The 72089-nt window shown below is 28.8% G+C and overlaps 2 protein-coding genes across 2 annotated transcripts; both read left to right on the forward strand.

Annotated features, from left to right (window-relative positions):
- The first annotated feature begins 13144 nt into the window (after positions 1 to 13144).
- Positions 13145 to 16867, forward strand: LOC124930049 (polygalacturonase At1g48100-like). The gene is made up of 7 exons (XM_047470419.1): positions 13145 to 13354; positions 14031 to 14162; positions 14256 to 14417; positions 14530 to 14565; positions 15121 to 15328; positions 16212 to 16402; positions 16478 to 16867. Exons 1-7 carry the CDS (start codon positions 13145 to 13147, stop codon positions 16865 to 16867), a joined length of 1329 nt encoding a protein of 442 aa, XP_047326375.1.
- A 28143-nt stretch (positions 16868 to 45010) lies between these two features.
- LOC124921324 (MYB-like transcription factor EOBII) lies at positions 45011 to 48402 on the forward strand. The gene is made up of 3 exons (XM_047461966.1): positions 45011 to 45187; positions 45264 to 45393; positions 47982 to 48402. Exons 1-3 carry the CDS (start codon positions 45049 to 45051, stop codon positions 48340 to 48342), a joined length of 630 nt encoding a protein of 209 aa, XP_047317922.1. The 5' UTR covers positions 45011 to 45048; the 3' UTR covers positions 48343 to 48402.
- Positions 48403 to 72089: the final 23687 nt, after the last annotated feature.

Genomic DNA, 72089 nt, shown 5'->3' on the forward strand with positions numbered 1-72089 from the left:
AAAAGAGAGAAGAAATAGAAAATTTGTTAATTTTCAAGAAATCAATAGCGTCACTTTCCCTGTAAAATTCCCTCATTCAAATTCATTCCTAAATCATTTTCTTTATTAAATACTTTTGAAGAACAAATTACTGACCGTATATATTTTTTTTGTATATAAAATTCCTCCTATTTAATTAGATTGTGTAATTATTAACATAATATAGTAAAGTAACGATGGTATATTTTTAATTAAATATAATATAATTAACTATTATTTATTTTAATTTGAATTTTTTTATGATTGAATTTTTTTAAAATAAATAAAAAATAGAAGAGAATAAATTATTGAGCAAAACATAAATAAATAATTTTAAAAAAATTATATTTTTTACTTTCTTTATATATATATTAAATTAAAAAAATTGTATATATTCATCTAAAATTATAAAAAAAAGTTATATAGATATATATAAATAACAAACTTAATAATATATAATAATAAATATATATATATATATATATATATATATATATATATATTCTTAAAAATACCTAAATTGAATGACATAACTTTTTTATTCAATTAATACCACACAAAAATATATGTCGTAGGCTCGTTTTACGATGGAGGAGGTTGATGAGGCCATTAAGAAGTATGGAAATGATAAAGCGTCGAGATGCGACATGTTTATTTTGATTTTTTTTTAAGAAGGCGTTGCCTTTTCTTAAGACTTAAATTATAGAAATAATTGATCATTTTTATCGATTTTATCATTTGATAAGTGTTGAAACTCTACTTTGATATGTCTCATTTGTAAAATTCTTGGAACTATTGATGCGAAGAATTTTAGGCCTATTAGTCTCGTTTCGTCATTCTATAAGATTGTCGCAAAAATTTTAACCAACAAGTTGCGGAGGATGTTAGAGACAATCATATAGTAATCAGATGGTGTTCATCAAATGTCGCAAAATCTATGATGTCGTATTAATAGTCAATTAGTGCATTGATTCAGCTAATTCAAAAGGTGAAAATGTGTTTTTGTCAAGTTAGACATCGAAAAAATTTATGATCATGTCAATTGTGAGTTTTTATTTGATATAATGGACAAAATGAGAATGAGTGTGAAATGGATTGGTTGGATTAGATTTTGTCTCTTGACGGTTAAGTTTTCTATCATTTTTAATGGGAGTTCTCAGAGATTTTTTGAGAGCTCTAGAGGGATCAGATAGGGTGATCAACTCTCTCATTTTTTGTTCGTCATTATTATGAAAGCTCTCTAAAAAATGATGCCATTCGTAGAAAATTTGGGACTCGTCCGTAGAGTGAGTTGTGGGTCAAGAAAATATCCTTTTTCATATCACATTTGATTTTCGTTAATGACATGCATTACATGGTTCATACTACCTATAGAAATTTTAAACACCTTTCATATATTTTATGGTTATTCGATGCATGTTTCAATCTTTGAGTTAATCTTAAGAAGTGAGACATCATTTTTATCAATTTTGTTTCGAATAGAAGATGAATGAGCTTGTCAAATGTGTTGGGTTAAGAATTGGTGATCTTTTGTCGACATATCTTGGTATGTCATTAGGTGCTAAATTACAATCCAATGTCTCTTGGGACCCGATTATGACTAAAATGGAATGTAAATTGTCTAGATTGAAAAGTAAAATAATATCAAAAGTGGGTCGGATAATCCTTAATAAGAGTGTGTTGTCATTCATGTTCACATATATGATGTCGTTATTCATTCACCCCAAGAGTGTGTCAATGAAAATGGAGAGAATAATGTATAAATTTCTATGTGGATCTTTTAACTCCTCATTTTGTCACCTAGTTAGATTGGATTAAATTAAATATTTTAAAGATCAAGTAGGTCTAGATATTCGAGATCTTATTTCTTTTATTAAGGTTCTTCAATCAAAATGGTATAGTAGATTTGCAATGGAGCCGAATAGTCTTTGGGCATCGATAATCAAATGTGAGTATGGTAATGATTGGTCTGTTTGGTTCACCAAAATATTTAATTATCTAGTAGAGTGTAGCATTTGGAGGGGAATGTATTTTATGTGGAAAAGTTTTAGTGAGTAGTCTAGATTCATTGTGGATGATGGTTCTTTAATTAGATTTTGGGATGACATTTGGTGTAGTGTCAAAAGTCTAGTTACGATGTATTATGAGTTTGCTTCCATTGCTATATGTAAAAATACCACAGTTAATGACATTTTTGATTCTCGGTCTAGTGATTTTTTTAGCCGAATTAGATATAGAAGGAGATTAATCATTATAGAGACTTCGTCTCATAATAGAGTTTTACTTTTGGTATGACGCAAACAAGTGTCTTCGTCTGAACAAGGCATTATGCATTGATAAGATACAGATAGTTTCCATGGGAGGAATTGCTACAAGTTGTTTGCTAAGATGATTCTGTATAATTTTTGTTAAGAAAAACTTTGGGAGTCAAAGATTTTATCTAAGATCTCGTTTTTGGTTGGAGCATTATTCATGGTGGAATATTAACGGATTATATGTGCATGAAAAAATGTTGTATTATGGCTAGTCGTATGTGTCACAAAGAGGTTGAATCGACAACTCACTTACTTTTTCATTGTTGATGGTGACTAGTATGTTGAGTCTTTTGTGGAGTATTACTATGATTCATTGAGCGATGTCTGAGTCTTTGGGTAGTTACTGGAAAGTTTAGATTGATGCGACTGTTATAACATGCCTACATATTTGGGTTAACATCCTAATTAATTTTTTATGGATAATCTAGTTGGAGAGAAATCGTTGAACTTTTAATGATCGTAGGAATCTGGTGCGTATTATTTAAAGTACTATTATTATGATGCTTTATAAGATTAGTTCAGGAAAACTAGTGGAGCCTATCGGAGAACTAATCGTTCTTTTTTAGGATTTATGAGCTCGATAATTTAATAAGTACCGTGTTAGGATCAGTTACAACAATAGAAGGAGGGTTGAATATTGTTGTGTTAATCTTGACTTTCAATTCGATTTTAGTTATGTTAGAGATCTGTTAGAATGAAGTCACTGGTTTGATAATCTATTCTAAACAATCAAAAATGGAGAAATTGTTATACTAAAGTTTTAATTAACTTAGGATAATTAACATAATCGATTTTATAAGTTAAAAATGATTTTAACTTAGGATAATTAACATAATCGATTTTATAAATTATAAATGATTTTACTTGATTTTGATAATTTAGTTTAAATAAGGAAACGAGAGAAAATTGTTAAATTATAATTTATGAAATGACTTTGATAATGAATGGATAAAGCTAAGTTTTAATTATATATAAGTTAATTATATATATATATATATAATTGTAAAGTCATATCAATTATATTAATATATATAAAGATAACAACAAGGTGTTTTAGTACAATGGTAAGTACTCCCGCCTGTTACATGACCCGGGTTTAAATCTCACCAGGTACAAATAATAATTGGAGTTTTATTATTTCAGGGAAGCGACCGAGCGGTCAGATAAATGTAGTTTGATCGGCTAGATTCCTGAAGAAGCATCCGTTCAACGGAAGGAGGACAAATGTCCATTGAAGAAGATATGATCGTTTCTGTGCCTTGGATATAAAAGAAGATCAAAGGAAAAATAGAAAGAGACTTGATGCTCTGGGTTCTCTTGCTAATTAAAAACTCTCTCTCTACAAATATATATTCAAGCTTTTGCATTAGCATTTTTCTGTAAGAGATAGTTCATACAAAGCATTGTATTAATCCTTTCATCTGTGTGATTTTTGTCACTTGAATAGATATTATCTATTCAATAAGTTTTGTGTGCGCGCTAGGAGTTAAGAAACATGCAGAGTTTAAGACTTGGTTTCTGACTGGATTTGTGTAGAGGTGTTATTCAAATCAAATCTTTTAGTGAAATCCTTCTCGAGGTCGAGAAGAAGTGGTGATGTAGGAGAGTTTTCTCCGAACATCCATAAACAAACTTTGTGTCTTGTGTTCTTTACTCTCTGAATCTTTATAATCGTTTATCTGCCACTTCAAGTCTAAACAAATAGTTTCGCAATTGACTGTGTCAAGAGTTTGTGAAGACTTGTGAATAATATAAACAAATATTAACTTATAATAGAGTTAATATCAAACGAAGGTTTTTGCGGTTAACAATACTTTGTCACCCCCTGCTATTGATGACTCATTTCCTAACAAAATTTGTTTATATTCTACACAAATTGTCGCAAGCTCTTGAACGATTTGAAGTGTGAAAATGCTTGCTAGATTTGAAGCGGCAGATGCAAGACGGAAAGATACGGTAAAGAAATAACACAAGAGTTTTATGGATGTTTGGAGATAAAACTCCTACGTCACCCCTTCTTCTGTTTCTAGAAAGATTCCACTAGAAGACTTTGGTTTGTACAACGTCTATATAAACCTAGTTGTTTGTTCTGAACTCTTAGCTATCACTCTGTTAAACAGACAACTTTCTATTTAACTTACAATAATGAATATGCTCTCATCTTATACAATGTATGTTTTTTTACAATTAGAGAGAAAGTAAGAACTTAGAATTCGTTGACTATGTAAAAATGTAACTTCATAAGTTCTAGAACCGGGGGAGTTACCATTGTACTCTGAAGCTCTTTTATATTGAAGCGTAGTAACGGTCGACTCTGATTTTTGGATTATGAAATGACTGAGAAGGATTCACCGTACCGAGAATCCAGATATTTAAGGATCTGCCGTACAGAAAATACATGGGTCTGTCGTTCATAAATCCAAGGATTCGACGTTGTACATTGATGTCCTTTGATATTGGGATGTAGGCAACGATCGAATCTGATATGTAGATACGTGTCGACTTTCTGTTGTTTGAAAGTTATGTGGAAGTTATATTAAGCTAACTGGGAAGTCCTCTGATAACGAACGTTGTTGTTCGCTATGCTGATGAGCTATGTAGATAAGTAGAGTTCTTCTTCAGATGACTACTGAAGCAAGGCTGCTACCAGGGCTTCTTCAGATTGCTTCTGAAGCGAGACGTCTGCTCGCGCTTCTTCAGCTCTGTTTCTGAAGCAAGAGGTCTACACGTCTGATCGCGCTTCTTCAGCTCTACTGCTGAAGCAAGACGTCTGCATGCCTTCTCGCGCTTCTTCAGTTATATCTACGCATTAAAATTTGCACAACTTAATTTTATTCACTTATAAATTCATCATCAAAACTATGTCGTATTGATTAAACTTATGGCATGCTTGGTACGTGGTTTTGTACTCAGGAACATGAAAATGAATAAAATGAGATGTTTGGTTGGTGGTTTTGATTCCAGGATATTGATTTGATTCCTGGATGTTCAGGAATCATCTAATCCTCTCAAAATTGGGAGGAATGAATCACATTCCGGAGCGATACACTTTCTCTCCCATTATCTTCACTCTCATATTTTTTTCTCTCTCCTAATTATAATTATAATATATATATATATTATAAATATATTAGACGTTATTTTTATAATTAACATAATAATACATTTTTATTTATTTATTATATAAATAATTTTAATTATTTAAATAATGTTAATGAATTATTTAAAATAAAAAATTTAGTAATAATTACGACTAATAATAATATAATTAATTTTAAATATTATATATTATATATTAATAATAAAATTAAAGTAAATTAATTAAAATATAAAACTAAAAATAAAATAGCAATTTTATATAAAATAAAATATTTAAAAAGTTAAATATGAAATATTTTAACAAAAATTATTATTAAAAAAATTGTACCATGTTATAATATATTATTAAATAAAACGTTATATTTAATTTAAATATATTTATTTACTATTAATATATAATATTTGAAATTATTTATATTTAATAAATAATTATTTATAATTAGTAAAAAATTAAAACATTTAATATTTTTTGTTATAAGTATTTTTATTTTATTTTTGAAAAAATATAATTAATATAATAAAATATTAGATGTTTATATTTTATTAAATTATGTCATTTAAATATTTTATATATTTTAAAAATTATAAAAATAATAATATTTTATATTTTTAATTTAATAATAATAATAATATTAAAATATTAATCATAGTTTTAATAAAAAAAAATTATATTTATAATTTTTTCTTATAAATTCAAAAATTATCAATGAGAATAAATAAAACTCTTAACCAAACACTATCCTTCTATCGATCATACTAATTCTCATTCCACATATCTATCAATCCCAATTTCATTATTTTATTTGAATCAAGTTCCCCTTAGTTTTATTGTTCTAAGTTCATTTTAATCAATTAAAATATTTTTTTATTTCAACTTAATTAATTATTTTTGTTTTAATTAATTCTTTTATTTAACTTATTCTAACATACCGATTTTTTTGTTTTTATTTTTTTAATTTTTATTTTTATGTCATTATTTGTTATTGTGTGCTTAAACGATTTCTTTGTATTTTAATATATTTTCACATTTAAAAAAAATAATAATTTAAAAAACAGAAAGAGAGAAATTATTAAGTTTATTTTAAATAATAAAAAATTAAAGAAATAGTTGGTGACATTACTATCTAAAATTAGAGATCTTTCTTAAGTGAAATTTACAATTTCACATTATTCCTTCGTTACTTCATTTGTTACAAATATTTCACTCTTCTCGTTACTCTATTTCTATTTTATTAGTAAAGTTTTTTAATTAATTATTATGTTTTTTATATGAGTTATTATTAAGGTTTGAAATTGAAGAGTATAAATAATAATGAATGATTTTTTTTTTTTTAATAAACTAAAACAAATCTATTATTCTAAACTTCTTTATTACTATTATTGCTATTTATTTAAAAGTAAATTTTAGATTTATTTGAATTAATTAATAACGATTTTTGAAAGGATCCATCGGTCTTATACCGACTATCCAAACAATAAACGAAATTCGATAATTTAACATTTTTTCAAATTGAAGTGTTCAGTTGTTATTATAAAATGTATAAAATATATTTTATAAATTTATTTGAAATAATATAATTGGTTTGAATTATTTGCCAACTATTTGCTGTTTGATTGGGATTAGGGCTGCAAATGAGCCGAGTCGAGCTCGAATTTGCTTGAGCTCGAACTCGACTCGATTTAGTATTTATTAGCTCGACTCGAACTCGAGCTCGAACGAGTTTATAAATTTGAGTTCGAGCTTGACTCGACTATTTACCTATAAGCTCGGTTCGGCTCGAAAAGCTCGAACTTAAGCTCGAATTCAAGATCGAGTTCGAGCTCAAACTCAAGCTCGAGCTCGAATTCAAGCTCGAACTCAAACTAAAATTTATTTTCAAAATGAAATATCAAACTTTCATACATATTCAACATTTAAAACATAATATTTAAAATTGAAAATATGAAAAAATTATAACTATTTAAAATTCCAAAATCATAATAATCCAAAAAGCATTCAATCACAGTTACTAGTCAAAATTCTAAAATTAAAGTACAATACTATATAAATTGTTTGAACATTCAATATATTAATATTTTTTAAGTCACGTTCTTCAAGCACAAGTACACCTACCTGCATTTAAGATTAAAAATAATTAATATAAAAAATACATATTAAAACAAATAACTAAAATTTAACTTACTTTAAGGTTTAAGGGAGATACAGACAAAAATAAATTAGGTTTTTATTAAATATTATTATATATAATTAAATTATTTGGGTACAAATATAACAAGAATTTATTGACTTATTTATAGAAAGAATGTATTAATATATTTATATATTACAATATATTATTAATATTATAAATTCATTTTTTCTCTCAACATATTATATATAATATATACTAACATTTTTTATCTCTTCATAATATATACAAAATATATACTAACATTTTTTTTATCTTTTATCTTTTATTATATATAATATATTAATATTTCAATATTATATATAATATAATATAATATTGTTTACCATAATAGTGTTTTTCTATATAGATCTATGATCAATATATATTAAAAATAATTTTCTATATAGATCTATGAACGCTATTAATATATATAATAGTGTTTTACTATATAGATCTATGAACAATTAATATATATAATAGTGTTTTTCCATATATCTATGAACGATCTATATAAGCACAAATTTCTAATACAAAAAAATCAAAGTTATTTAAAAATATGAGCAATAACTATAGTAGAAATGAAAATATATTTAAATTACCTATAGGTTTCTTGTGAATGAATGATAGAAATAGTGTAGATGAGATAACATAAAAAATGTATTAACCTATTATGAATGAGTGAAAGTAATGATGAAGACGAAAGAAGAAGAAATAGTGAAGAAGGAAGAAGAAGAAGAAATGGTGAAGATAGAGGAAGAACAAGAAGAAAGAAGAAATGGTGAAGATGAGAAAGAAGAAGAAGAAACAATGAAGACGGAAGAAAGTAGAAGAAAAAGAGATGAAGAGTCACTTATGATTGATACATTAGAAATTATGGTTTTGTTTTATGACAATATAATATAATAATGTGGATTATGGGCCTTCTATATAGGCTTTGAAAATAGAGAAAAAAAAAATTGTTTTAAATTTTAAGTTTTTTTATATTAAATAAATAAATATATTATATATTATCAAGCTCGAAAAAGCTCGACAAGCCGTCGAGCAAGCATTATATGAGCTCGAGTTCGGCTCGAATATTAAACAAGCCGGCTCGAGCTCGGCTCGAACTCGATCAAAGTCAAGCTCAAGCCGAACTTTGATCGAGCGGCTCGCGAGCAGCTCACGAGCGGCTCGCGAGCAGCTCACGAGCGGCTTGACTCATTTGCAGCCCTAATTGGGATCACGATCGAGGATTGTAGGTATAAACCGGTTTGTTCCGTGTTCGTGTTTCTTATTTCAGTCGTACTATTCCAGACTTTTCAGGCAGATTTGGTACTGCTTTTGTTTTTAGGAATAAAAAATTAAATAAATTAAAGTGTTTAGTAAATGAATTTGATTCTAGTACGTTCATTTGATTACATATATTGTGAATCTAATTCCTTGTTCTTTTTCTGTTCATTTTTTTCTCTCATTATTATAATTATAATATTATATAATTTTTTTCCTTTATAATTATATTACAGTTCTTATATAATTAAAATAATAATAATTTTTTAAATTTATTTATTAAATAAATTTATTTTAATTATTTAAATAATATTAAAAAATTATTTAAAATAAAATATAATTAATAAAATAAAATTTTAATAAAAATTACACTAACTAATAATAATATAATCATTTTTATATAATTAATTTTAAATATTATATATTAATAATAAAATTATAATAAATTAATTAAAATAAAATAATAATTATATATAAAAAATTATTAAAAAAAATTAAATATGAAATATTTTAATAAAAAATGCTATTAAAAAATTATATAATGTTATAATATATGTTATTAATTAAAATTTTATTAATTGATATTTTTGATTCACTATTAATATATAATATTTTAAATATTTATATAAAAATTATTATATTAGTATAATAAGATATTAGATGTTTATATTTTATTAAATGATAATACATTTTATTATTTTATATATTTTAAATAATTTTGATATAAAAATAATAATATTTTATATTTTTAAATAAAATATAATAAAAAATAAAATTAAGATATTAATACTAATTTCAATTACAAAATAATATTGATAATTTCGCTTTAATAAATATAAATATTATTGATGAGAATGATAATAAATATGATTAATATTTTTAACCAAACAATGTACTCTTATAAATCATTTTTATTTTCATTTTCATTCTCATTCTCATTCTCATTCTCATTCTCATTCTCATTCTCATTCTCATTCTCATTCTCATTCTCATTCTCATTCTCATTCTCATTCTCATTCTCATTCTCATTCTCATTCTCATTCTCATTCTCATTCTCATTCTCATTCTCATTCTCATTCTCATTCCCATTCCACACATCTATCAATTTCATTCCCTTATTTAAACCAACACCCCCTTCATCTTTTTAATATTTTTAATTTTTTTAACTCGTTCTTTTCTTTTTTATTTGTTTTAACTTTTAAACTTTGTTAAAAAGAAAGTTATATGCAATAACACAACAATTTGATTATTCCCAATGCATAGTCTAATTCCTCTATTCCCATCATAATTTACAACTTAATATTTCAGGATGTGCCGGGTTAACCAGAACAAGATCTGATAGGGTATATGAATCAAATGTTGTATTTTATTTTATGAAAGCTCAAACTATATTAACTTTTATAGTCCAATTTACTTTACAAGGATGCAAATTTTAATCTTTATAAATAATTTAATAAGATTTGTTTTAAAAAAATATTATTATCATATATTTATTTATAAATATTAGTGAACATACATAATAAGTTATTGTAAGTTTATATATCTTTTGCTTAGCAATTAGATTATTATTATATTTTTTTTGTTATTTTATATTTCAAACAAGTTCTTCGTTTAAATCTTTTTAAATTTAAGTCTTTATTTATTTAAAATTATTATATTTTATAAATAAATTTAATCTATGATATTAAATAATTAAATATATTAAACATGTTAAAAACATATTAAATGTGTCAAAATAAGTGAAACTGATTAAAAAATCTGTTAAGCTATGTACAATATATTAAATTAATAAAAAAATATTTATGTTAAATGAGTAAAAATATGTTAAATGGTTAAAGATATATTTATTTCATCAAAAACATATTAAATAAATTAGTATGTTAAAAATATCCACATTACAAGTTAAACAAAGTAAAATATATAAATTAAAACCTCAACGTGATCAACTTATAATTGAGTTGAGTACCAAAAAGTTCAAAATCAAATGATCACTTAGTCGTTAAGCATAATAATATCAAATTTTAACTCTAGGTGTTTGTAATGAAATTGAATATGAAATTTTTAGTTCTATAGATCAAATTTTCTTTTCTTCAAAACAAGAAGGGACCAAACTCTGACTATTATAATGAAATAGTAAAATGTAATTTAGAACAAAGAAAGACCAATTATAATTCTAATGAAATAGTAAAATGTTTTGGATATTTTGGAGAAGGTAAAATATAATATATATAGCTGATTAAAATGCTTGGTGTATCTCCTTTCATTTTGTTTTTTAATTTTTCGGTTATTTGTCGTTTTATTGGTGTCATTTCTAAATGATTTGGATTCTTATATTCTACTCCTAACTGAATTTATTTCAAAATATTTAATTTATTAATAACATTTAATATAATATTAATGCCAACAAAACAACAATATAAATGGAATAGTATATCACATCTAATCGGCAGATTTATCTTCACTTGTCTGCAAAAAGTATCTAAATCATCCAAGAATATGCTTACAATAAGAAGGTGTTTTGTGGTCTTTTATTTAAATAATATTTTATTGGACTATGATGCTTAAGAGCAACAAAAACGTTAATTTCCGTCCATATAAATATACATTTTTGTAGGCCAGTAGCAGTTGTAATCAAATCCCTGTCCACCATGACTATGATTATTATAAGCCCAAATTTGTATTTTATTTAGATGTGAAAAACAAAATTCTAATAAAAACTCCACTTGCATATACTACTTCAATATTAATTAATATTGACACTATTTAGACTTGGCCAACAACCACAACACAATTATACCATCTTTTGTTATCTCGATACGACGACACATACACGACCCGACTCAATGGTGACACAGTACGCGACGACACGTCTGACTGTCGTCACGATCGAAGACACGTTTAGTTTAAAAATATATATTTATAAGTATATTATATATAAAAGACAATGAAACTATTTATAAAAATTAGATAACAAAGTGAAATTTGAAGTTTATTAAACTTCTTAATCTTAGGTAGAATTTAATGTATTAAGAATTATATTTACAAAAATAATAAGAAAACAAACAAAAAAAACTTCCAAAAAAACTAGAAATTTGTTTTGTTTATGACTGCAGGTGACGACAAAACGGATCAATGAGACGTTCTCATTGCAAAAAAAAATTGTAAACGTGAATAATAAACACACGAGAACTTCGTCACACTGAAGGGCATATTGCCTATATGTCCACCTCAGCACTTGTATGTTATTGGATCAATTTAAGGACAATAGGCTAAAAAAGTTGTGTCATTTAGCTTATTCTAGTGACACTTTTTTAATCTAAATTCAAAATCTTTCATAAATTTATGAACTTGTTTTTAGTTAAGTCTAAATGTTATATCATTTAAATCCACATTTTAGTAAAATAGTGGGGAAAAAAATGATTTTAGAAAACTTCAAATGAGACCGAGACTTGTATATTGACGTTGATTTTATGATATTTTTTTTATACTATTCTTAATTATCAATTATCAATTTTAACCACTTTAATAGCTCAAATAACTAGAGTTGTGTGTAAAAAGATTAAAAATCACAGTTTCGATTCTTACTAAAAAACAATTTAAGTTGAAGTCATGGACGTGAAAAATCGTGTTAGTTTCTCAAATTAAAAAATAAAAAAAATCAATTTTATTTGTAACCAAATATAAGTTTTTTGGTGTGTTTTTGATGGTGTTAATTTTGTTTTTCTATTAAAGATATTCCTAAGTAGAAACTTATTTCATCTAACAATCATTTGTGCTGGAATGTGTTACATGGTGCCTTTGAAAAACAAGTTGTTCCAAGTCTAATAAGTTTTGTGACTAATTTCATAACGCACTTCATTGATAAACTTGTTTTTAGTCTTTATTCAATGATTCTGTTTAGATATTCTATTAATTAGTCTTAGGGATGTTTATTACATGTGAGCTTTATTTGTCTTGTTTATAACCTTATATAGTTTATTTATGTACATTTCCTCCAAGCAAGTTATAAAGTCAGTAAAGATAAGCAATTGACTAACTAAATTGTTATAATTGGTCATATATATATATATAAATATATATATATATATATATATATATATATATATATATATATATATATATATATATATATATATTAAATTTTAATTAGATAGTTACAATGTTTTGCTCATGCATGCACAGTCTTATTATTTGTCTTATTTCCTTCTCATTTACACTTAGTCCATCCTCTATATAAAAAAAACTCTACATCCATATCATCAACACAAATTCAGAATGTCCATCTCAGGTTCAACTATACTAATGTTTATTGTTATTGGGTTCTTCTCTTCAAACTATAGGACTTGCAGTGGGAGAGCATTAGGGAGGAAATGGACATTAAGTGAGGATGATGATGCACCAACATCGCTGAACAAGAACACCAATGGTTCTTTCAACGTCTTAGATTATGGTGCTAAAGGCGATGGAAATTCCGATGAAACCAAGGTGACAATCTATAATCTTAGGTGTTTTTGAATCCTTGTTATCTAGATAACCAAATTTAATTTGCAAATACTTTAATTCATTTGAAAATATATAATTATTTGTTTTCAATGGAAGGTATTTTGATAGTTAGTAATGTTCTAAACAATGTGGTTATGACATAATGCATGTCTTATGTATAGAGGGTTGGTCATTTAAGATGAATTCAAATAACAGTTTAGCAAAAAAAACAAACCAAACCTTAAATCTCCCCTAGCCCCTCTATATTTTATTAAGTAAAGAAAAAACAAAATATTATGAAGACAACTTTTTTCTCTTTTTTTTTTTTGATTAAAATTTATTCTCATCGGAATCCAGTAATGCTAAATATTTTGAACACATATATGACTGAAATCATGAACTGAACAACTAGCCAATTATCATAATTTTTTTTCTTTATAAAAAAAAAAAATCCAAGCATCATGTATGTTTGAATTGTTGAATCCGGCCCCCCTTCCATACAAATTACTGAATTAATGAATTATGAATTGAGTTGACTACTTTATTTGAAAATTGATTTTGACTATATATTATCACATACTTAGATTTCCTTCAAAAACACTTCATCAAATCTATGTTTGGAACCAAACACTCAAATATAATCCTGATTAAAAGAAAGAATGTGATGAATGACATGCAGGCATTTCTAGCAGCATGGGAAGATGTATGTCAAATGGATGAGTCAATCATGTTGGTTCCTTCCGGTTATGTTTTCCTAGTTCAACCAATCTCATTTGTTGTTCCAAATTGTGGATCAAACATCATATTTCAGGTATTCTTTTTTCGCAAAATCGATGATGATCATTCAAAGTTATAACAATATTGATCGATAGTAGTATTAATTAATTTGTTGGATGTGATGCAGTTGGATGGCACCATTATAGCTCCAACGAGCTCTTCAGCTTGGGGTTCAGGTTTCTTGCAATGGATTGAATTCAAAAACCTCAAGGGAATAACAATTCGAGGTAAAGGTACTATAGACGGACAAGGGTCTGTTTGGTGGACAAATTCAAGAAACGAAAATGGGGTAACAGTCCAAATTATAACTTGGAATTAATAGAATTAATTAATTAGAAATTGTAGTCTCTAGCTATTATATTGATATACTCATGTTTATTTTTGTTGTTTGTGTTTCATAGGCTAGCAGTGAAAACTTGCCCAACACAAAGCCAACGGTAAGTACTGTTTGCTTCATTTAAAATATATAATTTTGTCCAAATTATAAATAAAAAAAAAATGCATAAATTTTCATATTGTTTAGCAAAAAAAATTTACGGGTAAATGACTTGTATTGTTATTATAACTTTTTGTTTATTGTAATAAACTATTTTTTTTATATCAATCCTTTTTAACTCTTATATTTATTTTTAGTTGGACTCTTTATGTTTCTACACTTTTTGAAATAACATTTTCTTTTTACAGTAAACAGTAATTAATGGATGATTAAATTTTAAAATTGAGAATTTACATTATATTATATATATAATTATAAACTCATAAAATGAAGATTTTATTTAAATTAAATAGTAAGAAAAATTGTGCATTTATATATAATTATATTTATGTGCATTGATTGACCACGTAATTTAAAATTATAAAACTTACACATCCCTCCAATTTGACCCGGCCGGCCGCAAAAATTTATTCTCTAATTAAAGTTAGAAACAAATATCAAAAGTAGAAAATAGTTTAAGGACTAATTTATGAATTTTCTGTATATATGTTTGCAGGCCCTTAGGTTCTATGGAAGCACAGATATCACTGTTACCGGAATAAAAATTCAAAACAGCCCTCAAACTCACCTAAAATTCGATTCGTGCACCAAAGTTAAAGTTTCCGACATCACTGTTTCATCCCCAAGTAATAGTCCCAACACAGACGGAATTCATCTCCAGAATACCCAAAATGTCCTCATACAAACCTCTACTCTTGCTTGTGGTAAAAATAATATTTAATTTCACAATCTTAAAATTAATTAGCACAAAAATTATATTTGAATCTGAAATACTAGCTAGCTAGAGACTTGATTTTATTGTCAATTATTTTTTAAAAACATATTAGGAAGATAGTAGCACCAGCCTCGTGTTTTTGGATCGGCTTAACTTTTTCAATAAATTTAAATCCAACATATTATGTCGGTTATATTCAATTAAGACTCTACATTCTACTATATAGTCCGTGGATTGTATATATCAAATATTGGCTCGGTTTGACAATTATTTGGATATTCGACCTTATATCCAATAGCTCATATTCAAGTCATGTTTTAAATTAATTTTAAAACAGTTAAATAAACAAAATCAAGTACAAAATAAATAATATAATAACAATTTTAAACCAAATTTCTTACTAAACAAAAACGTAAATAAGTTGATATTCTGTAAAAAAAAAAAAACATTAATCATAACAATAATTTTCGATTCAGTTATTTGAATAAATCTTATATTTGACCGTAATAATATGTTATATATACTCAATAAAAAAAACCCTACATCTAACTCTACAACCGACGAATTAAATGTTTTTCGATTCGAATTGGGTCGGTATAACGATTGAGTACGTAGTTTAGATAAGTAGTTCATATCTAATTGAATGCGCACTCCAAAAGGGCCGTGAGTTGTTAGTGAAAATTGAATATGAGACATCTAGTCAAAACTCTTGTAACTAGAAATAACTTAAATTTCAAATATAAATTTTTTTGATTTAATCAAATTATTGAATTAAACTATTATCTCATCAAAATCATTCAATTATTATTTAAGTACATTTTAGTTTTATTAATTGAGTTATGATAGCAATTTGTTAAATTTTTTTTCAACAGGAGATGATTGTATCTCTATCCAAACCGGATGCTCCAACGTATACATCCACGACATAACCTGCGGACCAGGTCATGGAATCAGCATTGGAAGTCTAGGTAAAGGTGACACAAAAGCTTGTGTCTCAAATATCACGGTTAAAGATTCCAAAATGCAACAAACCTTAACCGGAGTCAGGATCAAAACATGGCAGGTAAATATTTAAAAAAACAAAAGATCAAACTAAACAACAATTTTATGTATTTACATATTTTTGGTTATATGGTAGGGCGGGTCAGGTTTAGTTAGTGGAATCATGTTCGCGAACATTCAAGTTTCGGGTGTAAAAACTCCTATCGTGATTGATCAGTATTACTGCGAAGGAGACGAAAGCAAATGCAAGAATTCGACATCGGCTGTGACTGTGGAGGGCATAACGTATCAGAATATAAGAGGGACTTACACGGAAGCTACACCTATACGATTTGCGTGTAGCGATAATTTACCATGCCAAGGCATAACTTTGAATACAATAGAGCTTGAAGCCCTAGACACAAGCAAGTTGAGTGAACCATTTTGTTGGCAAGCATATGGACAGTTACAAACAAGCATCACTCCTCCAATTGATTGCTTCAAAACTGGAAAAATATTGCCACAAAACCCTACAATTCAATGTTGATTACGGCTCGAACTATCTTAGTGAATTTTAATGTGTTTTTATTAAAATTAAAAATAAAATAAAGAGATGTTTTAGCTACTACATAAAATACAAAGCAACATATTCATGTTACTAAGCTATAAATTAACATAAAGAATTAATTAAAAGGTCCATTATGACTCGATCATCGTGACCTAATTTTGGTAGGTTATTTAAAACCATTCCAATATCTAACATCCATCAAGTAGTTTCAGTTTATTATCAAAATGGGAAGGGGAAAAGCGTGTCAACAACATTAACTCATCACTTCAACTACACATGCCACTTTAATCTCAAATCAATTCATGTCCATATATACTTTTTCTAGAGTTAATTTAAACTTAATTATCATATTTTTAAATAAATAAAAAACAATAATGTAAGACTAGAAGAGTGGTATGTGGACAAGTGGGATGTGTTTCTGGGTTTAGGTTTACTTAATGATGTAACATAGTTGATACAAACTCCTTTAAATTGTCAACTGTCCAGATAAGAAATGAGGCTTTTTTTTTTCCTAGGAAATACTTGTGGTTGTAATTAATTAATGTTATTAGGTGGCCTCATGTGACATGCTTAGTGACAAATTTATTGTAATGAAATTTGTCCTGTATTTGCTTTTGTCCCTTCAATAAACATCCCCACTTTATATTGCTTTTACTCTCTCGCTTCAGTCCAAATTTTCTTTCACTGTCAAGTTGGGGTGATTGGGAAAGACAAATTTTTGGGTCACTTCTGAATATCAGTTTAAATTTTAATGGAAATTGTTTATAATTTTTTTTTTAAAAAAAAAATTAACTTTTCAAAAAAAAAAAAAAAAAATCTCTTCTGGGAGTAGATCTAAAGGTTTAATAAATATATGGCAATTGAAGATCTAATGTGACAAATAAGATGTGTCAAATTAGTTACTAAGCCTTGAGTGGTTCATGAAATAGTACTAGTGTATATATTTATTTTTATGTTAAGTTTGTTAGAGTTTAAAATTATATTATATAAAATTTTTATTTGTTTAAAATTAATTAATATTATATAATGAGATTCGTTTAATTATAACGACAAAACAATAAAACAATGAGTGACGATTTTTTAAAATAATTTTATTAGAAACTATATATAAATAGTAGTTCAACCGTTGATAATTAAAAAAAGACTTTTATTATTTCCAAGTCTCCTTCTCTTATCTTTAAGATCAACCTTGAAATTCTTTTGTACTCTTTGTACGACTATTTCGGCTAAGGGGAGTTAAGGAAACTAGCATTTAGCCCGTGCATTTGCACGAGTAATTATAAAAAATCAAAAAAGAATTACATAAAAAAATGTGACTTTATAATTTAATTCAATATTTTTTTATTTAATTATTAAAATATATGACACAAAATAACAAATTTATTAAGTAGACATTTATTTAACTTTTTTTCATTAGTTCACTGATCTTACCTAATTTTTCGGTCAACCAAAATTATCATTTCTTACATAATAGACATCTCATATTACTAATCTCGTAATCTCATTTTTACACCCAACTATCTCAATAGTACAAATCCTTTATTACCGGTCTTTTATCCCTCGATAAATCAACCATCAATCTCTCTCTCGACCCGGCAATTCGGACACTTTAAAAATTAGGCATCATTATATATATATATATATATTAGTTAGTTAAAAAATTAAACTTATATTGTTAAAATGTTCCACATTCATCAAATTTTGTATTGAATTTAAAATATAAAGTGTTATTAGCTTAGTTGGTTAAAGAGTTGTATTTGTTTTGTTAGGTTGCAAGTTCGAACCATACGTATAACATTTTTAATTTTATTTTTAACCGTTTTAAGTTTATGGACAGGTCAACCCACAATCCGACCCAAATATTCATTTACTCTCACATATATATCCAAATTAACCACAGCTCTCGACCCGACAATCGGATATTTTAAAAATTAAGTATCATTATATATATAGATATCGATCTTCATATTTATTATTATGAATAATATTATTTGAATATTTTGAAAGTTACTTACCATTGATTTGCCATCTACTTAGATTCAAAGTTTCTTATTATTGTTGATTTTATTTCTTTTACATCATTGAGTACACCATCATTTGAAACAATACTTGTCTTCTGAAATTTTCAACTTTGTTTAGATTTGGTATTTGCGACATAAACCTAACTCTTTATTTATTTTAGAAAATTGTCTATACTTAACATAACTTATTCATGATTCAAAATCTTAATTAACAATATAAAATATGAACTCACGAACTCACGAACTCACGAACTCTTTACAAAATAAAAGAAATACTCCTATTTCACAAACAACAACAAAATTAGTGGATAAAAGCCCTATTAACATTAATAACTATTTAAAAAAAGTAATAAAAATTGAGAGAAACTCTCACTACTATGCATACCATGTTATATATATAACTAAATGCATTTACACAGGGATAAACAATTTCTTATCAGACATGAAAATGATTCTACCCAATTGAACAGGAAATATATTTTGTTTGATTTAGGTTAAAATTAGGTCAATCCATTTAATTTGATTAATAGATATGTTAAAATTGGTTTCATATGAAATTATCCAAAGTAGACTTGTCAACCTGTTTATCATTTTTTTTAAGTTTTCGTGTTTGCCTTTTTCTACCCATCACTCATTTTTTATGCTCAACAATTTGTGATTTAACTTGATATTAATTGCAGGTTAAATTATGATGGGTTCGAGTTGAGTCAGGTCAATTAAGTCGAGTTCGGATCAATTACAAATAAATATATCATGTTCATGTTAGAGATTTTGATACGAATTACTAAACATATAAGGTTCAAATTAATATCGTTCAACCCGCTAACCTGCAAATTCGAACTCGTCAACTGTTACCTAATCTGAATTTTCAACTCCTACATATACGTACACACTTGCCTTCATTTTAATTTCAAAAATAAAATAATATTTTGAAACATAATTTAATTAGGCAAAAATTTATACATATATTAAGTAAAAAATATATTTCTAAATATACCCATTAAAACTAGTTTCAAACAATTTATAGCTGCTTTATTATTTGTTTTCAAAACTGACAAAATTTTCATAATTAATATATGATTCAACAAACTCGTGCTAAGTTTGTGAAAAAAATCATTCTTATATATTTGATACAACAAATTAACAAGTTGTGATAAAAATAGTCAAGTTCTTTCTCATGCAAAGTATCGTCAAAACAACACAGAAAAAATCGACATCAATAACTATAAACATCAATGCATCAAAGCTCACATGACAAAATCGAAACTCTCGAAAGAGTTTAACTCAACATAGATCTGAATGCATTCGTCCTAATTCGGTTTCAAATCTTTATTTTTGTTCCCATGCATATTAATTTATTATCATCCTTAAAGTTTAATTTCAAATCAACTGTAGCTATACGTACACAAATATGAGTATTGCTTGTTAGGCAATTAGCTTCATCACTACAAGACATGACTCCACCATTTTGTCATACCATGCCAGCGAATGTAAATATACCATTAAAATATGTAACCTTATTCACACTATAAATCATGTTGTACACAATCAAAACTTATATACAACTAAAGCAAAACCTTTACCTTATAATTAAGTCTTCTTTGTACTAGTGGTTCATGTGTTATGTTTCTTATTAAAACAAAGTGCCTTTACTTTTCACTTACTATCAAACCACATAATGTAAGGCTTACACATATCAATGAATAACAAAGTCTAGAAGCAAGGAAGATGTCATCAACTTTATTTGTATTGATAAAATTTAGATTTGAATTGTGGATGAGATTAAAGAAGGTGTAATAAAAAAAATAAAGTTTTATGACCGGAATGAGTTTGGTCGAGTCTAAGCTTGTGGGGTGCCACAAATGAAACCTGAATTTCGGAGGATAATGATGTGGGCATGTATGAACCTTTATAAATATTCGAAACATGTTAGAGTTGCTTGTTATTCTCGCTTATGTTAGACATATTGAAAATTTTCTCTTCTGCTTATAGTTTTTTAGTTGTCCTTATTATTTTTTTAATTTTGTGTTATTTGTTTACTTTCTGTTTTTTTTATTATCAATTATTATACATAATTTCAAAGACATGCATGCTTTTATAGTTTATATTTTTTCTTCATGATATAGAGATTTTTGGGAAAATATTAGATTTATTCATAAGATTGGGTCATTTTTTAAAAAATTTATTCACCATCTAAAAGTATGTTGAAATGATTAAAATAAGATAAAAGATCCTTAAATTTTTCAATGTCAATTTTCTCTTTTTTTTATTTACTGGCGACATCCAAGTCACTACGTTACAACACATTTTAATTAATTTAACCATTATTTAAAATTAATTCTTAAACGATTTAAATTTATAAAATAATTAATTAAAATATAATAGTTTTAATATGTTATTTTTGAACTTTTAAATAATTATATATATTAAAAACTATTAGAGTGTTTAATTAAAAGTTAACAGTGGATTTAAGAAAATTTATAAAATTTAAAAATTCCTGTTCTAATTTTATATTGAGCGAAAATTAAAAATTTTATGAATTTTTTACTGACTCTTTAAAATTAATTTTGTTAGGTAAAAATATAGTTACAAAAATTGTATTAAAGAATTGTAAAAGAATATATATATAAAAAAAAGAGCTTAATGAGGGTGTTACTTAATTATAATTATAAAATTATATTATTACAATAAGATTAAAAAAATTAATATTACTTTAAATTTCGTTCAATATAGAATTAGAACTTTGGTAAGATATTTTTATCTGTATAATTTTTCTTTAGTCCCATATTAATTTTTAAACATTCTATTTTTTTTTAAATATAAATTTATTTAAAAGTTTAAATTAACATATTAAAAATATTGTATTTCATAAATTTAAATAAATTAACGAATTATTTAAAATTTTAAATTATAAAAAAATAAATATAGTTATTATGAAAAGATTATATAAAGTAATACATCGACAAAAGGTGAGAAAATGGACAGAGGATTGTCATATATTGCAAAAGTTAACGGATTGGACAAGCCATCAGGCCCGGCCACAGCAAATGCATAGGCCTAACTTCTGAAGGCCCCAAAATTTTTATTTTTTATTTTTTAAATTATAATATTATTAATTAATTATGTATAGTGAACTAAAAATTTTGCAGCACCAATACTATGAAGGATGTGAAGAGTGAGTATGACTTGTTAAACAAAAATAAAAATAAAATTCAAAAAATTTATTTCTCTCTTCTTCGTTAATAACTAGCCTAATATCCCTGCACTATAAATATAATTCATATTTATAAAGTTGAAATAGACAATACTTACATCTTTATCGTCGTTATCATCATTATCATTTTTATCGCTTTCAACATCTTTTTCATCGACAATATCTATGGTCTGAATATGAGGGACATCAATGGTTGAGATAATTTAGTGGTCGTCTTACTCCTCTCATTCAACGTTGTTTATGTTATTCATAAAAAAGAGAAACATTATAACAAACTAGCATTTAGCCCGTGCATTTGCACGAGTAATAATATAAAAAACCGTGAAAAAATTACGGATAACATTTTTAATTTTATTTTTTAACCGTTTTAAGTTTATGGGTGGGTCTACCCACAATCCGACCCAAGTATCCATTTACTCAACATCATTATATTTTAGTTAGTTAAAAAGTTGAACTTATATTAATATTAAAACGTCCCGCGTTTATCAAATTTGGTGTTGAATTTAAAATATAAAGTCTTTGTAGCTTAGTTGGTTAAAGAGTTGTACTTGTTTTGTTAGGTTGCAAGTTCGAAACATATCTCTAGCATTTTTAATTTTATTTTTAACCGTTTTAAATTTTAAAACGGGTCAACCCACAATCCGACCCAAGTATCCAAATTAACCACAGCTCTCGACCCGGCAATCCGGACACTTTAAAAATTAAGCATCATTATATATATATAGATTTGATAAGAAGACATTTATTTAACTTTTTTCTTATAAATTCACTGATTTTACCCTCATTTCTTGGTCAACCAAAAATGTCATTTTTTATATAATAGACATATCATAATACTAATCTTATAACCTCATTATTTTTTACACCCAACTATCTCAGCAGTACAAGCATCTTTTAATTTCACTTTTGACAAACCAACAATCTCATCATACCATTAACATCTTATCTCTTGACAAACCAACAACAAATATCTTATCTGACAAACCAATGTTATCGGCCTCTTATCCCTCGGTAAATTAACGATAAATCTTAATCACACTTTCATACCTATTATCTCTCTGGGAAACCAACCACTGAACTCAATCACACTTTCACATACCTCTTATTCATCGATAAAACCACACCTCAATCACACAATCTCACAAGTCTCTTATTCTTGGCAAACCAATATTATTGGTCTCTTATCCCTTTTAGCAAACTAACTACAAAATCTCAATCGACCTCTTATCCATCATAAAACCACATCCCAATCCCAATGTTACCAGTTTCTTATCTATCAGCAATCAAACCACCAATCTCAATAGACCTTTAATCTCGTGACCTCGTGATCCTTTGTTACCGACTTCTTATCTCTCGGCAAACCAACCACAAATCTCAGTCACACTTTTATTGTTTCACAAGTCTCTTATTATTTTAACAAACAAATATTATTGACATCTCTTATCACTCAGTAAACCAATCACCAATCTCAATCGACTTCGCAATCTAACCACCAATCTTAATCGACCTTTAATCTCATGACCTCACGATCCTTTGTTACCGACCTTTTATCCCTCGATAAACCAACAATCAATCTCAATTACACTTTCACATGCTTTTTATCCCTCGATAAAAAACACATCTCAATCAAACAATCTCATAAGTCTCTTATTATTGGCAAACCAATGTTATTGGTTTCTTATCCCTTTTAGCAAACCAACCACAAAATCTCAATCGACCTCTTATCCATCATCAAATCACATCCCAATCTCAATGTTACCGGTCTCTTATCTATCAGCAATCAAATCACCAATCTCAATAGACCTCTAATCTCGTGACCTCTCATGATCCTTTGTTACCGACCTCTTATCCCTCGGCAAACTAACCATAAATCTCAATCACACTTTTATTGTTTTACAATCTCTTATCCTTTTAGCAAACAAATAATCATTGTTATTTTGATCTCTTATCTATTTTTGCAAACCAACCACAACATCTCAATTGACCTCTTATCCATCAGCAAACCACATCTCAATCCCAATGTTACCGATCACTTATCTATCGGCAATCCAACCACCAATCTCAATAGACCTCTAATCTCGTGACCTCATGATATTTTGTTACTGACCTCTTATCCCTCGGAAAACTAACCATAAATCTCTCATTTATTATCGTCTCTTATTCACACATATCATTTACTTACTTAAATCTGCATTTGCAAAGATTCGAACTCTTGTCTTGAGTGTTGGCCTCTTTCCCATAAATATAATTTACTTATGAACTCTTGTCTCGAGTGTGAAAAATGATCACATTAACCATCAGACCACTCATGATTGTTGTGTTTTATTTATAATTTTTTGGTATGCATGTTGTTTTATATATTTTATAAATAATAAATTTTTAAAATTTTGATTTTTTTTTCCATAAAATTCACAAATATAACAAATATTATATATCATTTTGTGTTAAATATAAAATATAGATAAATAATAAAAAAAAATATTTTTAAATGGTCCATGTATATATATAATATAATAATATAAAATAATTAATACAATAGAATTATTATTATATATAAATATTTATTTTTTTTTATAGAAGAACACTCATGTTAATATAATTAATTAGTTTTTTTTCTTAAAATTGATTAATTTTGAATTTTTAATGTTTTATTTATTAGTTAAAAAAAATTTATATAATTTTTAAAAATGGTGTAGAATTATTGATATATATATGTATATATATAAATTTTATAAATGAACACTTATTATTATAATATAATTAAATTAAAATTTTATTCTTAAAATATTATTATGTTTTGAGAAAGAAGATTGAAAATGAAAAAATTGATTTCATTTCATTCAATTTAATCATTCTCTTTATAACTAGTTATTTATTTAGAGTAAAATTGTACATTAACACAATATATTGAAATTATTTTAAAATAAATTACATTTTTTTAACATTTTACCATATTTCAATAATAAAAGAAGAATAAACAACTTTAATATTTAAATTACTATACACTAAGTTTTACAAGAATAATATCATTTCTTTTAACTTTGTGGGCGACCAATTTTTTTTTTTTTATTATTATTGCATCTAGGGCCACAAGGGTACACGGGTACACAAGTACATATGAAAACATAAGTACATATGAGATTCAAACAATAAGTAGTGGTCATTCTTAATTTTAAAAACTTGAGAATGACCATGGTGTGACAATATAGTTGAGTGGAGTAAGATAGTAGGTATCAATTTTTATCTTTTGATTGATGTTAACACAAAGATTCTCAACTAATGACAAACTTTAAAGTTTTATGGTTGTTTATTGTTTAATTTCCATGTAGCTAAGGAAATAATTGAATATGATTTTCTATACACTTATGCAATCTCTAAAAAAAACTAAACAAGCTTTTATAAGAGATTGAGTGACAAATAGAATTGAATAATCAGAAAGACAAATAGAACAACCATTACTCAAAATCAACAAATGCATTTTTGGGACAATAATTAATGCGATATGACGAAATTGAAATGTTAAAAACTTCGTACAAACAAAAAAATAAGATTATGAAGTATAAGAAAATCTTCAATAATTTGTTAATTTTAAAGTATGGTGTGAGAAAAGAGTACGAAGAAACTCACCCATTGATCTTGTCACAATCCTTACGAGAAATGACTGATGAGAGAATTTAGGCGAGAATGTGTCGCTGACCGATAAAATAAAATAATTTATTTCTTCCCTAATTTTCTTCACACCTTTTACTTTTTTTTTTTAACCAATCTCTCGTTCCCTCCCCAAATATTAAATATTTTCTTATTTAATATAAGGAAATATTGTAACAAGATTTTATACTTTTGTTTCAATTGAAATTTATAATGTATTTATCTTTTAAAACTGAAATACTAAAATTTTTATTTTAAAAAATAAATATTGTAAATTAGTGAGGTTTAACGTTACAATTCTTGCGGGCCAATTGGGCCCTTAATCCTATCTGGAATTACAAAGCACGTTGGGCTCATTTCCAAAACATATTTCATTCTCTTCTATCCATTTCTTCTAAAAAAAAAACCATTTTTTTTTTTAAATTTAAATGAAATAGACCCCTTAGAGTTAAAATATTTCAAATAATAATAATTGAATCGTGCATAATGAATGAATGAAAAATCATATTGTTTGAGCATAACAACATAGCATGATTAGGAGAGGCAAGATTTAAATTTAATTAAGGACTATTTTCATATTTATTTTGTGGTCAACATTCCTATAATCCCAAAATATGACCTCTTTAAATAAATTCATTTCCATTGCGTTTATTCCAAAATTAAAATGAAAAATTATTCTAACATAAATCCTTGGTCGAAAACTAGGAAGTAGAGAAGGTATTGAGATTGAGATGAACACAATGGGCAAGTACTTTTGAGTTTCCTTAATGTCACCAAACATGAATCTAGTAATTAATATATGGATCTCAATTTCTTATCCTAAATAGAATAAAAAATTAACATTTACTAGTTTGGAGCTAAATCACAAACTCTTAACACACTCAAGCTATGTCTAGACTACCACTATAGCAAATATGAAATCATTATAATATCCAATCTTGAAGCTTTTGATAACCAAATAGGGAATGGTCCCTCCACCATCCATCCGCATTTTGAGGGATCACAAGAGAGGGAAATCAATAGTTTATGGCTTAAAATTGCATTTTCCTATGAAATTAGAAAACTTATATTTGAAGTAATTAAAACATTTAGTGATTGTGAAGGTCGTTTTCGCAAACACATGAAAGAAAAGATTGGAGGTAATAGTATTTGTGACTTTAATAGAAAAGATTGGAAGGAAAAATGTTTTTTTTCTTTTTCTTTTTAACATCGAGGGGATGTCTTTTAAACAAGATTTTTGACATTAGAGCTTAAGATATCTTAACAAGTTTAAGATATTTGTAACTTTAAAACAAAACAAAAAAAATAGCATTAGAACTAAATTACCCAAATGGGTTTAAGATATTTGTGACTTTAAAGCAAAAACAAGAGAAATTGATGAGTAAGTGAGAGTGAGAGAGCTAAGCTTTAAGATTTATGATTGGATGATGGATAACCACAAATTGAATTGAAGTACTTCCACAATCAATTAGTAGTTCCACTTTACTAAAAGCACCTTTCTGCCAGCGTGTGTACAACTGAAAAATGATACAAATTAGGAAACTTTGATTTAATACATTTAGAAAATTAGTCAAGACAACTTGGTGGATGATTCATATGAGTGGTTGAAACACACTAATTACTTAACTAATTGGGGCACCGTCATTCTCAAGGTTAGGAAATAGTCACTTAATTATGAACTAGAAGACCACATGGAAAACCCCATCATGGTCCCATTAGATTTTCTTTTGTCGGATTATTGCCCTTATGTGTGGTTATTATTTGCTTAAACCTAATTTTCAACACCATCTTCTCTTTAATGAAATGTCTGTTTCTTTCTAGCCTCTATTATATACACGAGATCGAGCACCATCTAGAACTAGACTATAAGAAGCACTTAAACAACTTCCATGGGTTTCTTATACTTATCTTGTATACTACTTTCACACTAAATATAAACTAATTAAATTACTCGGTTTTTAACTATTTCTTGTTTTTTTTGGGAGAATCGTGAATGATTTGTGTTTCCTTATTTATTTGTTTCCTCTTTTATTCATGTCACATTTGATTTGATTTTATTTTAAAAATAGGTAGTATAGATTAATTTGTAAGTTTAAAATCAGATCTCCTCTTCTAGCCTAGTTACAACAAAATGTGGATATCTTTAGCCTCCATGCGGTTGAGTTCAAGCCCGTTAGACGGTAATTTCTGCGTCTAATTAAATAGTTAAGTGTTCGTGGGTTATGTGTTTAACTCGTTTGAATTAGTCGGAGTTCATAGGAGAAGTGGATCCCAACATTTTAAAAATAAAAATTCCAAATGTTACCATTAAGAAATAAATGGATTAATTTTTAAAATGAATATAGATAATTAGAATCTTTAATTTATTAATTTTCTTATTCTTCTATACGTTTGATTTATAGAACACAAATTAGGGACAATTTTTCTTTTGAGTCGTAAGTATTTAAGAACAAATAATTTAGATAACTTTTATTATTAAAGTGATGGGAGGCAATAGCGACGATGACACTTAGAGATAAAACTTATAGTGACGTTCCATAAACTGTTTCAATTAACCTTTAGTGACACTAATTTAAACAACATTTTTCATTATATTATTATTTCTCGCTTGTTTCTGTCGTTCTTCTTGTATATTAATATTACATTTATATTTGGTTCAACAGGGAAGGATAATTCAACTGTCACTATTAATCCTTTCCTAAAGGAAATTGTTTTTGTTCTCATTATTAAATTGTTTTTGGATAAACTAAGAAAGGTTAAAATTTTTATTAATTCCTAATGAATAAGGCCAAGATGCATTTTTAATTATGCACAAATAATATTATTTACCTGTTATCAATTTTCTGTTAAAAAAATAATAATACAATTTATTTAAATAAACTTTTACCAAATCTTATCATATCTTACCTTTAAAACCTTAAAATCCAAAATCACATGCTTGTCTAATACAATCCTTATCGCAAAATGTACTAAATACACTCATTACAAATTTGAACTTGTATATATCATTTGTTTACATTTATACCACACACAAACACATCCCCTAAAAAGGAGAACCTCCTACAAAAAATTCAATTTATCACTTACTATCAAACAACTACCTCCATTATCCTTTAGCTCAACCAACCAATCATTACTTAATCCCGATCTAGTATCGACCCGCAAAATTGGGTTGCCCTAAATTTTTTCTACTAATAATGGAATGATATTAGTGACAGTACAAAATTATGTTGTACACATTAGATTTTATATGTATCATTCCTATTGCCTATGTTTTTCCTAATACCGACAACTATAAAATTGAGCTTCCCTAAATCTAATGCAAGACTACAAACTCATTTATGTTATCATACATTTCTTTGATTGTATCATTTCTTCCTATGAACCTGGAAATTCCTCCGCCAAATTACATAATGTAGACTTTGCTATTCGATTATGAATAAGACTGATATTCTTCGCACCACTTTTCATCCCAAAACCTAATACTCTTTCATCTTGAATCTGAAACATCACTTGTCGTGTGTAATCATCCCATCATCCATCTATAATGCTCCATATACTTCAACACGTAGCTTTATTTTCTCTTTTTTGTGAAACATTCACTCCAATCTATCTCATACTTAGCCTTTAGAAATTTAACCCACAAACTATTTGATTCATCTGAAAGCCTATAACACCACCTATTCAACAACACTTTATTAAAGAAAAACAAATATGCCCAGTAGGTCTTTATTTTCCTATCGAAAAAATGTACATATAGGAATTGAATAAGCAAGCATGAGCTTGTAACCTCAATTTCTAGAATTTTTTCATGAAATGAAATTGATTAGACTAAGTTTAGAATTTTGCAATAACACGACGCAATCTACAGAGTGAGAAGGGAAGAACAAAGACTGAATGTTTTAACAAATTTGAAAGCCTTTCATTGTTGAAATACAAAAATGGTCTTCACAGTCCAATTCCGAACTCATCAAACTAGTTTTAAACCATATCTTAGGCCTGCCATCTATAAATCAAATGCAATTTTTATTTCATATCAAGATGCAAATTTGGAATCCAAAGTTTGATTTCTAAACCTTACATTAAAATGATTCAATAAATTTTAATTCATCAATATAGAAAGATTTTAGGCTACAAACTATTGAATCAAGAACTATAAATGATTCCAATAGAGTGATTGAATCTCATTGAAAATGGACAACCATACTGTTCATTTTTAAATCAATTTGAGTTATTCATTTATGATAAATCAACCATTTTCTTATATCTATCTATATTGCACTAGAGAAGATGTCATATAAAAAATTAAAATCACACTTAAAGACATAAAAGACATCCTACAACTTTTGTGGCTCCAAAAAATTATAGATCTCAGCCCTTTGAGATGTATGATCAATTTTCTCTAATGATCAAGTTCTGAAAATTTCTAAATTCTAAAATCTGTCTCACTTCAAATTTAGCCTTGATTTCTTTAGATTTTATGCAATTGGATTTACACAATTATAACAAAAATATCTAGCTATAATTTTACGAAATTTGATACCAATCCACATATTAAAACTCAAGATATGATAATCTTACCTAAGAGATCAATATCATAATTAATTTGAAAAGATATCTACAAAAAGAATCGTATTAATTTTTTCTGGGAACAAATCTCGGTCACAAAAAAAACTCAAGATATGATTGAAGCTCTATTTGTTCCATGCAAAATGTCTAATAATTAGTTATAAGTATATAACAATATGTTGGATAATTTTGTCGTTTGACTCTATCTTCGATACAAAATGTCTTATTAGTTATACGTAACCTCTTGAATAATTTTATCGTTTTACTCATCTAACCTAACTAATGAGTATCACCAAACCTCTTATCAGATTTGTATTATGACAATTGAGTCAACAAGGCTTAATTTTAATATTTTATTTGAAACCTTTATTTTTCAATGTAGATTTAAAGGTAAAATTAGGTGGTTAATTTATAACATATATTGATAACACTTTTCCAAACTATACAATGCTTTTTGTTTTATTAAAACATATTTTCATTTACAATATACAGATCTAAGAAGTCTATTCAATCTTTCTTTAATTTCATAGTTCAAATCTGACTAATCCCACTAAAGAATATATACTTATTAGGAAAGAAAGAGAACTTTATAAATTTTATCTAAAAATTTATTGATGGTCCCAAATGATCTCACTACACCCCAACATTATTTATGTTGCTTAAGATGGTCTATTCAGTAACTGATCATGGTCATATAATGATGCAGATTACTGTCTAAAGCCACAAACAAAAAACAAAAACAAACAAAACAAAAACAGAGAAGGAAAGTAGATGGTGATTACTCAAGTGGGTCCATACAAGGGAGGAAAACTCTTAATGAAAGAAGTCTCTATTTCTAATAGTGAGGGAAGTCACTTCACATTTCACACTCTTGCAGCTAAAACAAAATTTAAATAAAAAATCTAAGTTGTTTAATTTTGAAATGTGTCATCTGATGCTAACATGACAAGTTTTTGGATTTCGATATACCCACCTAACCTAATTTGTCCAGAAAAATCTTATGTTAGAATTATGTTCATCGATTTAACATTTCTGAGTCAAATATAATTTTGATCCCTTTAACCTTTTTTTATCATAGTTTCTGTTTAACAATTCTTTTACCCACTTTAAATAATATCGATCCATTTAACAAAATTATGACTTGTTTAACCTAATATATATTTAGTCATTCATGAACCATAATTGTTATCAGATTAAATAATAACAATAATTTCACATTTCTAAAAAAGTAATTGATAGTAATTATTCACTTTCTTAAAGCTTTTAGTTTTAACGACAGTTCCCAAATATGTCGCTAAATGCATTAACAAAATGTATAAAATTCTCATTGTTAAAAACTCTTCAACTACTGTAAAATAAATATTTACTGTTCTTTCAAATCCAAGTTTTACAATATTAACATTATCCTTGACTTTAAAAGTTTTTTTTTCAAATAACATAAATTATACCCATCTTGAAATTTTATTATTTAAAACCATATATTCTACACAAAGTATTCAAAACAATACATTTTTCAAGAACTATTTAAATTAAGTGCATGCTTTATTGGTGGGTTTATTTTGGGTATGATAATAAATTGAATTGTTTGGTTTATGTGTATTATTGAAAAACAGGATATGAATCTGAGACTAATCAAGATAAAAAATATACAATATACATAAATTAAAAAAGCACACATAAATAACACAAAATTTACGGGGAAACTCAAGACGGAAAAAACCACGGACAGAGAAAGAAACAATTCACTATTAAAATAGAATATTACAACTTAAAGAGGGAAGAATACTGAAAAATATTTTATGTGGGTTAATAAAACTCTAATTAAGATCATATATTTATAGATCACATAACTAGGTCTAGTGAGCCCAATACAAAACAATTAATTAGGATTTTATTCTATTGCACCGCGAACCTAGGCCTAGGTCCCGGTCAAAACCCGTTTGGGTTACTGTAATCTAACAATCTCCACCTTGACACAAATCCAGTATGTCAAAACCATAATAGTCTCCACATATTTCAAAAGCCCCAATGAGCTTATTCAACAACCAAGACTAAGTAAGTTCGAGTAATGCTCAAACTTAGCAATGAGAGCGTCTTCATCAACATATCAACAAGATTATCAACAATACTAAATTTTCTCACATCAATATCACCACGAGCAATAACATCTCGTATAGAATGATATCGCATATCAATGTGCTTCATTAGAAAAATATCATTTGACTATCACAAAAGATTGTCGTCATCTGTAAATCCTTCTTGAATTTCCCGAATAGTTTTTTTAGCAAAATATTAACTTTATAAGCTTCTGTAATGGTCATGTATTATACCTCAATAGTAGACACCACAATTGCACTTTGTAGAGTAGTTTTCCTACTAATCGCACAACCGTCAATACAGAGAACACAATATGTAAGCAATCTTCTTCTATCAAGATCACCAACATAAATAAGAGTTGACATAACCGACAACTCCATCACTAGTTCTACCAAACTGTAGGTAAAAATTCGTTGAACATTTCATATAACATAAGATCCACTAAACTACTCTCCAATTATCTTTACTTGGATTTTCTAGATATCCACTAATTGCATTTACTAAATATGCCAAATCTGGTCGAGTATAAACCATTGCATACATAAGTGATCTAACTACACTAGAATATGGATCGTAGCATATACTCGATATCCTCATTAGACTAAGATGTCATAGTTAAAGAGATTTTAAATTGAGTTGTTATTGTTGAACATATAAAGGACTTTGAAGTACACGCAACTATCAAATTACTTCTCTTAAAGTCATGAGTGGTCATAAAAGAGTCGAAACTTTTTTACCACTACATTGGCGATTGTTTAAACCATAAAGAAATTTCTTCAAATAACAAAATACAATCATCTTCTCTTAAGACTATAAATTCTTTAGCTAGGTTGATGCATATATATGTCTTCATCTAAAACTCTGTGTAGAAACACGGTCTTCACATCTAGCTGTTCAAGCTCGAAAATATGCATCGCCACGATGTCAAGTAATACTCGAATCAAAATATATTTCACAACCGGAGAAAACACGTGAGTAAAATCAATCCCCAGAATTTGATTATAACATTTTACAACCAGCTTTGCCTTAAACCTTGCATCTTCAATTCAAGGTGTACTTCCTTTCTTTTATACACCCATTTACAACAAATAACCTTATTTCCCACATTAAATTTTAAGAGGTTTCACATACCATTCTTATGAAGAGATTTAATCTCGTCTTGCAAGACAATCATCCACTTGTTAGAGTCATCACAAGTGACTGCATCAGAATATGAAGAAGGTTATTTATATGAATCAATATCTTCTACAACACTCAATAAATTAATAACCAAATCAGCTTCACTAAGTCTTCAAGGAGGTCTGATATTACGTTTATGATTGTCAGTAGCAATAGAATATTGTGGTGCAAGGGGTTGAAGTATATGACAACTCTGGTGTAGTTGAAGGTAATGTTGTAGGTTTATATTATGATCTGCCCTCAAAATCCATATGCTTGCTAAATTCTTGCTGAATTTTATCTCGAAAAGGGTTATATTTTTTCTTAATCTAATCACAAGAAGATATAAGAGGTGTAGCATGTAACATTGGTGTCTCATTAAAAATAATATTTTGACTAATTATAATATTTCTGGTTTCAGGACATCATAACTTATACCCTTTGACACCAGACTTGTAGTTAAGGAAAATATACTTCAAAAATTGAGCCTCCAATTTTCCTTCATCAATATGAGCATACACCGAACAACCAAAAATTCTCAAATCATAATAATTAGAAGGAATATCATACCATACTTTTGCGGTTTATTAATTTTAGTTGACAGAGAACGGTTGATGAGGAAACATGCTAAAGTTGCAGCTTCAGCCCAAAATGACTTTGATAAATCAGCATTAAGGGGCATACAACGTACATTCTCTATCAAAGTTCTATTCATTCTCTCTACCACACCATTTTGTTATGGATTCTTGGGAATTATGTGGTGCCTTACAATTCCTTCAATTTTGCATAGAGCATTAAATTCTTCATAACAGAACTCCAAACCATTATCAATACGCAAATGTTTGATTAGTTTCCCTATTTGTTTCTCAATCATAGTCTTCCACTCATTAAATTTAGAGAACACATCACTCTTTTGTTTCAAGTAAAAAGCTCACACCTTTTTAGAGAAATCATCGATAATTGCCAGCATCTAATAGACACCTCCCATAGAAGGTACTTTGGATGAACCCAAAGATCAAAGTGAATATAATCCATTGTTCCTTTAGTGTTGTGGATTACTTTAGAGAACCTAACTCTTTTCTTATTGTCGATGACGCAATTGTCACAAAACTTCAATCTAGTAATATTATGCCCTTCAAGAAGTCCTCGCTTACTTAACTCAGTCATGCCATTCCGACTCATATGACCAAGTCGCATATTCCACAAATTTGTGACATCATTATCAGATAACAAGGAGGTAGTGACAACAACATCACCTACAACTGTGGAATTTTTAAGAAACATATAGCATGTCAAATTTTCTTTTCACTTTCATCACGCCAAATATACCTCTACTAACCTTCATAACTCTACTTTCAATAGTTTACTTGTACCCTTTTAAATCGAGTGTACTAAGAGAGATAAGATTTTTCTTTAAATCAGGAACATGTCTCACATCATCAATAGTTCGAACAACTCCGTTAAACATCTTGACTTTTAATGCTTATATAACCACGACCTTACAGAATGAACTGTTTCCCATCAATACAACACATTTTGAAAATGTATCATGTATTGAAAACTATTCCCGATTGGGAGACATATGATACATGCAGCTAAAATCAAGTATCCAATAATTTTGCGACCTTGCATCGCAAACAGAAGCCATGAGGAGTTCACAATTTTCGACGTCAGCAATACTGGTTTCGCCGCAATTTTCTATCTTTTTTCAGTCAGAATATCATTTTCTTTCTTAACTTTATTTTGTAGTTTTCATCACTCAGATTTTACGTGACCTTATTTTTGCAGTAATTGCAAGTGTTTCAAGGTTTTCTTGACTATGATCTATCTCTTTTATCACTTTTTGAACCCCTTTCTCCGGTTCTCCCTCCAATAATAAGGCTATTTATCAGACTATCAGAATAATCAACAAGATGTTTCATTTTCTACTTAAAAAATAATGCATTATAAACACCATTAGTCGTGATAATATCACGACTAAATAACATAATATCACAAAACGTGATATATGATGGGGACTACGAACACATCATAATTAAAGTTAAATCTTCCTCATCATACATGCATTCCAATGCTTTCAAATCAGTAACAATTTCTTTAAATGCTGATAAATGCTCTTGTAGCCGTACTTTCAAAAATACAATAAAAATATAAAATTTACTTCATATGCAACTTACTAGTAAGACTTCGTCAAACATAGTTGTTCTAGCTTCAACCATAACCCAACAACACTCTTCTCCTTTAGAACATCTTGTAGAATATTATTCGATAGTGGTAAATGTATATGAGACATAAATTTTCAATCCTTCCTCTTTTTCTCTTCTACTATCCATGAACTGGGCATCTTATCAAACCCTAATAGAGTTATGTCTAAATCTATCTGAGTGAGTAATTCTTGCATATTTATTTACCATAAAGAAAATATGGTGTTGTGATCCAATAACGAAATATCGTACTTCATACTTGACATCTCTAAATATAGATATAGTCTCAAAATAAAATAAAAAAGCTTAAGGCGCTGATACCAATTATTAAAAAATAAGATATGAATTTGAGATTAATCAAGATAAAGAAAAGACAAAGTATTAATCAAGAAAGCACGTAAATAACACAAAATTTACGAGAAACCCAAAACTTGGTAATTGTAATTCTACCAAAGATTTTTATTTCTAATTCTACAAAAATAATATATGGGTAATTGTTGAGGAATCTTATAACGTCGTATAAAAAGTTTGAACCATCAACCACTTTTTGTTTTAATTTTTTTTAAATAAAAATAATTTGGATGATTAATTGATATTAGGTGCTTATAACTTTATTATTTTATTAAATTTTGACATACTTTTATATTTTGTATATTTAAAAAAATATATTATATAAATAATATTCATATTTTATATTTTGAATTAAATAAAATATAGTAAAAATATATTATTGATATATTAATATTAATTTCTTTACCAAATAATAATAATAATTTCTCTCTAATTAATCAAAACACTATTTAATTCTAACCAAACACTACACTTTCAACATTCATATCTATTTCAATTACCCACATTTTTTTAAATGATCAATTTAATAAAAAATCGTTTAAGCACAACGATAAAAACATAACATGAAAAAACTTAACTACAAATTGAATACATTAGAATAATTAATTAACTCGAAGATCTTCAAGTAGAGCAATAAGATCTTCACACGAATCCATATATTTTATGGATCTAATCTCCGACATCATCATGATAATGACAGTGTGAATAATTATTAACGACCTACTTTGGTTGTTAAAAGTTCTCTGATTTCTTTTCAATCAGATAGTCCACCAGAAAATTATAGGGATAAAAATTCATCTTCTAAGTCTAGCAATTTTAGTCGCCCCAATCCATGCCTCCCAATATGCATTAATGGTTTATAGCATAAATCATTATATTCTAGTCAAATTCCATAAATGACTTCATATACTTACAACAACATGACAATGTAAAAGTAGATGAGAAATCGTCTCAACCTCTTTATAATACATACGACAATGACTCACAATAATCATGCATTTTTTCATACATCTATCATCATTGGAAGTTACGTCGTGAATAACACTCTAACCAAAAATGAAGATCTTGGTAAGCATCTTATACTCCCATAATTTTTCTCAACAAAGATCAATCGGGCTAACTTTATTAACAAAGTGTAACAATGTCCCACATAAATTTGTTCAGATCACGTCACCGCATAAAATCTCAATAAGACGAGTTAAACCCTTTATTTCTAACCATGAACAAAAGTTTATCATTGGACATTCTTTCCTCATTGTTTAATCTTTTTTATAACTGACACGGTTAACAAAACTATTAGACCGAATGTCAAACATATCTTTGACCGATGCATCTCTACAAATAGAAAAAGAAACAAGCTCGGGAAAACCTTCACCAAATATTTACCATCACATCAAGTGTCGTTCCAAAATCTAATCGAGCTTATATCACCCACATTAAAAATCGAATGCTCCCGATAAATTTTCCACATGGCATAAATACCACCAAATATTGCATCACACGGGTCTATAAGAATTCTTGGTGAACCAACTAGATTTATCCTGGCCATATTTACATTTAATCAATTTAGTTCAAAACTCTCTTGCTTAGATGCAAATCTACTACACCATTTGGATAATAAAGCTTTATTAAATTAAACAAGATTGCAGATTCCTAGCCCCCTGCTCTTTTATTAATTTAACCTTATTCTAACCTACTAAATGAAAAAATGAGGAATCAAACGATGCCCATAAGAATTTACACATAATTTTCTCCATCTTCACGGACACACACTTTGGGAGGACAAATATAGACATCATATAAATTGGCATTGAAGAAAGAGCGCTCTTGATAAGAACTAAACGATCTCCCTTGGAAATCATCTTACTTTTTCAAATTCCTCTCCATTTTACTGATGATCATGTGCTAAGAAGATTTGGATCTAACTTTAGCACATAGAGGGAGCCCGAGATACATATACGGAAAAATCCTAATTTAAAATCCCATAATACATGACAATCTAATCTTTTTCCTAGACAAAACTGAATTAAAGGAAAATATATCAGACTTACCAAAATTAACACATAGTCCCAAACACGCTCCAAATAACCAAATAATATCATGAAGGTTCTTGACATTTTTCTTAGTAGCTTGAATCATGTAAAGAGTGTCATTTGCAAATAATAAGTGAGACATATAACGGAAATCGTCTCGCACTGCACTCAACCCCACAAAACAAACCCTCATTTTTCGGCAAACAACATCATTCTAGAAAGGTCTTCCATAAAAATAACAAATAAGAAAGGGGAAAGAGGTACCCTTGTCTTATACCCTTGAACTCTCAAAGAACCCATGAGAGCTCTCATTCACGATAATAGAGAATTTCGTTGTCGATACGCAAATTTAATCCATCCGATCCATTTCCCCCCTACCCATTCTACCCATAATATCAAAAAGGAACTCTCAGTTAACATGATCATATACTTTCTCAATATCGAGTTTGACAAAAGTACATTTATCGCCTTTAGAGTTAGCCGAATCAATACACTCATTGGCGATAAGTATCGCATAAAACAATTTGACAGTCTTTGATGAAAGTCATCTAATTACTGGAGATAACAGTACCCAAAACACCACGCATTTTGTTTGACAAATATTTCGAGATTATCTTATAAAATGATGTAACCAAACTGATGGGTCTGAAATTATTCACGTCGATAGTTCCGGTTGCCTTATAAATTAGGACAATCAACGTAGAATTCTAACTTTTCTCAAAATATGAAAATCGATATAAATTATTCATAATTGCCATAATATCAGCCTTAAGGAACTCCCAAGCCTTTTTTTAAAAAAACTCTAAGTAAAACCGTCACACTTGGGGACTTATCAATACTACAATCTATTATTGTCGCCTCTACCTCCTCGATAGAGAAAGGAGCTTCCAACATACATTTCTCAATTGCATTTATAAATGTAAAACTTATGTCATTTAGCTTTGGTTTAACCCGAAATGATCCTAAAATAAATCTTTGTAAAATAGAATAATACTATTAGATATAGTTTGTTCGTTCTCATGCATGACATTTACAATGGATATCGAGTTAATAACGTTATTTCTCGTTTGTGCTTAAGAGATTTCATGAAAATACTTGGTGTTTTTATCACATTCTTGCAACCAAATCTCTATACTACGTTGTCTCGTTCTAATTTCATCATCTTTACATAGTTCAAGAAACTCGCTCACTAGGTGAATTCGTGTAGAAATTTCCGTAATATAGAGATCACGAAATTCCTCTACACCATCATTTGTTAAAATTTCACGATAAAACCTCAACCTTGGAACAAGACAATACATGATCCCCCACAAAACCAAAATTTTAGCAACTTCCGTAGATTTTTAAGCATAATAAATAGCCTAGAGGATGGTGAGCCAAACATGACCTCACTCGCCCACCACCCTTCCACCTTCGAGTTAAAACCATTTCAAGTCAGTCACTTGTTCTTGAATATAAAAAGGCTGACTAGTTGGAACCACCTCCCTTCTCTCAATAAGATATGACGATAATTAGAATAATTCCACGGTAAGACCTTCTGAAATATATTAGATACACCACAGAAAATCGAGTTACTCATAAAAAATCTATCAATGCACAATTATACACTCCCACCATGTTTGTTACCTCTTCTAAATGTGAATTGCCCTTCTTCCAAATGCAATTCAATGAGCTCGAGATTTTCGATTGTCTTAAAAACTCGAGAATATGCCTTGTGAGTCTATGTGCCCTTTTTATCTTGGTAGGAACCCTAACTTCGTTCATATCCCCCGCAAAATAATAGGTAGATCTCAAATACTTGCTACCTCCATAAGATCATTAAAAAAATCAGACTTAAGGTTAGAAAGCATAAGTCCGTACACCACAGAAAAACCCAACGAAAATTATCACCACGGTTACGAAAATGAATACTAACAAAATCGACATATAATAACGTCAATTTTCTCAAATAAATCATCATTCTAAGTTACTAGAATCCCACCTAATGCCTCGACAGAATTAAGAGTCTCCCAACCACACAATCTCCAATTATAGAGGTCACGAATAATCTATTGATTCATATGCTGCATCTAAGTCTCGATGAAGCAATAAATACCACAACTCATTTTGCGCTTTGCACTATCGTTAATCCCACAGACGATCCACGCCACAAATTTTCCACTTATTACGATAAATGCCTATTAGTCTTTGAAACACATTTTCCATCAACAATATTACCATTAGGAAAAAAAATAAAATTCTTCATTTCACTTTGAAGATAACAATATAGAAGTGGAAGAATCTCACGAATCTCCGGCCAAACCTCAGTCTCACACCTCAAAGCTTCTTGCACTAGAGATTTATTCTCATTCAAAATAATATTATGAGTCGAGAACTATGTGAAAACCTCCTCCTCAACATCGTACTCAGGATCAGACTCAATTTATTCTTCCTTAGAAACTTCATGAATGACCACAGTCGGCTCGCCAATGGGATAAAATGATTTGCTTGGGGTGACATTAACCGCACTAGAAAAAAGGGACCAAATATCATCCTAAACTCTTTCAACATGCTCCAAATTATCAATTAAATCTAAGATTGAATGTGAGACTAGGGCACCCTAACTTGGTATGAGACCAAATATAAATCATTTCTCATAGGGGAACCAATAAGAGAAACATGGTTAACAATCTCGGGAAAGTGCAAAAGAGGAGAAAAATGCTCAATATTTGCCTTAATTGTGTGCATCTTAGACGAATATTCTATAACCTTGACATGACCCTTATTTGAGGCGAGACATTCATGAGAAAGATGAGCCAAATATAGCGGTGGAATAACCTCGGACCCAACCTCATGACCCGCCTCTTCTCCTAAACACACTGTGATATCTGTAGAATACCCACTTATTATCCTCCACAATTGTCAACCATTCAACATTAGAAAGCCTAGCCAAACAAATATGATACACATAGAAATGAGTCATCACTAACTCCTTAACACGTGCTTTTAATGTCGTCGGACTCGTAGGATGAGTTGTCGATAAAGGTTCAATAAGGATATCATTGTTAATATCAGAACAAGAACTAATATCCGTCGTTATTAAAATCTCAGTAAAACATTATGGTCAAACCATAACATTACAATCATGTGTTTTGTTATCCACAAGAAGGACTTCTAAATATATGACGTTTGGCTCAAGCGACAAGAATTCGGACCCATCCTTCATTGTTCCCTCTTTGATTACTCTCATCACTCTCATCACACTCAATACACCCACCAATATCATCACATACTCTACGGAGAATATTAGAGTTCCATATCAATGTAGACATTCAAACAAACGAATCCAAATACCATTCTGAGTTGAACTGGTTCAAACCTCCTAATGACATGCTCAGTTTCATACGCTTGTCTATTCACATCCACAACATTAGAAATGTCACACTTAACCTGCAATTTCTCAGTGATGATCGATTGACATAGTCCATCCTCCACCAATGGAATTAAACAATTTACAATCGACATTATAAATGTTGTTTTGAACTCACACCATAAAGCAATGTTCCTTTCATGAAAAAATTTCTCCATTATTAGGGCCAGAACCAAGTCGCTCATTCTTCCATGATGATGATCAAAAAGATTTATGGATCAACTTCAAATGATTCTCATTCACTTTGATCAATCTCCTTTTGCCCAATTTACATTCTGAAATAACCACAACTCTAAGACGATCTAATAAGGTTTGAAATTTGAAACACTTACCACCGACCACTAACTTTTTTGTCCAGTCCAACAAAACAATGTGCTTTACTAAGTCAACTTCCACTGCATATGATGGTGTATAGACGACGCGAGAATCCGACTACGTGTAGCTAGGAACTGCGTTGGTGCGAACCGGCATCTTCTCGACTCACTAGTTTCAAATTGGATGGGTTGGACGGCCCACCAAGCATTTCTCCTTCCACCGCGTATTCACTTCAAAACCAGACACGATAGGTTCCATAAGAGTTAGACGAGACAGTCGGCTGACGACCGATGGTTTATGAGACCCTTCAACTCCTCCTGGCCCTTTTGAGAATTCATCCTTCCTTCGGTCGCCTAACTTGAGTCCAGTCGTCTACTAGATGGACAATGCACCCTCCCCTACCAACCAAATACCAGTCATCCTCCTGAGTAGGACTGTCGATGCAGACTCCACCAAAGAATAATGAATTAACAGTGTCCCCACTGTTTCTCATAACCATATAGATTTATAAGAATTATAAATAATATAATAGACACAACTGAAACTGACCTCACACAAAAGGTTATAAACCACTCTTTCAATATGATGATAACTAAGATAATGAACCGAAATTAAAATAGTAAAAGAATCACTAGTTCACATCATCATAAGTAAAAAGGAAGAACCTTATACAAAACTGTTAGAATCTGATCTTACAGAGTTTAAACCGATGGATGATTTGGACAGTTAAAAATATGTGCAAGCTTGAAATACACCATAAATTCAGTGGCAAGAGTGATTGATTTCAAGAGTTCAGTGGCAAGAGTGATTGATTTCAAGAGTTCAGTAAATGCAGAGCTACTAGTGAAAAATAAAAAAACTTAATGGGGAAGAATGAAGCATACTAAATGCTCAGTGGCATGTTTGAAACATACGAAATTTAATGGATCTGTCTGCCTCCAATTTTATATTATTTTTATTTTAATTCGCATGACATTGGCAGTGTACTCAGCTTCCATCAAGCGTTGCGTTTTTTAGTGGAATGGAACTCGTGATCTTTGGGTTTGTTTGTCCGCTTCTATTTCTTAATTCTTATATTATTTCTTTTAATTTTTTACATACGATGGACTATGGCCGCCTGCGACCTAAAGAAGAATCCTAGCTGAGGCTCGGGAGATCACGCTCACCGAAACCCAGGACCTACGGTGGCTCGTGGCGGCGCCGGACGAGCTAAGACAGCGGGCTGCCGGAGGAAATTCCCATTCACATTTTCTTCCACTGTGGGGAACGGTAAGGGCTTGAACTTGGAGAGTTTGTTCTTGGCGCTTCAAGGAACATAACCCCAAGTATCAGAAAATAGGTTTTGTCTAGCTCTGAAGGGTTTAAGGATAGGACTTGTTTAGGCTAGGAGAGTTGAAAAAAATGAAAAAGCTTTGGAAATTCTCCAACATATTTGGAGAAAAAAATTTCCAATGGAGAAATCCCTTGAAGGCTAGAATGTTTTCTCCATAAATTTGGAGATTGAGCAATCTTTGAAGGCCTCCATGGTCATAATCTTTACATTTTGGATTTCATAACTTGAAACACACTGAATCTCATTAATAATTTATTCATGTGTAACTAGAGACAGGTAGATTTAGAAATAAGTTCCATATGAACTAGCTAGCTTACATAATATTTCTTGGATTTTCTATGCTTAAGTTTGAGAAAGACTAATTAAATTTGCAATAATCAATATTTTTCTTAATTAAATATGTCGTCTACAATTATATACATACTTGTATATACCACACAAGTACTGAAAACTCATAAGTTAAAGGTAGAGTACAATAACTTATGTAATTCATTATTATAAATTCGTGTCTTCACATTCAATCTGATATTGCATGCTTAAATTTGGCTTTTTCGATTTTGGTTTCTTCATACTCTGTAAGAGTACAGAGTATATGTAGTTCGCATTTTACAAACTTCTCTTTAATTACCATTTAACATTTTAACTCTCTCAATCTAATCCAAAACACATATTGATCGACTCGTATCAAGGATCAACATTTTTGTTCCACCACAATCACTAAGTTTATGGAGTGGGAGTACTCTACTACATTTTTCTTCAGGGTTAATTTGTTCTTGCTCGAAAAATATTTGTTCAATCTTTTGACAATTGCTATATATTCAGCTCCATTGAAGATCTAGACCATACTTTGCACCGAAAGAAACTTACCCTCTTGCACTTACGCTACTCTCCCACTTATTGTGGAATCGCCATTATTGAACCTAGTCACAAATGGAAGGCTCGGTGATCATGGATTGTTCAAAGTCGTACAATGTAAATATCACAATGTCAGTCTCTCTAGTTAAGGTCGGTTTCTGACACCAATATTTGATTGGAAGAGATATTGTGTTTGTCTTCTCCAATTGATCAATGGCTCAAAGGTTTCATATATAGCAATGTCCAAAAAATTTCATACACCAGTCACGCATGCATAAGAATGTATTTGTGAATCTGTAATGGAAGAATTAATTAATTAATAACTGATGTAAAGGAAATTTAGGGAAGAAATAGAGAAAGGAGAAAGAGTCGGTTCGATTTCTTAATTTAAATAAAAAACAAAAAGACATGCATGACATGACTTAAATTAACGTACGAACATAGCCAACTCAGACGACCATGAAACATGCAACATGATGAATATATTCATTAACTCATCATAGTCGTCCATTTCGTTAACGCTTCTCTGCTATGATTGATCGATCGATTATAGTCTCGTTTGGATATAGTTAGGCTAAAAGCACAAACCTCCTCCTTATTATGTTAACCCCATTATAAATATTCACTATATATATAAAATAATAATAAAGGTAAATAGGTGGTGATATAATTAACTAGGTAACTTTTTAAGAGTATGTTATATTTTTTTTTTTTGGCTGTAAAAGTTTGAGAAACGAAAGAATTAAGGTAAAAACGAGGGACCAGAGATCATAGATTTGTGGACTCCGGTGAAAACGTCATGAATAGAGGCTCTATAAATCCTTGTCCCAACACCATCATCTTTCCTGCAACCTCTTTCTTCTCTTCTCTTCTCTTCCCTCTCTCTAGATATCTTATGTGTTCTTCTTATTCCTCTTCTTGTGGATCTGAATCTGAATCTCTAGTTATATGAAATGGATAAGAAACCATGTAACTCAGTAGTAGATGTGGAAGTTAGAAAAGGACCATGGACCATGGAAGAGGACATGATCCTCATCAACTACATCGCTAACCACGGAGAAGGCGTTTGGAACTCTCTTGCTCGATCTGCTGGTAATCTCTTCTTTTTCTTCTTTCATCGCGAGTTTTTGACCTAATTTTTTTTACAAACCCTAATTTTGAGTACTAGGTTTGAAAAGAACCGGAAAAAGTTGTAGACTGAGGTGGTTGAACTATCTCCGACCGGATGTGCGAAGAGGTAATATCACTGCTGAAGAGCAACTCTTAATCATGGAACTGCATGCCAAGTGGGGAAACAGGTTAGTTATATATAATTATATAATAATAAATTGAAGTAATTTTTCTTAACCCTAACTTATGAAGCCCAATTCATGGATCTTTAGCCATGTATATTTATATACATGTACAAGTAGGCTAGCTCTTCATAATAATGGAGATTGAGAAAGAGAGAGAGAAAGAGAGAAATTGAAACGTGGGGAATTGTTTGAAGCTTTGAATATCCCAACGTGAAAAAGCTTGTCCATGAATTGACAAGATCTTGTTTAAAGTACAACGTGCTAAATTACATTCATTCCACATCTATGATTTCTTTAAACAACTAATTCTATACAATATATATCCAAGGTAACATACCATGTGTAACATTGAAAAAGAAATCACTCGAGTCCTTTCTTGATTGGAATCTTTGTTTTTTTTTCTTTTCTCAAAGAAGTTTGGTAAAAAAAAGATCGATTACGAGACATAAGTTTGCACTTTTCATGTTTTGTTCTGATAAGTTATCGAGTCTGTATATGATTTTAAGCGTGTTATATTGTACATTTTTTTCTTGATTTAATATATAGTTAAAACTTTTTTTTAGATATATATATATATATATATATATATATATATATATATATATTAAATAATAATATAATAGCAATTTCATACAATTTAGGTGCACCATGAATTTCATTACTTCATTTTTTAATTATTGAATTTAATTTTGGTATAAGAGTTTTCAGAATATTGGAAACAATAATTTCTTATTAACTAAGAACCGTTCTTTTATGATATTTCTCATTTTGTTTAAAAAAAATTATAATCAAGTGAATAGTAATTGTCTAATTGAAATTAAAAAAAAACATTAATTTTTTTTTTAAATCAGAAGAACATAAAAAAAACAAATCTTGTTAAATAGCTACTAGTTTTAGAAGAAAATATGATATTAATTAACTCTAATTTAGTTAAATTAGTAGAATAAATCAATATCCACTTATATGTTAAACATTGTTTAATATATTTGCTAATTATATCTATATATCTTCCTTATACTTATAAATAACAATAGTACATTTTAAAACACTTATGAGCAGGATTCGTTACTTAAACTGGAAACTAAACTTCTTAGTTAATATAAGATCTTGTTTGAATTTATTTTAGATATTGTGTAAAATCTTCTAGGAATGGTTTAGATCCTTACCCGTTCCAAACAAAGCTAAAAGATATTTAATACAACATTTAACAAAAAAAAAATAGATATATATGTTGTACTAGCTATGGACTACAGCTGTTACAGGAACTACCACGTTCTGAATGCGCAAAAAAAAAAGTTACCATTTTTATGCTGTTTTTTTTTTACATCACGTGCCTAAAATCCTCTCTCCTATACACCTTTCACAGTTGGAATAGAGAGAGAGAGTTGGCCATCTGCTTTGAGTGAAGTTGACAGCTACCATATTGTTTTGTCTATTTAAGGAAAGTTTAAATTAGGGTTTGTACTAGCCATTACATGCTATGTCGATATGCCTCTACTATCTATTAATCTAAAGAAAATAGTTGTTTTCTTCATTTTTACACTTTTTTTTTGATAGATTAATCAACATACAATTTAAGCATAGTTTGTCCTAAACTTTGTTTTGATTGAGATTATGAAAAGTTCGAATTGTTTTTGCAAAAACAACCCCAAGTGTATTAATATATATACGATGAAAAAAAACAATTAAAAGTATTTTTAGTTGATAATTTAATAAATTGATAAAGAAAAAGTGAAAATTATGATTTATTTTATTACTATTTAAATAACTAAAACCGACTTTATAAATTTTGATATGGTCCCATAACTATAAGTTATAAATAATGTGTTTATTTATGGTAGTGTAATATTCGGTGTAAAGACTAACATATACCACTATTCTAAATAATCAATCCACTAAATAAACTAGCACACTTTTTTTTTTAAGTTAAATGTCATTATTGGTGAAGAAAAATCAAACTATATTAGTATAAGTTATTATGTTTAAGAAATATAAGAGAAAATGGGAAAAGTTTGAAACTTTAAATGAAGATTGATAGTCAAATCTTTCTATTTAAATATTAACGTATTTAATTGTTATTTAGATAACGAAACTCAAATATCAATAGAACTATTGGTTCCACATTTTTTTTACCCGGGTTTAATTTCTCGATGACTAGCATAATTCCCTCACTCACAACATTTATTTAGTGAGCATTTTATTGTGAAAATCGAATGTGTTACTATCATTTGATTTTGATAATTAGATGTACTAATGTTATTAAGAAAAGTTTAATTAAAATTCCAAAATTTATTTAAAAATATATTATTTTACTTTGGAATTAATGATTAGGTCGAAAGGGAATAATTTTATCTTCAAACATGGAACATGAAGACCTTCAATTTGAGCCATTGAACATGCTTTAAATTACTTGTGAAGATCACGTCTGTATTGATTGCGGGCCATACTTGTTGTAGTTTTCCCCTTAGGCCATCTTTTTTTGCCTCCCATATTAATTAAAATCCTTCAAAAATCAAAGTATTTATCTTATTATGTTACCAATTAACTTTTATATGTTTATAGCATTAGAGTTTTAAATTTTGAATTTGCAGATGGTCAAAAATTGCAAAACATTTACCGGGAAGAACTGATAACGAAATAAAAAACTTTTGGAGAACTCGGATTCAAAAGCATGTCAAGCAAGCAGAGAATTCCAATCCACTTATGCAAGGTTATGAGCACAATGACCACAATGCTAACTCAAGTGCTAGCACGAGCACAAGTCAAATGTCTGGTATTGTGGGTCACAATCAACAACATGAGCATCACGCGAATGATAATTATTCGATCCAGCCATGTGCCGAAAACATGGAAACTAGCTTTCCAACAACTAATTTCTCTACTGGATGGAATGATAATAATTGGAGCATGGAAGATCTTTGGAATATGCAGTTGCTCAATGGTGGCGAGTAGATATTTTCGCTTTAAATAGTACAATGAGAGTGATTTTAATGATAGTTAAATTTTAAATTATCATATCATATATATATATATATATAATATCATATGTAAATCTTGGTACTCTAAGAATGTTGGGTTTGTAAAATATGGTCTATCTCTATTTTATTGGAATGTGTTGATCGATCTCAAATCGCTTTATAAGTTCTCAAAACCAAATTAGAACCTCAATTGTTCATTTGAAAATGTTTTTTAGATCTGAATTTAAGTTTGAGTTTGAATAAGAAAAAATAGTCAAAATAATTTTTTATAAGATACTTGTTTTTGTTAAGACCTAGAATATTTAGGTTCTAATGCTAAGAACTTATTTCTCAATAATTAGTGTTATATTCCGTTCTAAACAATTTGGGTTTTATATATGTATTCACTATGGTCAAATATTTTTACACATTCTCTCTTCCAAAGAACTTTACTCCACATTTGACCAATCACCATGATGTTACTATTTTTTTTAAGTGGTTTTTTTCATTATTTCTCCATGTGACTCCTATTTCCTTAGATGACATTTTTGGGTAGGATAAATGTTTAAATTTATTTCATAATCAAATAATTAATTCTCCAATATTAAACAAGATACTTCATATTTTTTAAATAATTTAATAATAAGACGATGAATCTAACCACGTTATAATATCCTGCACTTTGGTCGTATAGGGTACATTATTGAATTCTAGGAGTCTTATCATTTTTATCATAAGAATTAGTTTTTTCTTGAAACGAAAACGTCAGTCATTATAATATAGGCTTTCACCCGATTTGTCATGGATTGGATAATGACTAATTAAAATCACCACTAAAAATAGTTCAGATATGTAAAGACGATATTTCCTGTCGTTAGAAGTTTTAACCAATAATGACGGAAATTATGTATATATATATTTTCCGAATTATATATATATAATATTTTTGTGAATAAAAATTTCATATCATGGAGATATACCCGTCCACCTTTTTGTGATAGTGCAGAAGATTTTTTTTTTCCCTAAATTTGATTTCTCTTACAACTAGAATAGATATAATTAATTTTAAAAAATAGCCAATTAATTTAAGAAAATCTAGATTCAATACCATGTGTGCCGGAACTACTTTTATCAGAAAATCTCACAAAAACATCCTTAATTATAAATTAAACTGTAAAAATTGTAAATGGTTGAAATTAAACTGTAAAAATTGTAAATGATTTCGCAACCTTTTTTTTTAAAAAAAAACTACTTTTTGTTTGATACAAATACAAATTTAATAAAAGATAGTCATTAAAATAAATGTTATAAACTAATCAAATCACATAAATGAAACATACAAAATGGAAAATTCCTTGAAAAAGAAACTCAATCTTAAAATTATATAGTTATGTCAAACATACATGTCTATTGATTTATTTTAACCGTTTTATTTATTTTTTATTTCCTCTTTTAATACTAGTTAAATGATTTCTCTTCGATATAAGGCAGCATATTTAGAAGAAGAAAATTAACTCGTAAAATTTTGTCTCTTAGTCACGAATCTTACCGTTTAGTGTCAAACTATCTTAATAATTTCTTTAAAATTGTATTTTTAGCGAGTCAAATTGGATTTTAATAGTAAATTAAACCTTAAAGTGCTTGGATCACACTTAGTTGCTTTTGACTAGGTATGGAAGATTTATGATTACCTGACCATCAGGACTTCTACATCATAAACTTCGGCAGGTCACCGAGTAGATTGATCATGTCAATATTGTCTTTTGCATCCTTGGTCCACATTAAAATTAACAATTGTTTTGATATAAAATTATTAAAAACTAGTTAAAATTTTCGAGTTAATTTTCAATATGTGAATAGTATGAAATTATAAATATCAAATGAGCAAAAAGTTCTCATAATAAGTCCAAATTATAACTCAAGTCTTGTCATGTGTCAATTATTTAGTCCAACTTTATTGTATTAGTCACGGTTTGAACAAGATTATTATTGGTATTTCATGTTTTTTAATAAATAATTATATACTATTGTGCTCTCTTTTTTTATAATTAGATTAATTCTAATCAATAATTATATCACTAGTAGGGTTGTCTGTAACGAATGTAATGTAAGTACTAACAACCATATAGATTTGTTACGGATACTATATAATAGTAAAATAAACACAATTATCGAGAACTATCGTCGAGAGTGAAAGAATACTCTCGGTAATATTAATTACTATCACCGAGAGCAGCATCGGTAACATTTTTAGGTAGGATAAATTTTTGAATTTATTTCATAATCAAATAATTAATTCTTCAATATTAAACAAGATTTTTCATTTTCTTAAAATAATTTATAACAAGACGATGAACCAAATTATTATCTCATGCCCTTGGGTCGTCAACTCTTTAGAGATGAAGTAGGTCATGTCAGGTACATTATTGAATTCTAGGAGACTTGTATTGTATTTGTTAGCTTATACAAAAATTTAAAGCTAGCACGAGCACGAGTTAAATGTTTGGAGAACACATATTCAGAATTCAAATCCACTTATGAAAATTTAAACTTTTGGAGTACTCGGATTAGAAGCATGTCAAGCAAGCAGAGAATTCCAATACATTTATGCAAGGTTATGAGCACAAGGACCACCATGCTAACTCAAGTGCTAGAACGAGCACGAGTCAAATGTCAGGTATTGTGGGTCATAATCAACAACATGAGCATCATGTGAATGATAATTATTCGATTCAAATTTGTGCCGAAAATATGGAAACTAGTTTTCCCACAACTAATTTCTACACTGGATAGAATGATAATAATTGGAGCATGAAAGATCTCTGGAATATGCAGTTGCTCAATGGCGGGAAGATTTTCACTTTAAACAGTACAATGAGAGTTATTTTAAAGATAGTTAAATTTAAAATTATCATATTATATATATAATATTATCATATGTAAATGTTGGTAATCTAAGAATGTTGGGCCTTTAAAATATGGTATATCTCTATTTTATTGGTATGTTGTTGATCGATCTCATATCGGTTCATAAGTTCTCGAGACCAAATTAGAACCTCAACATTTGGAAAAGTTTTTTAGATTTGAATTTATGTTTGAGTTAGAATGAGAAAGAATCATCAAAACAAAATCTTTAAAAAATACTTGTTTTGACCTAGAATTGCATTCCTAAGCTAAGAATTTATTTCTCATAATTAGTGCTATTAATTATTCCATTATAATGAATATGGGTTTTATGTATTCACTAACAATATGGTCAAATATTTTTACAAATTCTCTTCTCCAAACGACCATTACTCCACATTTGACCAACCACCACAATGTTATTCTTTTTTCTTTTAAGATATAGTTTTTTATTTCTCTATGTGACTCATCTTTCCTTAAATGACATTTTTGGGTAGGATAAATGTTTGAATTTATTTCATAATTAAATAATTAATTCTCCAATATTAAATAATATTTTTTATTTTTTAAATAATTTAGTAATAAGACAATGAACCGCGTTATTATCTCCTGTCTTTTCGTCATCAACTCCTTGGAGATGAAGTAGGTCATGTCGGGTACATTATTGAATTCTAGGAGGCTTGGATTGTATTTGTTAGCTTTTATTCAAAAATTTACCGATAGCACGAGCACGAGTCAAATGTTTGAAGAACTCGGACTCAGAATTTCAATCCACTTATGCAAATAAAAACTTTTGGAGAACTTGGATTCAGAAGCATGTCAATCAAGTATAGAATTCCAATCCACTTATGCAAGGTTATGATCACAATGACCACAATGCTAACTCAAGTGCTAGCACGAGCGAGAGTAAATGTCTGGTATTGTGGATCACAATCAACAACATGAGAATCACGCGAATTATAATTATTTGATTCAACCTTGAGCCGAAAATATGGAAACTAGCTTTTCCACAACTAATTTCTCCACTAGATAGAATGATAATAATTGGAGCACAGAAGGTCTCTAGAATATGCAGTTGCTTAATGACGAATAGATTTTTGCTTTAAATAGTATAATGAGAGTGATTTTAATGATAGTTAAATTTTAAATTATCATATCAAATATATAATATTATGGTCTGTAAAATATTGTCTATATCTATGTTATTGGAATGTGGTTGATCATCTTATATCGGTTCATAAGTTCTCAAAACCAAATTAATATCTCAATTGTTCATTTGAAAAGGTTTTTAGATTTGAACTTAGGTTTGAGTTTGAACGAGAAAGAATCGTCTTCAAAAAATACTTGTTTTTGTGAAGACCTAGATTTTCCTTCTAACACTAAGAACTTATTTATCATAATCAGTGCTATTAATTATTCCATTATAACAATTTGGGTTCTATTTGTTCACTAACAATATGGTCGAATATCTTTACACATTCTCTCCTCCAAACGAACTTTACTCCACATTTTACCAACCACCACGATGTTACTCTTTTATGTTAAGAGGTTTTTTCATTATTTCTTCATGTGACTCCTCTTTCCTTAGATAACATTTTTTGGGAGGATAAATGTTTGAGTTTATTTCATAATTAAATAATTAATTCTCCAATATTAAATAAGATTATTCATATTTTGTAAATAATTTAGTAATAAGACCAAGATCCACGTTATTATTTCATGCCCTTTGGTCATTAACTACTTGGAGATGAATTAGGTCATGTCGAATACATTATTAAATTTTGGGAGTCTTGGATTGTATTTGTTAGCTTATACAAAAAATGTCAGCTAGCACGAGCACGAGTCAAATGTATGGAGAACTCGGATTCAGAATTCCAATAAACTTAAGAAAATAAAAACTTTTGGTGAACTCAGATTCAGAAGCATGTCAAGCAAGCAAGCAGAGAATTTCAATCCACTTATGCAAGGTTATGAGCACAATGACCACAATACTAACTCAAGTGCAAGAATGAGCACGAGTCAAATGTCTGATATTGTAAGTCACAATCAACAAAATGAGCATCACGCAAAAGATAATTATTTAATTCAACCTTGTGCCGAAAACATGAAAACTAGCTTTCCCACAACTAATTTCTCCACTAGATGGAATGATAATAATTGGAGCATGGAAGATCTCTAGAATATACAGTTTCTCAATGAAGAGTAGATTTTCGTTTTAAATAATACAATGAGAGTGATTTTAATGATAATTAAATTTTAAATTATCATATCATATATATAATATTATCATATGTAAATCTTGTTCCTCTCAGAATGTTGGGTTGTAAAATATAGTTTATCTCTATTTTATTGGAATGTCTCATATTGATTCATAACTTCTCAAGACCAAATTAGAACCTCAATTGTTGATCATTTGAAAATGTTTTTTAGATCTAAATTTAAGTTTAAGTTTGAATGAGAAAGAATCGTCAAAACAAAATCTTTAAAAAATACTTATTTTTGTTAAGACTTAGATTTGCATTCTAACGCTAATAACTTATTTCTCATCCTCAGTGATATTAATTATACCATTATAAAATATTTGGGTTCTATGTATTTACTAAGGTTGTGTTTGTTACTAAGTATAAAACTGTAGATAAAGTATAACTGTATATACAATAAATTATATTAGTTGTTTGGTTGGCTAGAATTTATATATACAGTTTACATATAAATTATACTTTGAAAGGGGTATAATATAATATCTATTCAAACTAGTTACAAAAATATTTAAACTTTTATAAAATTTAACATTCTATTTTTACCCTTTAATTTTATAAAATTATTAAAACTATAATTTCTTTATTATATTTTAAAATATAATAATAATAATAATAATAAATTATAACTAAATATTTATTTATATTTAAATGGGTTTAGTTTTATAATTTAAATAATAATAATAAATACTTAATTACTTATTTTTATTTGATTTTTAAATTTATATCTATTTATTATCTCTATAAACAAATATTAAATTATAAAACATATAAATGTTACAATTTTATATCTAATTAAATATAATAATTATTTTAAAAATTAATAATATTAATTAAAAAATAATAGTCATATATACAATTAATTTATAAAATAAAATTGTATTACATTATTAATAAATAATATTTATAATTAATTACATTATTAATTAATACAACTTAAATCTATATAATTTATTTTTGGAACTAATTTATAGTTATGTCATTTAATTTTTCAAATATTATGTTTTATAAAATTATTATTATTCATATTATATTTTATACAAACAATTAATATTTTTCATTTATAAAATATTTATAATACATAAATTTTAAAAATAATTATTAAATATTAATTAATATATAAATAATTTTTATTTATAATTATATAAATTAAATTATAAGAAATTATATATAAAATATTGTGTATGTATTTTTATTTTAAAAATATATTTATATAATAATTAGATATTATTTTTTTAATAATTTCAATATAAATAATAATACAAACTACATATAAGATAAATATTAAAAAAAATTATATAAATATTAGGTTAAAATGGTCTTTTACACTTCTTATCATTTTTTTATACCACCAACCAAACATAATATAATAAACCTATATAATTTGTATTCCTAATCAAACACATATATTCTATATAATTTATATATTCTTACAATTTATACCTTTTTACAACTCATATATTTTTACACCTTCTCTCTCCATATAAATAATTAATTCTCTTTTATTAAACAAGATTTTTCATTTTTAAATAATCTTGTAATAAGACGATGAATGGCGTTATTATCCTATACCCTTTGGTCGTCAACTCCTTGAAGATGAAGTAGGGCATGTCGGGTACATTATTAAATTCTAGGAGGCTTGGATTTTATTTGTTAACAGCTTATACAAAAATTTAAAGCTAGAACAAGCACGAGTTAAACGTCTAGAGAACTCGGATTCAGAATTCAAATCCACTTATAGAAATAAATTTATTTGGAGAACTCGAATTTAGAAACATGTCAAGCGAGCAGAGAATTCCAATCCATTTATGCAAAGTTATGAGCGCAATGACCACAATGCTAACTCAAGTGCAAGCACTAGTCAAATGTCTGGTATTATGGGTCAAAATCAACAACATGAGCATCACGTGAATGATAATTATTCGATTCAACCTTGTGCCGAAAATATGGAAACTAGCTTTCCCACAACTAATTTCTCCATTTGATAGAATGATAATAATTGGAGCATTGAAGATCTCTGGAATATGCAGTTGCTCAATGGCGGATAGATTTTCACTTTAAATAGTATAATGAGAGTGATTTTATTTATAGATAAATTTTAAATTATCATAACATATATATAATAATATCATATGTAAAGTTGGTACTCTAAGAATGTTGGGTCTATAAAATATGGTTGGGTCGGTAAAATATGGTCTATTCTCTATTTTATTGGAATGTGGTTGTTCGAACTCATATTGGTTCATAAGTTTTCAAGACCAAATTAGAACCTGAATTATTCATTTGTAAAGGATTTTTTATTTGAATTTAGGTTCGAGTTTGAATGAGAAAGAATCGTCAACACAAGATCTTTAAAAAATACTTGTTTTAGTTAAGACCTAGAATTGCATTCCTAAGCTAAGAACTTATTTCTCATAATCAGTGCTATTAATTATTCCATTATAAAAATTTTGGGTTATATATATTCACTAACAATATGGTCAAATATTTTTACAAATTCTCTTCTCCAAACGAACTTTACTCTACATTTGACCAACACCACAATGTTACTCTTTTTCTTTTAAGATATTTTTTTCATTATTTCTCCATGTGCTCCTCATTCCTTAGATGACATTTTTGGGTAGGATAAATGTTTGAATTTATTTCATAATTAAATAATTAATTTATCAATATTAAACAAGATTTTTTTTTTTTTTTTAAATAATTTAGTAATAAGGCGATGAACTGCGTTATTATCTCCTGCCCTTTGGTCGTCAATTCCTTAGAGATGAAGTAGGTCATGTTGGGAACATTATTGAATTCTGAGAGGCTTGGATTGTGTTTCTTAGCTTTAATACAAAATTTTACAGTTAGCACGAGCACGAGTCAAATGTCGGGAGAACTCGGACTCAAAATTCCAATCCATTTATGAAAATAAAAACTTTTGGAGAACTCGGATTCAGAAACATGTCAAACAAGTAGAGAATTCCAATCCACTTATGCAAGGTTATGATCACAATGACCACAATGCTAACTCAAGTTATAATACGAGTACGAGTCATATGTCTGGTATTGTGGGTCACATTCAACAACATGAGCATCACGCGAATGATAATTATTCGATTCAACTTTGTGCCGAAAACATGGAAAATAGCTTCCCCACAACTAATTTCTCCACTAGATGGAATGATAATAATTGGAGCATGGAAGGGCTATAGAATATGCAGTTGCTTAATGGCGAGTTGATTTTCGCTTTAAATAGTACAATGAGAGTAATTTTATTGATAGTTAAATTTTAAATTATCAAATCATATATATAATATTATCATACGTAAATCTTTGTACTCTAAGAATGTTTTGTCTGTAAAATATTGTCTATCTCTATTTTATTAGAATGTGGTTGATTGATATCATATCAATTCATAAGTTCTCAAGATCAAATTAAAACCTCAAATTTTCATTTGGAAAGGTTTTTAGATTTAATTTAGGTTTGAGTTTGAATGAGAAAGAATCATCAAAAAAAAAATTTTGAAAAATACTTGTTTTTGTGAAGACCTAGATTTACATTCTAACGATGAGAACTTATCATAATCAGTGCTATTAATTATTCCATTATAAAAAATTTGGGTTCAATGTATTTAATAACAATATGGTCAAATATTTTTACACATTCTCTCCTCCAACCGTAACTTTACTCCACATTTGACCAACCAACCATTACAATGGTACTCTTTTCTATTAAGAGATTTTTTTCTTTAATATTTCCATGTAACTCCTCTTTCTTTAGATAACATTTTTGTGTAGGATAAATGTTTGAATTTATTTTATAATCAAATAATTAATTCTCCAATATTAAACAATATTTTTTATTTTTTACAAATAATTTAATAATAAGACGATGAACCACATTATTATCCTTGGAGATGAAGTAAGTCATGTTGGGTACAATATTGAATTCTGGAAGGCATGGATTTTATTTGTTAGCATATAAGCAAAATTTACAGGCTTGTCATTTTTTCATTATAAGAACTAGTTTCTTCTTGAAACGGAAAGAGTCGGTCATTATAATATGTGTAATTAAAATCACCATTAAAGAGAGGTCTTAAAAGAAAATAATGCAAGAGAAAAAATTTAGACATATTATATATATATATATAATCACTTTTGTAAATAAAAATTTCATCTATAACCCGTCCACCTTTTTGTGAGAAGGGATCAACTATCTCATACACTATCCCTCTTCGGTTTCATTTGAAAAATAACACTTAAAAAATATAATTTTATAATTAAATATTTATTTTTATTATATTTTTTAAGTATTATTTTTCAAATGGGACAGGAGGGGACAGTGTAGGGGACAGTTGTTCCTCTTCCATTTTTTGAGCATGTAGTCTCATATTGAGTGCATAACAAAAGAACTTTGTTCATCCTTTCATCTAACCTAGCAGCTGAAAGAGTTCAATATCCTTCGCCTCTTTAGAGATTTTGGGTTCGAGCCCGTCAGGTAAGCAAGGGCCATAATTGTGAGGTGTCATGCTAATTTTCCTTTAGTTCAAAAAAATGTTTTTTTTGCCTATATATTATTTCTCTTACAATTAAAGTAGATATAATTAATGTTAAAAAATAGCCAATTAATTTAAGAAAATCAGGATTTAATTCCATGTGTGTCGGAATTACTTTTATGAGATAATCTCACAAAAACATCTTTAATTATAATATTTAAAGTAAAACATGTAAATGATTTCGCAACCAGTTTTTTTCTTAAAAAAAAACATATTCTTTTTTATTAATACAAATACAAATTTAATAAAAGAAAATAAAAGAAAGTCATTAAAAAAATGTTATAAACTAATCAAATCACGTAAATGAAACATAAAAAATAGAAAATTCCTTGAAAAAAAACTCAATCTTAAAATTTCTTATGTCAAACATACTTCATGCTCATATAGAGTATTGATGTCTATTGATTTATTTTAACCATTTTATTTATTTTTGTATTTTCTCTTTTAATAATAGTTAAATGATTTCTTTTGATACAAGATAGCATCTTTAGAAAAAAAATAAAGCAAACTCGTAATATTTAGTCTTTAGTCACGACTCTTACCATTTAGTGTCAAACTATTTTAATAATTTCTGTAAAATAGCGAGTCAAATTAGATTTTAATAGTAAATTAAACATTAAGGTGCATCTCGTTGGATCACACTTTGTTGCTTCAGACTAGGTATGGATGATTTGTGATGACTTGACCATCAGGACATCTAAATCATAAACCTCGGCAGGTCACCGAGTGGATTGATCATGTCAATATTGTCTTTTGCATCCTTGTCCACAAATTAAAATTAACAATTGTTTTGATATAATATTATTGAAAACTAGCTAAAAATTTTGAGTGGTTTTCACTCTAAACGTCAATATGTGAATAGTATGAAATTATAAATATCAAATGAGAAAAAGGTTCTCATAATGAGTTCAAATTATTCCTCAAAGTTGTCATGTATCAATTATTTAGTCCACTTTATTTTATTATTCACAATTTGAACAAGATTAGTCTTGGTATTTCATGTGTTTTAATAAATAATTATATACTATTGTGCTCTCTTTTTCATAATTGAAGTCAAAGTGCAATTTTTCACATTTTTACTTTTAATTTGTTTTTGGACATTTTTAATTATTTATTAGATTTTTCATTTCAAAATCTCATTCACTAATTTTTCATGTTAATCTTAATAACTCAATTAGATAAGAATCTATAAAGATAAATAATGACCTAACTTAAGGTAGTTTACCCTATGCTATTTGTTGATATTCCTTCAATGTATTTAACACCATAAGACGACACGAGATCAGCCAATAAACACTAGTAGTCACAAAATTCTTGTATTCTTCCTAATTTATTGTGTCATTAATATCGTGAATTGCATGTGCTAAGTATAGTACAGTCACTATCTGTGATTCGTAAACGAAAATGACTTGTCAAAGGTTTTGTAACATGCGATAATTGTGAAAATTGTTCGAGTCTACAAATAGAATGGATGAGAACGTATCTTATAATCTCTAGTGTACTCGAATAAAACTTATGTTTCACAACTAGTTAAAATCAATTTATAACATTTTAGATTAATCATTAGTAAAAAAAAGTTATACCAAGAGGATATTTGGCTAGTATTGAGTTGTAAACAGTTGGTATTGCTGAATTCGATGGGACTAAGTCAGTTTACATAAAACAACTAATATTGATTTTGAAAATAAAAATCAAACATTTTGTAAATAGTAATTATTTCTGGAGCAAGAAATGTCTCATCGGACACAATATATAATAACATAAAATTCTCCAATCTTCTTAATCATATAAACTTAATAATAAAAAAATAACATAGGAGCACAATATACCAATCACACAAGAGATGTGAAAGCATCTTTTTATGGCATCATTAGGTTAAACTAAATAGTACGTGTATTAGGCCTTATTTGGATCCAGTTATTTAAATTTTTAGTAATTATTAAGGATGATTTTGATGAGATAAGGATTTTTATTTTTTTATTTAAAAAAAATTAAGTGTATTAATATATATATATATATATATATATATATATATATATATATAATGATAAAATAAGAAATAATAATTTAAAATTATGATATTATAGTATTTTAATCATTAAATTAAGTGATAATAGATTAGATAAGAATAAAATAAAATAAAAATTACTTTTGTTATTCAAATAACTACCGAATTAATTAACTTAGATTCCATGGTTCTTAATTAAAGTTATTGAATAACGCCTTAGAGTCCAAGGTTGTTAATTAAAGTCGTTTTCAATTCCTTAGAGTCCAAGGTTGTTAATTAAAGTCATTTTCAATATTTTCAAGAATTGGTTAATTTATTAATTAATTAGGTCGATTAGACTAATGATACTGAACGCATTATATACAGAAATGAGAATCAGCTGTCATAATCATATAAAGTATATTTATTGTTTACTTAAAATCTTATGATTTAGAAGCCTAATTAGAAAGATAATTAGTGTAACTCAATACGTACAAGTTAGTGGGCTTTATTTATTGTATGAAGGTGACGTGTAGAGCGGATCTAGATGTATCATTAGTGACGGATTAAACCGTCGCTAAATCTCATAAGGTGGTTACTAATAAATATTACGTCGGTAAATAAATCGTCGTCAGTTATCGCTAAAAAGTTCATCTTTAAAAGATAATGACTTTTATCGACGGTGATAAGCCAATGTTGATAATGAAAATATCAGTGACGGCGAATGGGAAATTCGTCACTAATAATTAACAATAATAGCGACATCAATGTGCCTACGTCGTCGTTTATATTTTAATTAATAGCGACGACATTTCCCTAACGTCGTCGCTGATATTGTTAATTATCAACGTCGACATTCCCATAATGTTGTCGCTGATAGTCCTTATTCTCGAGTTTTTGACACATTTATGATTCTCTTATCAACGTCGACATTACGCTAACGTCGTTTCTGATATTATTAATTATCAACGTCGGCAATCCCCTAACGTTGTCGCTGATAACTCTTGCTCTCGAGTTTTTGGCACATTTATGATTCTCTTATCAACCTCGGCATTCCCTAACGTCGTCGTTGACATTGTTAAATATCAACATCGGCATTCCCCTAACGTCATCGCTGATAATCCTTGATCTCGGGTTTTTTGGCATTTTTTTATTCCTATTAAACCCGTTTTATATTTTGTTCTACTACTATTAGCAAAAAAATACCATTAATAAATAAAAATCAATTCTAAATTATAAAAACTCAAATCTTATTAATACAAAATTTCAAATCATATGTCAATCAATATTGATCTGGGGAAGAGGGGGCATCCTAGACATAAGCGCATGTATAGCCTCTTGTTGTGCGTGCATCTACGCCAGTAGAGCGTCATGTTTTGCGCGCATCTACGCCTTTAGAGCGTCATGTTGTGCTCGCATATGCGCCTCTATAGCGTCCTATTGCGCACACATCTACGCCATTTCGTCTCGCAGGGTAAAAATATAAAATTGCCCCTTGATTTTTTTTTAAAATTCAATTTAATTCATTATTAGTTTATCTAATTATTAAAAAAATAGAAAAATTTATCGTTATCTACTTATTTTATCGTAATTTTTTTAAATACACCCCAAAAAAATTTCAAGCCCACAACAACTCAGAATCATGGATCCGTCGGGCGAATCTAGGAATTTGTTTTTTACTAGGCTGAAAAAGTTATAGGTATTACACTAATACGAATAATAGGGTAAACATATTAATCAAACCGTTCCAAGAATACCCTTACTAAAATAAAATAAATAACGAAACCTAATCAAATATAATAATACTCGATTTTAAAAAAATATGTTAAGAAAACGTGGGAATAAAATTAATTAGGTTTTAAATAATAAAAAACTAACTATATAAATAAAAATAAATATGAAAGTCTAATTGAATGGATTTTAGCCTAATTTTGTAAGAATATAAGAAAAATATATATAAATAAGAACAAAAATATAAAATTGTGGTAAAGACTTGAAATTGAAATTACGATTATAGAATATTAATACATATAAATAATTTTGAAAAAATAATAATATATAAAATTATTTATTTAAAGAATCAAATCAATATAACTGGTTTAACTATGAGACTAGAGTTAAAAAAAAAAAAAAAAGAGGGCAACCGTTTATATAATATTATCAACCATTTACACTGGGCTGCAGCCCACGTATCTCTGCCCTTGCGTCCCGGGAGACATGACTAATTACATACTTTTCATAATTATTTTTTAAATTAAAATTGGTGTTTAAAGTCTTATCTAAGGTAAATTTGGTTCATAGTTAGTTTATTCATCTTATTCTTAATTTATTTTGATGATAAGGATGGATATGTTTATTAAACTTATACACATAATTTATTTATTTTTTAAAATTGTAATAATATTTAATAATTAATATATAATGTTATATATATTTTTTATTTAAAATATATATGAATTAATTTAATTAAAAACTAGTCTATTTTAAAATAAATTATATAAATATATTACTTTTTATAAGTTTTTAACCCCCGAGAATGGTCCTCCTTCGCAATTTAGCACGTATTTGGACGACACGTAATAATACAGGGGAATCGTAGGGTGGCTCGAGGTTCGATGTGTTTCAACCTTGTTTTGCGTGTCAGACGTCTTTTAAAAGAAAACATTATTTTAAAATATTTTAAAGATACCTAGGAGCCTTTGAAATTAATCATCTAAACATAATTAATTTATTTCAGATTTTAATAATTTGGGGACCAAATAATAATTTGATTAAAACCCGGTTAAAGTTAATCAAACATAACTAATTTAAAAGATTATTTATTTGAAAACATAGTCGTCAAATTAATTTATACTAGTAGAAGGTACATGTATAAACGTACTTTATACCAGAGTTTCTATAAGGGGTTCGGTTTTTTATTACGCTTAGGAAAAGGCTGTCGTGTTATGTCCTCCGCGTCCGTCAAAGGACGGTTCTATTTTTTAAAATAAATTCTGGCTATTATAAGATTTATTTATTTTCTTTAATTAGTAGTCTAGGGGTCCTAAACAAGGATAGGTTTAAATTACGGAAATAATTATACAAAATTATTTAAAATGGCGTACATATGATTACGTTGATATAACTGAATAAAAATCCTGAAAATTATCAGAAAAGTGTTAGAATTTAAAAATAAATTTCAAACGGGGCCTTAGACAAAATATTTCTTTATGAAATATCTCGAAAATATTTAATATCATTTTATGACCTTTTGGATTTATTTGAAATTGGATTGGGGTTCCAAAATTATAAAAATAATTTTAAATAATGAAAAGTGGAACCAAACAGGCCTTAGGACCAAAGTCCTAGGGTTTGTGTCCTAGATTTAGGAGGCTTGATCCCATGTCTATGTTTCTCGGTCGTAGACCTATGAGGCTTGGTCCGAGGTCAGATCTCTAGATCTAAGGTTAGAAACCTCGGTTGGATTCATTGGTTCTTGCTCAAGAACACTGGTCTTAGGTCTGGGTCCTAACTCAAGAACATCGGTCCTTGTTCTTGGTCTAGACCGAAGATTTTCGGTCTTGTTTCTCGGTCCCGGTCCTATAGGACTCTATCATCGGGGACCGTGTATTCTTGAATTGGTCAAGAATTGTAGGTTTTGTATCTTTTGATATATATCATGAAATCATGATTGTAATCAACTCATATGATTGTAGAGAATAAAAGCTCTAACCTTAATCACGATCAATCGATATCTACAAAGATCAATTTCTCAAAACCGTTTTTAGGTCAAAATTTGGGATCTTTTGAATTAGATCATTTTAAGGCCTAATTCTTGTTCCATTAGTTTTGAAATGATGAACATAGTCTAACACAACCAAAACATTCAAGCTTTGTAACAACTTTTGAAAACGAAATTCAAATTTTTTTTTATATTTCAGTTTAATCAAACATGATTGAGATGTTGTTATAATGATATGGAAATCATTTTAACATGTTTAAAAACATGTTAGGCAACTAATTGAATAAAAAAATTCAAGCTTAAAACTCAAGAACATCAGATTCAAAAATCCATATTTTCAAACAATTTTTTTGTTTTTTCGTTTTAAGTTTATTTGATCAAATCTATTTCAAAAAAAAGTTTATATATCATCTAGGGAATGATTCTATAAATAAAACACATAATTGAACCCTAGAACAGATCAAACCGATCAAATTTGGAAAATTCAATTTTCAAACACAATTTGAATTACAATGGTTCTGCATGCTTACAAACAGTTGGAGAACACTCCAAGGATGTATTAGAAGCTTTCCCGAAGCCTGAATCAAAGCTTTGATCACCGGAGATAATTTTCACAAAAGTCAGTTTTTGCCGGAATCTTCATTCTTTGATTTAGGTTGTAAGATGTGATTATTGTTTGATGGGTTTAAAGGAGAGTGCTTAGAGGGTATTTATACCCAGCTAGGTCGATTGTCGTAGATGAATTCAACTTCAATTTGGCAATCGAAGTTTTTATCCCTAATTTTGTTCTTATCTTCGGCAGCCTATTTCTAGGATAAGGTAGGGATTTTAGGCTTGGGGATAATGATCGCGGAGGGGAGATGTGCACGAGGGTGAAAAAATGAAGGGATAAAATCAAGTGTAGGCGGAGATAAAGTTTCTGGAAAAATCGTCGTCGTCGAGCGTGGCCTCCGGCGATCGCCCTGTTCGACCGAGAAAGACAAACGAAACGACGTTGTTTCGTTTAATCGAAATGCGTTGTTGCGTTCCGTTGGATATTCGTCTGCGTTTGGGCGATTAGACAAACAAGGTTGACGTCTCATTAGTTAATCTCATGTGGCCCCGGGCGCGCGCGTTTTCCGTTTCATCCGCATGCGTGGCGTCCACCTGGGCGCTGGATGAAAATCCAGCGTTGATCCGATGGCCCTAAATCCTGCTGCAACAATTAAACATAATTTCAGTTACACATGATTATCCATTTATATTTTTAATAAAAATTATTTTAAATTGAATTTTAATTTCTTTCTTACGTTTTTCTTTACTAAAAATTCCAAAAAAAATATATTTTTGGAAATATAATAAAAATTATTTTCATTATTTTTATTTTTAGGTATTTATTTAATTATTTTAAACCATAAATTATACCTAATTTATGTCTAAAATCATAATTAAATAATTTCAACCTCTTCTTATGTTTACTTTGGGTAAAATAAATACATTATTTTAACCTTAAATTATTTTTTATTTTATTTTTAGATTTTTATTTAATTTTTCTAATTAGAGTTTTATTATTATAATAATTAAATTTAATTTGACCTTTAATTTTTTTGGAATATTTTGAATTTAAAAATTCAAAATATTATTTTAATATTAAAATTTAATAATATTATTTTATAAATTTTGGGTAGGTAAAATTTTTGGTGTTTAGAAAGTTTTTATTAATATATAATTTTAAATTTTAATAAAAATAAATAATTAAATCAGTAATTTTTTCAGTATATTTTTATAATTTTTATTTATTTAGTAAATAAATAAAATTACTTTTTATTTTTTTATATACTCTCTTTTATTGTCTATTTTGTATTCATTATTTAATTAATTCATTATAAATTTTATAAAATTTAATTTATTATTATTTTATTAAATTATAAAATTAAAAATATTATATTATAATAAAGATGTAAAATCTCGCATATATTTGTAATCTTTTTTTAAATATTTTTTATTATGTGTTGTTTTAAAAAATTGTACTTCATATTTAAAAAAAAATATATAATATAATATTATTTTAAATAATAAATAAAAATAAGATGAAGAGAATATATAAATATAATAAATTTATCATGTGATTTTATATTTGTGGATAAGAAAAAAAAAAGGAGAAGAGGAGATATATATGTTTAAATATATGTTTTATTATTATATTAATTTAATATAAATATAAAAAATAGAAGAGTAATTTAAAATAATATTAATAATAAATATGATTGAGGTTTAATAAAAAAATCTTAAAAGTCTCGGAGAGAAAAATAAATTGAAAAAAAAATCATTTAAACATAAAATGTGTTTCATTGTAATATTTTGTGTTAGTTTATTGCGCAAAATAATAGTAACTTATATATTATATATAACGCAAATACCCATTATTCAACTTTTAAACTCAATCAAACACATCAAATTATATTCTACTAATACATCGTAATCATGGTTGTTTTCTTAAAATATATCAACCATGATATATCATGTTAGGCAAGAAGGTGGATACGAATTGAACCTAACTTTTATATTTTATTTTATTTTAAACTTGTTAGTTTATAAAATGTGAACTAAAACTTATTAAAAATATTAATGAAATTAAAGTTATAATATCTTACTATAAAAAAATCTATTTCAAATTAAATTGAAATAGTAGCATTATTAGTACGTGAATGTGATATTTTGGAAGGATCCAGAAATTCCATTTAAGATGGATTTGAGAGCATTTGAAAAAATAAAGCGAAAAAATTAAATATATATTTAATCGACAGTGAATTTGATTGAACGAAATAATTTCGCATTATTATATTGGAAAAAAATGGTCTACTTAGGCACAACTCAGGCCTAATGTATCCAATTAAGCTAATGGATTGACTAATTACTTAAATTGTTACGTGATTGATTTCATCATTGAATCTAGAGCACTCATTTTTTCTACCATTTGTTCTGCACTTGCAAAATATCTTGCTAAATGATAAAGTTGAAGAACATGATGGGTCGGGTTTATAATATGTTCAGAAAATATCGGGAGAAAATTTGGGAGAAGGCGTGACATTACCGCATTGGTTCAAACAAGAAAAAAGGGTGAGAGAAGAGAGAGAAAATATTTTATTATTTCAGCTATGTGTCACGTAATTATTTTCCCCAAATTTCTTCTCTCAATCATTTCTCTATTATAAGGGTACCCCGCTCTATGTCATGTTCCATAGCTTAGCATGTATTAAGAGACATGTGGATATGGAAGGACTATCGCGAGAAAGCTCGAGGTTCGATACATTTCAACCTTGGTTTACGTGTCATGCATCTTATAAAATGAAGCATTTAGTTTTTAAAAGATTTTGAAAATATTTGGAGCGGTAAGAAATTGATTATATAAAATAATTAATCATTTGTTCAAATTTTAAATAATATGGGAAGCTAAATAACAATTTAACCTGAACCCGATTTAAATTAATTAAACATAATCAATTTAAAGATTATTTATTTGAAAATCAGAGTCGCCAAGAGATTTTATGAAATCAATAAAATGATACGTGTACAAACGTATTTATAATAGAGTTTCTGAAAAATGGTGGTTTGTTGTTTGTTTACGCTCGGGAAGGCTTTCGCACTATGTCCTCCGTGCCCGCCTAAGGACGGTTTTCAAAATCCTTTTAAAATAAACAAAGTCTGGTTTTCATAAATCTAATTATAATTTTCTTTTTTTATTAGTAGTTCAAGGGTACTAAGTAAGGATAAACTTTAAATAATTGTACAAAATTATTTAAAGAATGGTGTGTACCTACTGCGTTGATGTTCAGATTTAACAAACTGAAAATATCATAGGAGAATGTTAGAATTTAAACATAAATTTCAAACCGGTTCTTATCCAAAACATTGGTTTAGGAATTATCTCGAAAATATAAAATCTCATTTTCTGACCTTTCGGGATTATTTGAAAATGGGTTCGGGTTCCAAAATTACAAAAATAACTTTGGATTTAGAAAAGTGAAATCAAACAGGCCTTAGGATCGGAGTCCTAGGGTCTGGGTTTAGTTTGGCCGATCTATGCTCGGTCGAGCTCGGTCACGACCAATGTGGTTCGCACCATGGCTTGGTCGCATGGGTCAAGGGACTGAAGAGCTCGGTCTTGGGCTCGGGAAGCTCGGTCCCGAACTCGGGTTGCTTGGTCGAAGACCGGGGAAGCTCGATCCCGAACTCGGGTTGCTTATAATTCATCCTAACATATTAACAAACATGTATAACAATTAATTGGATCAACAAATCCAGATTAAAAGTAAAAACATGAAATTTCAACATTCCAAATTTCTAAGTTTTTTTTCAAAATTTCAGTTTGATCAAAAATGATCAAAACATGATTAAAATTGTTTAGAAATCATTCAAACATGTTTACAAACATTTATAGCAACTATCTGAATCAAAAACATTTAGATTTTAACCAAAAACACAAAGATTTCAAAAAATCAATTTTCAAGTTTTGGTTTTCAAAAATTTTGATTCAAGTTGATTTAATCGATTCTCTTTTAACAGAAAGCTCATACAAAATATATATGATAGTTCTCAACAAAAAAAATCATACAATCTAGAATAAGAACACAATCAAACTAATCAAACAAGAAAATTTGAAAGAAAAAAAATTATTTTTTTCAATTATAAATCGAAATTCAAGGCTTCTGGATTCATACCAACAGTTGGAGAACACTCTTGTGAGGTTTTGGAAGCTATTCAGAAGGCTGGATCGAAGTTTGAATCACCAGAGAAAGTTTTGAAAAAAACTGTTCATGGCTGGAATCTTCAAATCTCCGTTCAGGGTGAATTGATGTGTAATTCTTGGATATTTTTTGATGGATTGGTCTACAGACCTTGGGGGAGTATTTATAAGGTGGATAAGTCGGTCGAAGAGGTTAATTTAGGACAAATTTAACTTCCGGCGAACTTATCTCTAAAACCCTATCAGGCAGCTGACAGCCTTATCTACAGCGGGATAAGACTAGAGGATAAGGAGGAAATGTATGTGCTGACGAGAGGGTCACGTGGCCAAAAAATTCAAGGGATTTGATCGTCTATGGAGGAAGCTAGAGCTTTTGGAAGGTTGGACGTCGGTGAGGTTGCGATTCCGGTGAGGTCGTGATTCCAGCGAAGAAGACAAGCCAAACGGCGTCATTTCGTGTAACGGAACGCCGAGTTCCGTCTGATTCTGTCCGCGGTCAGCCTGGTTGACTAACGGGGTTAGTCTATCCCGTTAGTTGATTCAATGCGGGCGCACGCGCGTGGCTCCTTTATATCCAGCTGCGTGGGAGCTTCTAGGCTGTTGGATGAGATATGGGCGCTCATCTGATGGTCCAGAATCCTGCTACAGAGATTAAACATATATAATTTCAGCTACACATAATTATCAGGTTTTATTTTTATTTAAAAGGTTATTAAAAATTGATTTTTAATCTTTTTTAAATCCATTTCTTCACCAAAAAATTCACACAAAAATATTTTTGGAATCATAATAACAATTATGATCATAATTTTTTTTTATTAATTTTAGGTATTTTGGGATATTTTATTTAATTGGTTTAAGTCATGAATTAAACATAAATCATAATTAAATATTTTTAAGTCCTTCCTTAGTCTAATTTGGGTAAAATATATATAATATTTTATTTTCAAATTATTTTTAGAATTTTGAATAATTTCTTTAATTGGAGTTTAATTATCACAATAATTAACCATTAATTAATTTTTAATACTTTCTTTAAGTTATTTTGAATATAAAAATTTAAAATATTTGTTAAATAAAATCAGACCGGTTCAAACATACCTAACTTAAATAAACTTTCCATGCAGGAACAAGGAACCGAACCGGAACCGGCTAAAGAAAACTAACCGGTCAAGCTAGTGAACCGACCAAGAGTATTCGGAACGTGACCGCACAAATAAAGGATCGGCCAAAGCTTAAAACCGGAATCATCAAACAGCCGATCATCCACAAGGCAGAGAAATAACCGGAAGAAGTCCGGTTACATTACTCATACCAAAAGCCACTCGGCTAAGTCAAGCGGCCGACCAGTACAAGAAGACAATTCGGGTATCTATTGAGAATGATATCAAAGGAACAGACTGAACACTTCCATATTCATGCAAGTCTGAGGAAAGACTGTAGGCTGCAGAAGACAGTACTACCGGATCTTTCCACTTCGGGATAAGATAGAAAGGAAATCTTCCAAGTACAGACAATTGTCCAACAGACAGTGCCTACATCAAGTAAAACACAAACCCGACAGGTTTGTCTTACTCACCGGAAGAACAGATCGCCAGGTCTGAGACAGAATACCAGGTCTGAGGTTGACCATCAGGTCTGAGGAAACGACTGCAGGTCTGAACCTCTGAAACACTGAATCACTGCACCACTGCTTAGCCAATCAAATTCAAGGAAGTGAAATATGACCGTTGGCATATTTCACCTATAAAAGGAGGCAGTTGAAGAAGAGTAAAGGCGGGACATACATTGGGATAACGAGCGCTAAGAGCATTTACTACAAGTAAAAAGATTGTGCTGTTTTTTTTAGAAAGCCTAAGTGTTAAAAGTTAAAGTGTGTTTTACAATTTCGGTGTAAACTGTAAGTGTTATCGAGTAGGAAATAAGTCTCGATCGGTTTGTACTTGTATTCCTTAGTGAATATCCTTCTCGCGGTTTCGAGAGGAAGGGGTGACGTAGGAGTTTTATCTCCGAACATCCATAAAATCTGTCTTGTTATTTACTGTCTGCCGGTTTCATTACTTAACCGATCTATACCACTATAACCGACTTAATCCTATCCAAGCCGAATTTCCAGGTTACCAAAGCCGACCCATCAAACTTCAAACCTCCATTATACAATACCGTTTCTGCCTATCATACAAGCGTACCGCTTCAACTTGAAAGCAAACCTCTTCCGCGCTTGAACCTAGTTCAAGGGTTTGTGACAGGTTGTGTAGTATTGAAACCCCGGTGTTAATCTCTAACCGGATTAACCACCACCCTTCGAGTGATAACCGCTAACCGGTCCAACCCCCGGTCCTCTAGCGGCGATCTAGATCCTAACAATTGATATCAGAGCAGTTAGTTTCAATACTCAAGCAAGCATGTATCAGGATAGGCCTCCAATGCTAGAAGGTGATGACTTTGCCAACTGGAAGGCACGCATGCACCTGCACCTAGTCACTTTGGATGATGAAATGGAGTCCATTCTGACCGAAGGACCAATATTCATTGATAAGGACAGAAAGGAATGGACGGCTGAAGATAGGAGAAGAAACAACCTGGATAATCATGCTAGAAACCGGATCTCCAACAGTGTGGACAGAAACACATACTGCAAAATCAGAGACTGCCAAACCGCGAAGGAGACATGGAACACGGTTATCCAGATCTTTGAGGGAAATGAAAGAACAAAGGAGAACAAGATAATGGTAGCCACACAGAAGTTTGAGAGCATCAAGATGAAACCAGGAGAAACTATGAAGGAATACAGTGACCGGTTCACTGGTGTGTTAGATGAGTTAGCAACTCTGGGCAAGAAGTATGACAACAAAGAGGTCATTATGAAGGTTTTGAGATCTCTTCCAAGTGCTTGGGACATAAAAACAATGGTAATGAGGGAATCAAAGAGCCTACGTAAGATGAAACTATACGATGTATTCGAAGATCTTAAGGCATATGAGTTCGAAATGAGATCTAGAACTGAAGAGGAAGTCTCGGCTTCAACATCAACCAGAGCACTAATCACATCTACAGAACCGGCTACACCTGCTCTTGCACCCACACCGGCATCGGCACCGGCTCCTGCACCCGTACCAATCAGAACCGCCGAACAGTTCACCGAGGATGGCATGGCAATGCTTGCACAGAAGTTTGGAAGATTCATGAAAAGAAACCAACCGACAAACAACTACTATGGTGATAAATCCAATGTAAGATGCTATAACTGTAACTGCTTGGGACATTTTAAGTGGGAATGCAGGAAACTAAGAAGAGATACCCAGAAACCGGACTATCAAAATGACCGAAACAACTACCAACAAACCGGTGAAGGAAGTGAGGTACCGAAAGCATTGATAGTCGACGATGGAGGAAGTCTATGGGCTCACAGTGACAGTGATGATGAACTCACGTGTCTCATGGCAAATGAAGAACAGGTATTTGACTCTCCTTGTGAAGAATTTACTAAAGATGAATTATACAATGCATTGAATGACATGGTAGAAGAATATAAGAACCTACTAACTATGCTACCTAAGCACCTCAGCATTAGAACCGATCCCATAGTACCCATTCCGACAGAA

The sequence above is a fragment of the Impatiens glandulifera genome, chromosome 1 (assembly GCF_907164915.1).
Source record: "Impatiens glandulifera chromosome 1, dImpGla2.1, whole genome shotgun sequence".
Lineage (NCBI taxonomy): Eukaryota > Viridiplantae > Streptophyta > Magnoliopsida > Ericales > Balsaminaceae > Impatiens > Impatiens glandulifera.

Bases quoted from the DNA above. Each gene is read 5' to 3' on its own strand.
- LOC124930049 (XM_047470419.1), top strand. From the start codon at position 13,145: ATGTCCATCTCAGGTTCAACTATACTAATGTTTATTGTTATTGGGTTC. The intron at 13,355-14,030 runs GTGACAATCTAT...AATGACATGCAG, and splicing joins GAAATTCCGATGAAACCAAG to GCATTTCTAGCAGCATGGGA. The intron at 14,163-14,255 runs GTATTCTTTTTT...GATGTGATGCAG, and splicing joins GATCAAACATCATATTTCAG to TTGGATGGCACCATTATAGC.
- LOC124921324 (XM_047461966.1), top strand. From the start codon at position 45,049: ATGGATAAGAAACCATGTAACTCAGTAGTAGATGTGGAAGTTAGAAAA. The intron at 45,188-45,263 runs GTAATCTCTTCT...TTTGAGTACTAG, and splicing joins CTCTCTTGCTCGATCTGCTG to GTTTGAAAAGAACCGGAAAA. The intron at 45,394-47,981 runs GTTAGTTATATA...TTGAATTTGCAG, and splicing joins CATGCCAAGTGGGGAAACAG to ATGGTCAAAAATTGCAAAAC.